This window comes from Phascolarctos cinereus, unplaced genomic scaffold, assembly GCF_003287225.1.
Source record: "Phascolarctos cinereus isolate Bilbo 61053 unplaced genomic scaffold, phaCin_HiC Scaffold_4;HRSCAF=312, whole genome shotgun sequence".
NCBI lineage: Eukaryota > Metazoa > Chordata > Mammalia > Diprotodontia > Phascolarctidae > Phascolarctos > Phascolarctos cinereus.
In genome coordinates, this window is record NW_027555847.1 from 90070853 (window position 1) to 90129161 (window position 58309).

A 58309-nucleotide genomic window follows, 5' to 3' on the forward strand; every position below is an offset into this window, starting at 1 on the left:
AGACCCTGAGATTTAAGGGTTTTCTGGGGCCCATAGACAAATGGGGGCCAAATTCTTTTTGGGGCAAGGGGCAAAGGTCTCAGCTTGGGCCCATACCCCATCAGCATGCGCAAATATAGAAAGACAGGTTGACCTTTTATATATAAGCCTAGAAGAGCAGAAATTGGTATTTGGAGTAGTTTCTCTCCAGGAATTTTGGAGCAGCACCTGTATGTCTAGAGCAGGGACTAGGGCACTTAGGGCTACTTGTCAAACAAAGATGAAATCAAAACCCCTCCTTTGCCCTGACTGTGAAGGCGATTAGGGTAATCCAAATGTATAATACTCAGGATGATCAAATAGTCACCTCTGGTTATTTTCTCGGAAATTTGGAGTGTTATAACTGTGGCTAACCCAGGAAACTCTTACCTCCCTCCTGCCCCTCCCAGGAAGTACTTGAGAGAACCTTACCTTTTGCTAAAAAAAGGTTCCCCTACAGATTCTTCATTTGGTAATATTATTGAATTTGCAAATGATTGATTGCTCCAACATTTCACTTACTAGCTATGTGACAAAGGCAAATAAGTTGCTTTCCTTCTCTGAACCTGCGTTTCCTTAACTGTGAAATGGGAATTTCCTCTGGAACCTGATCGCCTCTGGCTTACCTGATGCAGCTTGCTGGTTATCTAAGGGCATTTAAATTCTCAACCACACAGTCTAGGCCTCTCGGACTTGATGCATTTCTGCAGACCAAGAGAGGCACCATGTCCTTCATCGTCTCTTGCCCTAATAACCAGATACGGCTCCATATGGAGGAGAAGGGGGCTGCATCCAGAGTAGCTAAGTGCCCTGTAACCTTGTGGAATATCCTCTCTGTGTCAGGGCAAAGTGAACCTCCTTTTGTTAACTGTACAGTAACTCCTCAGTACTTCATTGTATCCCCAAATCAAACCTGATCTTAGAGAGTTGATTCTAGAGTCTTCTCTCTTCTAGCTTGTCTGTAAGTAATTGTTTGCATATTGTCTCCCCCATTAGATCGCCAGGTTGTGGAGAACAGGGACTACTTTTTTAAACTTTTCTTTGTATCCTCAGCACTAAACACAGCCTGGCACATAGTAGGGGCTGAATATATGCTTGTTGACTGATTGGCATTACAGTGGTTTCTAACACCTGCAATGCCTACTCCACAGAAGTTGTTGGAAGTAAAGTGCTTTGTAAACCTAAGGCACTGTAGAAAAGGGAATTATAATGTCTCAAAGATATAAAAAGAGACAGAGACAATCACCTACAGTTACCTTGGGCAAGTTGAGAACAGCCATTGGTCAATAAACATTTATTAAGCACTTACTCTGTGGTCTGACACTATGCTAAGGTAAGAGTATACAAAGAAAGGTTGGAAACAGTCCCTGCCATTAGGAAAGTTGCATTTTAATGGGGATGAGTCAGAACACTTGCAATCAAAGCCTGGCTTGGGTTATTTATTATCTGTGAGACTGTGGACCAGGTGCTTCCCTGTTATGGGCCTTGGTTTTTTTTAACTTAAAATGAGGAGTAGTAACTATTATTGTCAACAAGAGTAGATTACTGTAAAAATGCCAGATCTTTTCCTCTTCACATTTTTTTTTTGTTCAGCATCATCTATTATTTAAGAAGTGTGTTTCCCAGGTACACACATACACAGAGGTAACCTAAATGTATGATGAAGAGGTTATAGCAAGTTTATACCTTTTGGTTTGACCCCTCTTCCTGCCAAACACTGGTTACACAAATGACCATCACAAATGGTCAATAGCAAGTAAACTCGAGGAAATTGAAGCAAACAACAAACCCTTCTGTCTTACCTTTCTCGTCTCTGCTTCTTCCTCCTAAGTCTCTCAGACAGTCAAGGAGGCATAGCATCACAGGGCTGTGCTTCAGAGGATCCCTAAGCCTGACGGACAGGGAGTAAAGCTACACCATTACCATTTAAAAATATGTCAAATTAACGTTTTATACTAAACCATTTTACACATAGCAGTAAATTTCAAAAGTATATTTGTGAAGAATTGAAATAAACTCTGATTTTATTTCTTGCCACTCAGAAAACAAACAAAAAAGAAATCATCGGTTACTGATATAAGATAGGTGAAGGCAGCTCACACACTGATACCTTTGGAAAGAAATTTTTGTTCTAATGCTAAAACACGAAAATTCATCTTCTTTGAAAGGCTGCCTCCTAGAGGACAGAAACAGCATGATGTCCTGGAAAGAGTATTGAATTTAGAATCTGGCGGCCTGGCTCAGTCACCTACCGTGTGACCTTGGACAAGTCATTTCCCGCCTCTGATTCTCAGTTGCCCTCTCTCTAAAATGAGACAGGATGATATGAACTTAAATATCCTTTTTAACTCTTGATATTAAATGCTCCTAGGTTCCCCATCTGCAGTTCTGACAGCATAGCATGGTGGATTTGGAATCAGAGGACTTTGGTACAAATTCTACCTTTGCTGTGGTAGTGCTTTTTCCTTCCTGAAACCACTTTGTATTTACTAATCTGTGTATATGCTGTACCCCCTCAATAGAATGTAAATTCCTTGAGGATATGGAACAGGAGAGTCAAACCTTGAGAGCTGTTGTTCTTTTAACTTCCACATAGTAGATACTTGATAAATATGTGTTGAATTGTATTTAATTGAGTCACCATTTCTCTGTGCCTCTGTTTCCTCATTTGTAAAATCAGTGGGTAAGACTGCTTCACCTTTGAGACATCTTCTAGCTCCAAAGCCTATGATCTTGGTAAATTCTATGATCTGGCACATCTTCCAGCCCTAATAGGCTATGTTCTTTCATCGGGCCCTCCTACTTCTTAGATTTTTTGTTTTCTTGGGACTCAGTAGCAAGGACATTTGTGAGATCTCTTTTAGGTGAGTCACTAAGTGAAGATGCGGGAGAATGATGGTAGGAGATTAGCTGTGGTCTCTAAGCTCTGCTATTCTGGGGTTTAGTCCTATTGTCTGCAATGAAATGTCCACCATCTTTCCTGTTACTGAGGAGGTGACCAATACCAGCTGTGCAGCAGCTCCACCTAGTGGCCAAGTTTGGAAAAGACACAAAGACAATTCACTGAGAGGAGATGGATTGGGTTGAGAAGTCCATACTCTGTGTGCCTTATGTCCACACACCCGTTAGGCCAAATGAGGCCCAGTCATCATGATTTCCTCCTGTATCCCTAGATGCTAGGCCCCATATCAAACTATGGCAGATACCTTCTGGAAGGGAGATAGGAGCAGAAGGGAAAAGGAAGCCTGGGAGGGGGGGAGTGCTCAAGAGAAAAAAAGCCCTTTTGCTTGTAAAACAATACACAGAACCATTGCTTAGTGCGAAGAGGTAAAGGTCCTTGGCTTAGGGAACGAGTGATACCTCAGGCTGCCTTGCTTGCTAGTGCTGCGTGGTGGTTGTAGGGAAAATGCAGTCAGGGGTAGTCAAAGCCGAGATGGTCAAAGTGAAGACAATTAGGTACCCGTTAACTCTAGTTCCTTGGAAGAAAGCCTGCACGGCCTGTGTGGGAAAACTTTATTGCATTGCTTCAACCTAACCCCGAGTGGTTGAGAGGTCAGACTTGTTTAGAGACAAGATTTGTTTAATGCATAAATTCAGAACTCCAAGTTATGCTGATCCCAAAGAAACCTTCCAGGAGAGCCAGATCCAAAGATTAATGTAAAAAGTTTCTTCTGTTATAAATCTCAAGGAATTCTTATCTGAAAACTGCCTCTGTGCTGGCCAGTCAGCTATTGTTTCCTTGTTCCTTTGTTGGAACACTATACTAGGTAAAACTTACAAACACTGGAGGGGTCATTCCCTTTTCAGATCTCCCCTTTGCCAGACAGTTATTTGAGTTCTGGGTTTTGTTCTCTCCCAACAATTGATCAATAGCTGAGGGGCAAATCTGGACCTTAACCCAAACCTGTCCTTCACTGATAAGGTAAAAGGTCCGGGTAGGGTAGAGGGAAGAGGTTATGTCTCTTAGTTCATATACCTCTCAGAATTTTCTGGGGCAGGGTAGAGGGAATAGGAAACTGCTCAGGGTAGTAGTTTGTTAGGGTGACTGTATAGGTTCCCTGGGAGAGATACAGAAAAGAGGCTGATACTGCTAACTCTAAGTTCTTTACCCTACTGGGCAGAGGGAGTGAACCTCAACTATGCAGAGCTCCCTGAGAAGGAGAAAAAGTGTTCAACTCTCTCTAGAAGTGCTTTCCTCCCTAGATTCAGTATTATGAAAAGTCTGGAGGACTATATAGGCCTCTGGGGAAAGTTGAGGTACATAAGAGAAAGGTTGACTTGATTGTTTATGAGTTCAGGTACAAATTCTCTCAGAGTGTGTGTGTGTGTGTGTGTGTGTGTGTGTGTGTTTTGGGAGGGGGTGTTAAATAAAGCCTTTACCTATATTTAATGCTTTGTTAATCTGAGTGCTTACAATGGAGGATGAAGCCCTTTTACCTTTTCTGTAGAGTTCTAAACATGAGCTATATTCTGATGTTCCCAGGAGAAACTCTGGATAGGAACAAAATGAGTCAGTTCTTGATGTTTTCAGGGGAAACCTTGGGTAGGACATGAGCTAAAGAGTATGATTATTGAGATAGCCCCCAAGACTGAACACAGTCCCTAGAAACCCAAAACTTCAGTTCTAGGCTGCAAGTTACAACCAAAAATTTGTGTCCTTATGTTTGTCTATGAGCATGTGTCTAGGCACATGCCTGTGCATGGGTCTACATTCATGTGCTTATATATATGCTTGGGAGTATTCCTACACATGTGCCTCTCTCTGTGTATATATGTCTAAATGCATAACTCCCATTAGATATTAAATCAGGAGGAAAATATGAGGCAATACTTTATAGATCCAAAAGGTTTTCTGTCTGTGACTGCTGCACAATGCACATTTTCCACATTGCCTGGAACCTTGGTACAACTGTCTTTTTTTCTTTTTCTTTTTTTGCACTTTATAGTGTTTTATTTTTTTCCAATTACATGTAAAGATAGTTTTCAACATTCACTTTCATATGATTTTGAGTTCCAAATTTTTTTTTCTCTCCCTCCCTCCTCTCCCCTCCCCCCTCACCACAATGGCAAGCAATATGATATAGGCTATACATGTACAATCATATTAAATATATTTCCACATTGGTCATGTTATGAAAGAAAAATCAGAAAAAAAGGGGAAAACTACGAGAAAGAAAAAATGAAAAAAGTGAAAATAGTATGTTTCGATATGCATTCAGATTCCATAATTCTTTCTCTGGGAGTGGATGGCACTTTCTGTCATAAGTCTTTTGGAATTGTTTAGATCACTGTATTGCTGAGAAGAGCTAAGTCTATCATAATTGGTCATTGCATTATGTTGCTGTTACTGTGTATAATGTTCTGGTTCTGCTCACTTCACTCAGCATCAGTTCATATAAGTCTTTCCAGGTTTTTCTGAAATCCCCCTGCTCATCATTTCTTATGGAACAGTAGTATTCCATTACATTTATATACCACAACTTGTTTATCCATTCCCTAATTGATGGGCATCCCCTCAATTTCCAATTATTTGCCACCTGGTACAATTTTCAAAAACAATGTAATTCAAGGCACAGGTTCAACTCAACAAATATTAAGCATTTGCAAAGTACTTCTTGGCCCTCAAGGAGAATTCCTTCTGATGTTGTTATTGTTTTTTTCAGTTGCATCCAGCTCTTCATGACCCCATTTGGAGTTTTCTTGGCAAAGAAGCTGGAGTGGTTTGCCATATCCTTCTCCAGATCATTTTATAGATGAGGAAACTGAGGCAAACAGGGTTAAGTGACTTGCCTGGGGTCACATAACTAGTAAGTATCTAAGACCAAATTTGAACTCAGGTCTTCCAGACTCCAGGCCCAACCATCTATCCATTGTATTACCTAGTTGATAGACATTTTCAAGTTCTGGAAAGATTGTCAAATGAGGGGCAGAGCCAAGATGGCGGAGTGAAAGCAGTGACTTGCTTGAGCTCTCTCCCAAACCCCTCCAAATACCTGTAAAAAAATGGCTCTAAACAAATTCCAAAGCCCAGAACCCACAAAAAGACAGAGTGAAACAAATTTCCAGCCCAAGACAACCTGGATGGTTGATTGGAAAGTTATATCACGCTGGGCGGGTAGAGGAGCGCAGTTCAGCATGGGCACACAGGCCACAGTGAACCTGGAGCAGGCATCAGAGGACTGAATCACAGGCAGCTGTGGCAGTTTCCAGACCTGTCAACCCACAAACGCCAAAGACAACTTAGAAGGTCAGTGGGAAAAGTCTGTTTCTGCAGTGAGAGAGAGAAGCTAGGTCCCAGACCCAGTTCCTGAGCGCGGCCTTGGTGTGGTGGCTACTTCCTGAGCTTCCAGCCCACATACTGAGGGGGAATCAAGTGGCTGATCAGAGGGGGATTGCAGGGATCTCTTTGCCAGTGCTGGGGCAGGAATCTCTTGCTTTGCCTGTGCTTGGATCTGGGTCACAGTTCTGGGTGGCAGTCCTGGGGTGAGGAGGAGAGCTGGTATGGTGGAGCTTGTAGTGGTGGTAAAGAAGAAATCCTCCTCACAGACAGAAAAGAGTGCTTGTGGTCACTCATAGATCACAGCATAGGCCAGGAAAGGAGTAAACACCTCAACCTGTATCATACCACCTTGGAAGAACTGAAAATTTACAGGTCCATAGAAGTATCTCTGAAAAGAGCTATACAAACCCCCGAAGCTTGGGACAGCATTCCCTCTACACTGGAAGCACAGCCCTACCCTAACAAAGACTTTAAAACTCTAGTAATTGGCTGGGAACATGAACGAGCAGCACAAAAAATACTCAGATCATGAAATCTTTCAGTGACAAAGAAGATCAAAGCACACAACCAGAAGAAGACAACAAAGTCAAAGCTCTTACATCTAAAGCCTCCAAGAAAAATATGAATTGGTTCCAGGCCATGGAAGAGCTCAAAAGGTATTTTGAGAAATAGGAGAAGTAGAGGAAAAATTGGGAAGAGAAATGAGAATGATGCAAGAAAATCATGAAAAACAAGTCAACAGCTTGCTATAGGAGACCCAAAAAAATACTGAAGAGAAATAACACCTTAAAAAATAGCCTAACCCAAATGGCAGAAGAGGCCCAAAAAGCCAATGAGGAGAAGAATGCCCTAAAAAGAAAAATTGGCCAAATGGAAAAGGAAGTCCAAAAGATTACTGAAGAAAATACTGCCTTAAAAATTAGAATGGAACAATTAGAAGTTAGTGACTTTATGAGAAATCAAGACAAGTAAAACAAATCCAAAAGAATGAAAAATTAGAAAACAATGTGAAATATCTCACTGGAAAAACAATTGACCTGGAAAATAGATCCAGGAGAGAGAATTTAAAAATTATTGGACTATCTGAAAGCCATGATCAAAAAAAGAGCCTAGACATCATCTTTCAAGAAATTATCAAGCAAAACTGCCCTGATTTTTAGAACCAGAGGGCAAAATAGAAATTGAAAGAATCCAGATCTCCTCCTGAAAGAGATCCCCAAAGGAAAACTCCTAGGAATATTGTAGCCAAATTCCAGAGTTCCCAGGTCAAGGAGAAAATATTACAAGCTGCCAGAAGGAAACAATTCAAGTACTGTGGAAACACAATCAGGATAACACAAGATTTAGCAGCTTCTACATTAAAGGACGAGGGCATGGAATATAATATTCCAGAGGGCAAAGGAGATAGGATTACAACCAAGAATCACCTACCCAGCAAAACTGAGTATAATCCTTCAGGGGAAAAAATGGTCATTCAGTGAAATAGAGGACTTTCAAGCATTCTTGATGAAAAGACCAGAGCTGAATAGAAAATTTGACTTTCAAATACAAGACTCAAGTGGAACATGAAGAGGTAAACAGGAAAGAGAAATCATAAGAGACTTATTAAGTTGAACTGTTTACATTCCTGCATGGAAGAAATGATTTATAACTCATGAGACCTTTGTCAGTATTAGGGTAGTTGGAGGAAAAAAATTATATGTGTATATAGATAGATAGATAGATAGATAGATAGATAGATAGATAGATAGAGGGCACAGGGTGAGTTGAAGATGAAGGGGTCATATCTGGAGAATAAAATTAAGGGGTGAGAGAGGATTATACTGGAGAAGAGAAAGGGAGAAGTAGAATGGGGTAAATTATCTCATCAAAAAACAGAAAAGAAAAGGCTCTTACAGTGGAGGGAAAATGGAGGAAGGTGAGAGGGAATGAGTAAATCTTATTCTCATAGGATTTGGCTTAAGGAGGGAATAACACATTCAATTGGGTATAAATCTGTCTTACCCTACAGGAAAATAGGGAGAAGGGGACAAGAGAGCAGGGGGATGATAGAGGAGGGCAGATTGGGAAGAGGGGTAATCAGAAGTAAATACTTCTGAGGAGGGACAGGATCAAAAGAAAGAATAGAATAAATGGGGGGCGGGATAGCATTAAGGGAAAGAGAGTTATTCACAACATGACTACTATGGAAGTATTTTGCATAACTGCACATGTATAACCTATATTGAGTTGCTTGGCTTTTCAATGAAGGTGGGTGGGGAGGGAGGAAGGGAGAAAATTTGGAACCCAAAGTTTTAAAAACACATGTTTAAAAAAATGTTTTCACATGCTACTGGGAAATAAGAAATACAGGAAATGGGATACAGAAATCTGTCCTGCCCTACAGGAAAATAGAAGGGGAAGGGGATAAGAGAAAGAAGGGAGTGACAGAAGGGAGGGCAGACTAGGGGGAGGGTTATTCAGATTGCATGCCATCTTGGGGTGGGGGAGGGGCGAGATGGGGTGAAAATTTGGAACTCAAAATCTTGTGGAAGTAAATGTTGAAAACAAAAAATAAATAAATTAAAAAAGAAAGAGAAAGGTTATCAAATAGAAGATGGATTAGATTTGTTTTGCTTGGCCCCAGAGGGTGGAGCCAGGAGTAATGGAGCAAAGGGGAGGAATTGTAGTGGAGTAGATATGGGTGTGATATAAGGAAAACCTTTCTAACAATGAGAGCAGCCTAAGATGTAGAATGGAGGCTTCAGAAGCTAGTGAGACAACACCACATTAGTGAAGGAAGTAGGGCTTTAGGCAGAGATTGAGTGACCATCAAAGAAACCATCAGGGATTGGACTAGGTATCTCTGAGATTCCTTCCAGCTCTGATAAGCCATGATTCTTTATTTACAGAAAAATCAAATAAACAACCAAAAGAACATTTCCAGAAACCTGTTAGTGGATTCTCAAGACATTGGCCAAAAGTTACCCACTGAGTCTGACTTTCCCTCCTTTCAGATGTTGTCTCCTGTTAGTCCCACCCAAGGCTTGTAGTAAAATTTTCTCTCTCAGTCTGAGTTCCATCCTTTTAGGCCCTTCCTCTGCCCTCCCTCTATCCCCATGAATACAGAAAGGGAATCACAAAGCTCTCTCCTGGGCTTCCCATACCACAAGTCAGGCCCTCAAGGAGCAGCTTAAGTTCCTTTCCCTTGGGTGTAAATGGAATCCACCCAGTCTGTAGAAATCTAGGCCTAGTGACCCTGGCAAGACCTTTCCTCTTTTCATGTAATTTTATCATTTTTACTATGTCACTCACTGGCTCAAAGCACTTGGGCATAAATATTCTGAAAGCTTCCAACTTAGCAAACCCTATGCTCAACTACACTATAGGGAAAACAGATGAATAAGACTCAGTCCCCACCCTCCTTGAGCTCACAGCCTCACTGAGAATAACTTTAGAAGTCAACAAGAGACTGGAAAAGCCTTAGCCTTCACCTCCCACAGAACCTGCAGCAGGCATACATGAAGGAGGGTGTCAGTTCCCTGGCAATCCTGTGCCTGCTGTCTGGCCAGTGCCTGCTCCAGGTGCTGCTAATCCAAGTCAGAAATTGCCATGAGGCTCTCTGTGCATCTCTTTCTAGTAACATTTGCTTCCTCAACAGGCATTGTGTGTCAAACTGTAGAACTATAGAGGGTCTGAGATCTCAGAGTGCATGGCATAGAATGAATGTCCTGGTGGAGAGGGATCTTTGGACATAGAAAAGCAGAGCTGGCAAGGCCCATAGACCATTAAAAAAAAGTTTGTCAGACTTGAAAGGGATCTTAGAACATAGAACATGTGCTCTGGAAAGGACCTCAGAAGGTAGAATTTGAAAGCTGGGAAGGACCTTAGAACACAAGTTATATAAATGTTAGAACAGAAAGGGACCTTGAAGGTCAATCTAGTCCAACCATCTCATTTTACATATGGGCAAAATGAAGGTGCAGAGAAATGAAATGATCTACCAAAGCTATTAAACAGCAGTCAGGAATTGAACCCAAGTCTTCTGACTTTAGTCCCTCTAGTTCTGTCCATTATACCCCATCTGCCACCATTTCTGCTATTTTCCTTTCATAGATAGTTCTCCCTTCTTTCTCCTATCAAAAATCTTCATAGTTCAAATGCCACCTCCTTCAGGAAGTCCTCCCTGACTCCCTCCCCACAAAATCCACAGGGATCTCTTCTCTCCTTTCAGCTCCTATGGCATGGACCCTCTGTGCCTCTGTGGTGCACAAAGCCCAGAGGTCTTTGGTGCCAGATGTTACTCATCCAGTAGTAAGACTCCTTCACATCTTGTAGAGCTCAAAGGTCGACAAAATACGTTAATCCAGTCACTTGTTTATCTGTGTAAGTCTTCCCTGCCCAGCACAGTGATGACTGATTCAGGGGCGGGGACAAGGCCCTCTTCTGTATCCCCACAGGACATTGCACATGGTGAGTGCTCTGCAAATGTGGGTGGATTTGACCCTGAACAGACTTTTTAAAAAAGTTTCAGGAGAAGAAACGTTAGAACAGTTCCAGCCTTGTGTTTGATACTGAGTCACTGCATTGCTTTGAGCAAATCATTTAACCTCTGGACCTCAGCATCTTCCTTGAGAAATAGGGTAGCTGATGGACCATTGATTGATCTATGTCTCCTCCAGATGTGACATTCTGTGTTGTTTGTTCTAAGGCTCCTCCCAATTCTGTTATTCTGTTTTCAGTGTTCTAAGGTTCCTCCCAGATTGGGCATTCTGTTATTCTGTGTTCTAACCATCCTTCCAGCTCTGATATTCTAGCTACAACATTTTATGTTCTAAGCAGAGCTATGACTATGAATTCTTGTACCTGGGTGCAAATTCATTTGTTGGGGAGCAGGAGGAAGATGATGGTCTAGAGGACAGTCCAAATACAAATGTAGCCAGAGAGGGTATGGCCATATAGTTTGGGCTGAGCCCCATCGGGGTGAGGGTGATAGCAAACCCCAGGAGAGGGATACCATGAAAAGAGTTATAGAGGGTCTGAGACCTTAGAATTCATAGCATAGAATAAATACCCTAGTGAGGAGGGATCTCCAATAGTTGAAAGTCCAATGGTTCAGGCCTGGTAGAGGTGAGGCAGGGCAGTTAGGTAGCATAATGGATAGAGTTCCATGCCTGGAGTCAGGAACACTCATCTTACTAGCTGTGTGATCCTGGGCAAGTCACTGTACTCTGCTTCAGTTTCCTCATCTGTAAAATGAACTGGAGAAGGAAATAGCAAACCACTTCAGTATCTTTGCCCAAGAAAACCCAAAAAATGAGTCACAAAGAGTCAGACACAACTGAAAACAATTGAGGTGTGGCACAAAGATGGTAGTCATTATGAGGAGGAAGTGCCCCACCCCATGTTGATTCTGGTTGATTCTAGTATGGTCTGGTTATGGTTATGGTTATAAGGTCTCTTCCAACTCTAATGATGTAGGGTCTCAAAGAATCTCCAGCACAAGGGCTACATGGAAAGATGCCAGAGGTCCATAGAAAAGTCCACCTCTTCCTGCCCAAACAGCCAAGGTGGGCGAGGGTGGAGGGAACCCAGTTCTCTCATTTTCAGCCTCAGACTCATGTGACAACAGCCAATGCAGGGTGTCTCTAATGTAACTTTTGAAGAAGGATGTTAGGAAAGAAAATAGTTCATTTTTTCCAAGTCCCCACCCTGTAGTTCAGATGAGGACCAAAATAGCATCATTGAGCTGTTTCATCTATCCTTGTAGCCTCTCCTTCTTCAGCTGCAGGCTTCCCAGGCCAAAGTGGACCATGCTCGGTTTTAGTGCCTTCCAGGGAAGATTTCTCAACCCCTCTTTTATCAGTCAAGATGTACTTTCTTCTCTATGACCTAATTATGACAAAACTTGCTCTTTCTTTATCACTTGACAATTCACTTCCACCAGTTCTTCACTCACAGAACACATTGTCATATCACCTTAAGGGTTACAGAGCACTTTCCTCAAGACACCTCTCGGAAAGAGATAGTACAAGAATTACTTCTCCATATTACAGGTGGTAAAACTGAGTTTTAGGGAAGTTAAGTGAATTGCTCACATAGCCGGTAACTGTCACAGCTGGGATTTGAACCTGGATCTCCTAGTTCTAAATCCTTTGCTTCATTTAGGCTTTATCACAATGCTACAAGGTAGGTGGTGTATGTATTAATGTTCCCCATTCCTCAGAGGAAGAAACTGAGGCCCAGAAAGAGGAAGTAACTTAACCAGGGTCATCCAAGTAAAGAGTGAGTGTAGTAGAGTAGAAAGAGAGCTCTCTCTGAACTCCAGTCATGCTATTCACTACCTATGTAATCTAAGGTGATTACACCTTATCACCTTCCTGGGTCTTAGTTTCTCAGCACTGCCTACCTCACAGGGTTTTGATGAAAACGATTTGTAAGCCCTGAGGAGCTACCCCATTGGAAACTTTTGATATTCAGGCTGTGGGAACGTTTCAGAAGTGGGAGGATTTTAAAGGAGAATTCTAAGCTAGGTATGGTGGTGCAGGCCTATAATTGTTGCTACCAAGCAGGCTGAGGCTGGCAGAGCCCTTGAGATGGGAACCAGACTTGATAAGGTGGAGCCGAAGCCACTGGGCTGCCTGAGGAGGGGCTGAACAGTCCAGATCAGAAATGGAGCAGTTCTGAGCTCCTGCTCATAGCAGTAGTGGGATCAAGTCTACGAGTGACTGCTGTGTGAGATGGCTCCCCTTAGAGCTGTCCTTGAAGACACCAATTAATGGACTCCCTTTCTAGTATCTAAGCAGCAAGGCCATTTTTGCTTCCTGCCATCAGAAAACCACTGACTGTTCCACTTCCACTCTCTGTATTGGTTACTTTCTTTCTCTTTTCAGTGTCCTGTTCATGCCCCCTGGCTTTCTGTTCCACTTCATCCTCTGATACCTGTTGTTTGACCTTCATTTTTGAAGAGAACCGGTGACGTCATGGGGTGATGTCTAGACTTGTGTGTGAATTGGATTTAAGTGAGGCAGAGCTTCGCAAAGTCGTCAGCCTCGCTCTTTCTTCCTGAGTCATTGAAGCTCAGTGGCAGGACAAAAGTCAGGATGATTGCTGATGGCCCAGGATGCAGCACATGACCTTGGTGTCTACAGTGCCTGACCAAGCTCTAAGTGCTCCACAGCCCTTGCTTCAGCCATCTTCATGGGCATTGGAACAAATCATTCTCATCTGCCAGAGAAAGTCTTCACATGCTTGGGGTGGATATCCCCCTAACTCAGTTAACCTCAGCCTCCTTCAGCCGGTCTGCCAAGATGGTTTACCAGAGTGTGGCCGCTGCACATACTACAGCTTCCTGGAGCCACAGGTAAGAGTTGGGTGAATCAGGTGGACCCCAAAGGTGGATAAGCAGCCCTGAAGAGGGCTAATGCCTAGATTTACTATAGCAGCAAAGTGGCACAGTGAATAGTATCTTGGACTTGGAATCAGGAAACCCTGAGTTCAAGTCCTTACTAGGTGTGTGACCTTGTTCAAGTCACATCATCTCTCAGCCTCAGTTTTCTGAGCCGTAAAATGAGGGATGATAATTGCACTTATCTCTCAAGTGTGTTATGAGAGATGAATGGGATACCATGTAAAACACTTTGAAAACCTAAGGTACTATGTAAATGCCAGCTATTTGCCATGCTCACCCTTGGTTATACAGTTATTTGAAGAGCCTGGAAGTGGTGAGGTAGATTAAATCTCAAACAGAAAGCAATAACTACAGCTAGCATTTCAAGAGCAGTCCAGCCTTGGTCTGGCACATGGCCTTCTGAATAACAGGCTTACCTGGGGAATTTGCCAAGCAAAGAGAAAATAGATCCCCTGTACCCGGTCTTCCTCTGTTCCCATCTTGCCAAACAGGACTACAAAAACCAAATGAAGCAACTAACTCAGTAATCTCAAAGGTTTTTCTTTACCAGCTCTACCTACACTTCATGGTGATAACAGAGTCAGGATTCAAACCCAGGGCTTCTGATTCCAAATCTGCCTGTAGCTTCTCCCCTCTAACCTAAGCTCTTCATGGTACAGTCCAGGCCTGTGTTTTCTTGGAATGTGTTCAGCAGGGATAGGTTAGTTCCCCTCCCCTGAACTAAGCACAAACATCTGGCATACCCTCTAACTCATTGGGCCTCTGTGTAACTACAGGAAACTTGATGCTGACCCATGTCACATAGCCAGCCATATGCCTGTTGGGATCAGAGAAAAACATGTGGAAGATTGGATCTGAGGTGCGGTTTGTAGCTGGAGCTAGAACTGGCATTGAGGCTGAAGCGAAACTTCTTGTAGGAGCTGAAGTGCCTCCCTCCCCCGCTCGGTAGTTACCACAGTTCAAAGCTGGCTAAGACCAGAAGAAGGCAGGAACACTGTCTCTGGGTCTTGGGCTTGTCTCCTGTCTCAGGGAACTCCTTATTCTGGAAACAAAGAACAAGAAACAGCTGAGCAAATTTCTGTTTTGTTGGTTGTTACTGGGTGACTTTCTCCATGCCAGGGAAAGAAAAAAGTGACAAAAGATCCAGGATCTACAGGTTCACAGAAGAGGGACCTGGATCTGAAGGTGCCTACAGTTCCTGTTCTTTTGGAGAGATGATAGAAAGGCAGATGATCTGGGGAGAAATGTGAAGGGGAGGGTTTCTGTATATTGTGCAGAAGGAGAAATGAGTAAGATGGTAGCTTCTCCTAGAGCTAGTTCTATTAGACAAGTCTGCTAAAAGCAAATGTAATGGTCTCAGCCCCTCTTAATGCAAATGAGATATGGAAAAAGCACTGGACGAGGAGGTAGGAGACCTGGACTCAAGATCCACCTCTGTCACTTACCTTAGTGACCTTAGGCAACTTATTTATTTTTCTGGGATTTTCTCTTTCCAAAATGAGGGGCTAATAAATAGCTCGCACTGCCATAATGCTTTAGGTTTAGCAAAACACTTTGCATATCTTACATTCCTTGTTTGTTCCTCACAACAGTTGTTGGTGAGGTAAGTTCAACAGTCGTTATTTCCATTTTATAGTTGAGGAAACAGAGGCTCAGAGAAGTTAGCAAGTGTCAGAGGTAGGACTCAAACCCTAGGTCTTTTCTAATACCTCCCCAGTCCAGTTCAGAAGTCCACCAAAATAAAATCCCAGAAGGAGGGGCAGGGGACCAAGCTTTTGGACCCAGAGTTTGGACACATCATTCTGCCATATCTGCCCATGTGGTTCCAAAATGGAGAATGAACACCCTATTCCAGCTTCTCTCTCATGGAATTCTCCAAAAACACAGAACCAGAGATCCGACTTCAAACAGTGGTCACCTCAAGGATAGGTCTTTATGAGTCTCATCTCCATAGCAGTGCTCTCAGGGCAGGGAGCCTGCAAAACTAGTTTTTGTATGATGTATGATTTTTCTTCTCATAGAATTGACAAGGACACCCCTAATCAATTGACTTTCTACCAGCTGATATAATTGTAGATGTTAAGGGGTCAGGTTAAGAGAGACAGAGAGGTACGAAGGTCTTAAACAAAGTGTAAAGGGTACCTAGGTAGTGCGGTGGATAGAATACCAGGCCTAGAGTCAGGAAAACCCAAGTTCAAATCCGACTTCAGACACTTACTAGCTGTATGACCCTGGGCAAGTCCCTTAACTCTGTTTGCCTCAATTTTCTTATTTGTAAAATGAGCTGGTGAAGGAAATAGTCAACCGTTCCAGTATCTCTGCAAAGAAAGCTTCAGAAAGGGGTCATGAAGAGTCAGATGTGGCCGAAATGACTAAACAACAACAAAGGCTTGGTCGCCCCTTTATGTGTCCAGACAAAACTGGCAGAACTTGAGGGCAGCTGGCAATAACCAGCTAGACAAGCTAGGGCTCAATCATCCCCTTAGTGGCCCTTTAAAAAAATGGAATACACTTTCCAGGGAGCCAGTGGAGAGGTGAGGCCAGAGCTAACTCTGAAGACTGTAACCTCTGAGTCCCTTCTGGTTACTGGGACAGGGACTTCCCAGGAAGTAATCCACCAGGTAGAGACCCTGCACCCAAGGGAAGCAGCATGAGGACATCATGAGAAATAAAAGAGTACCAGGGCCCTGGATTATTGAAGGTGTTAGTTGCCTAAGCCACATATATTCCTTAAGTGTGTGCCTGCCTTTCTACCAGCATATTTTATATAAGTGCCCTTTCTTTCTACTGATGGTATACACAGCTATGGGAGAACACACCCTAGGTTTATGGGGGAAACTTTTTTATCAATTAATTTATTTATTTATTTTTAGTTTTCACAAGATTTTGAGTTCCAAATTTTCTCTCCATCTTCTCCCACCCCAAGACATCATGCATTCTGACTACCCCTTCTCCCAATCTACCTTCCCTTCTCATATCCCTTTCCCCTTCTATTTTCCTGTAGGGCAGGATAGATTTCTATACCCCATTGTCTATATATCTTATTTCCTAGTTGCATGTAGAAACAATTTTGAACATTCATTTTTAAAACTTTGAGTTCCAAATTCTCTCCCTTCCTTCCTCCCCACCCACCCTCATTGAGAAGGCAAGTAATTCAATATAGGTTATACATGTGTAGTCATGCAAAACACTTCCATAATAGTCATGTTGTGAAAGACTAACCGTATTTCTCTCCCTCTTATCCTAGCCCCCATTTATTATATTCTCTCCTTTGACCCTGTCCCTCCTCAAAGGTATTTGCTTCTGATTACCCCCTCCCCCAGTCTGCCCTCCTTTCTATCATCCCCGCCTCTTTTATCTCTTTCCCCCTTATTTTTCTGTTGGGTAAGATAGATTTCCAAACCCAATTGAATGTGCATATTATTCCATCCATAAACCTAATCCAATGAGAGTAAGATTCACTCATTCCCTCTCACCTCCTCCCTTTTCCCCTCCATTATAAAAGCTTTTTCTTGCCTCTTTTATGTGAGATAATTTACCCCATTCTACCTCTGTTTCCCTCCCAGTACAAGCCTCTCTCACCCCTTAATTTTGTTTTTTAGATGTTATCCTTTCATATTCAATTCACCTTGTGCCCTTTGTCTATATATATTTTCCCTCCCTCCAACTACCCTAATACTGACGAAGATCTCATGAGTTACAGATATCTTTCCATGTAGGAATGTAAACAGTTCAACTTTAAATGATTTCTCTTTCCTGTTTACCTTTTCATGCTTCCCTTGAGTCTTGTATTTGAAAAGTCAGGTTTTCTATTCAGCTCTGGTCTTTTCATCAAGAATGCTTGAAAATCCTCTATTTCATTGAATATCAATTTCTCCCCCTCATTGATTACACTGTTTTGCTGGGTAGTTGATTCTTGGTTTTAATCCTAGCTCCTTTGACCTCCAGAATATCATATTCCAGGCCCTGAAACCTTTTTTTGCTAATGTTCTTAAGATTTCATTTCAGTAAATACATTTGCCTTGAGCTAATTGTGTTTATTAGCTGACATTTCTTTCTCCTGTTTGTGCAAATACATTTTAAATACAAATAATTACAGGCAGATAGTATAATTTTACTTTGAAATAAAAATTTCATCCTAATATCATTTGACACAGCTTAGTCCTTCAAGGTATTCTTAAATTCTTTAAATTCCATTCCTTATAGTGTTAAAGGTAAACATACAAGTAGAAGCTAGTGAGCTATATTTTTTTAGGAGTGTAGATGCACAGAGTACCTTAAATCTGAGACTAGTCACCCCCCCCCCAAGCAACACAACCCTTGAATTTGAGTTGGGGTACAGCCCAGAATTCTACATAATCAACATAGGAAGCCCCCTAAAGAGTGTGATGTAAGAAGCATTTTCTGCTTTAAACATCCTCTCTTTTCTCTTCTACTGGCATCTGATGATCTGTGACTATGGATTCCTTTCCTCTCCCACCTGAAATTCCCATCATTAGAGTCATTTGCCTGGGTCAGATTGAAAAAAGCAGGAGGTTTCTATTTGGCAATACAAAAGCAAACAGGAGTTTGGGAACCAGGATGTTAGTCTTGGCTCCTCAACTAAACAACTATGTGACCTTAGACAAGTCATTTCCTCTTTTGCCTTTCAGCTTCCTTCTCTGTAAAATTAAAAGGTAGGGGGAGAATTGGACAATTTCTGAGAATGCTTCTAACTGTAACATTTTAGGACCCTTTTGTGATCCATTGGGGGGATGGGAGGCAAGAGGTGGCCTTCCTTCAGCCCCTTCCCATTCATTAGTAGAGGTCAGTTTGTCTAATAGCTAGTTGTCACTTTGGGAGCTGCAGGCATTCCCAAGGGGGTTAAGATGCAGGATAAAGGAGTTTCGGTTGAGAGTCAGGAATGGGGAGGAGGACAAAGGTTTAGAGAAGGAAGTAGGAAAGAGAGCTCCAGCCTGCCAGAGCTAGAAGGAATTTTAAAATTCAGTCAGTCCAGCCTCCTTACTTTCAGACTGAGGAAATTGAGACCCGGAGAGATGAAGAGACCACAACAATATGCCTTATTGAGTGGGCAGTCGTCATGGGACACCCAGAGCAGGCATCAAAGCATCACGAACTCAAGGTCTCCTTCACAGCATGATTTGAGCTGGAGATTTCCAGTCATTTGGAAACTCTTCAATTGGTGAAAGTCTTGTCTTTGGGCCACTCACGCAACTAGAGAAAAGGCTTTGGAATGCAGGCAATGTGAGAGGCAATGTACAGATGTCGGAAGGCATGCAAGACTGAAAGTCCTTTTAAGAAAAGGCAGACATGCCAGACTGGCACAGTGCAAAGAGCATTGAGCTCAGAGTTAGAAGAAATGGGTTCCAATCTTAGCTCTGCTACTTTTTATTTATTTATTTTTTAAATATAAATTTATTTATTTTTAGATTTCAACATTCACTTCCACAAGTTTTTGAGTTCCAAATTTTCACCCGATCTCCCCCTCCCCCCACCCCAAGATGTCATGCATTCTAAATATCCCTTCCCCTAGTCTGTCCTCTCTTCTATCTCTCTCCCCTTCTCTTATCCCCTTCCCCTTCTATTTTCCTGTAGGGCAGGATAGACTTCTATACCCCATTTCCTATATTTCTTATTTCCCAGTAGGATGTGAAAACATTTTTTTTAAACATATGTTTTTAAAACTTTAGGTTTCAAATTTTCTCTCTTCCTCCCTCCCCACCCACCCTCATTGGAAAGGCGAGCAACTCAATATAGGTTGTAAATATGCAGTTATGCAAAACACGTCCATAGTAGACATGTTGTGAAAAACTAACTCTATTTCCCTTAATCCTATCCTGCCCTCCCATTTATTCTATTCTTTCTTTTGACCCTGTCCCTCCTCAGAAGTATTTACTTCTGATTACCCCCTTTCCCAATCTGCCCTCCTCTCTCATCCCCCTGCTCTCTTGTCCCCTTCTCCCCCTATTTTCCTGTAGGGTAAGACAGATTTCCATACCCAATTGAATGTGTATGTTATTCCCTCCTTAAGCCAAATCCTATGAGAATAAGATTCACTCATTCCCTCTCACCTTCCCCTGTTTCCCCTCCACTGTAAGAGACTTTTCTGGTTTTTTTTGTGAGATAATTTACCCCATTCTACCTCTCCCTTTCTTCTTCTCGAGTATAATCCTCTCTCATCCCTTAATTTTATTCTCCAGATATGACCCCTTAATCTTCAGCTCACCCTGTGCCCTCTATCTATCTATCTACATATACATACATATAATTTTTTCCTCCAACTACCCTGATACTGACAAAGGTCTCATGAGTTATAAATATCATCTTTCCATGCAGGAATGTAAACAGTTCAATCTTAATAAGTCTTTTATGATTTCTCTTTCCTGTTTACCTCTTCATGTTCCACTAGAGTCCTGTATTTGAAAGTCAAATTTTCTATTCAGCTCTGGTCTTTTCATCAAGAATGCTTGAAAGTCCCTATTTCACTGAATGACCATTTTTTCCCCTGAAGGATTATACTCAGTTTTGCTGGGTAGGTGATTCTTGGTTGTAATCCTGTCTCCTTTGCCCTCCAGAATATTATATTCCATGCCCTGCGGTCCTTTAATGTAGAAGCTGCTAAATCTTGTGTTATCCTGATTGTGTTTCCACAGTACTTGAACTGTGTCCTTCTGGCAGCTTGTAATATTTTTTCCTTGACCTGGGAACTTGGGAATTTGGCTACAATATTCCTAGGAGTTTTCCTTTGAGGATCTCTTTCAGGAGGAGATCTGTGGATTCTTTCCATTTCTATTTTGCCCTCTGGTTCTAATATATCAGGGCAGTTTTCCTTGATAATTTCTTGAAAGATGATGTCTAGGCTCTTTTTTTGATCATGGCTTTCAGATAGTCCATAATTTTTAAATTCTCTCTCCTGGATCTATTTTCCAGGTCAGTTTTTTCCAATGAGATATTTCACATTGTTTTCTAATTTTTCGTTCTTTTGGATTTGTTCTACTGTTTTGTGATTTCTCATAAAGTCACTATCTTCCAATTGCTCTATTCTAATTTTTAAGGAAGTATTTTTTTTTCTGCTTTTAGGCAGTTGGGGTTAAGTGACTTTCCCAGGGTCACACAGCTATTAAGTGTCAAGTGTTTGGTCTGAGGCCGGATTTGAACTCAGCCTCCTGACTTCAGGGCCGGTGCTCTATCCACTGTGCCACCTAGCTGCCCCATGGAAGTATTTTCTTCAGTAAGCTTTTGGACTTCCTTTTCCATTTGGCCAGTTTTGCTTTTTAGGGCATTTTTCTCCTCATTGGCTTTTTGGACCTCTTTTGCCATTTGGGCTAGGCTTTTTTTTAAGATGTTATTTTCTTCAGTATTATTTTGGGTCTCCTTTAGCAAGCTGTTGACTTGTTTTTCATGACTTTCTTGCATCACTCTCAGTTTTTCCTCTACTTCCCTTACTTGCTTCTCAGGATCCCTTTTGAGCTCTTCCAAGGCCTGGGACTGATTCATATTTTTCTTGGAGGCTTTGGATGTAGGAGCTTTGACTTTGTTGTCTTCTTCTGGTTGTATATTTTGATCTTCTTTGTCACCAAAGTAAGATAATATAGTCTGACTCTTTTTGCACTGCTTGCTCATGATCCCAGCCAATTACTTGAGTTTTAAACTCTTTGTTAAGGTACAAATCTGCTTCCAATGTGGAGAGTGTACTGTCCTAAGCTTTTGGGGGTTTGTGTAGCTGTTTTCAGAGATACTTGTAGGGCCCTGTAAATTTTCAGTTCTTCCAAGGTGATATGATAAGGGGCGAGGTGTTTACTCCTTTCCTGGCCTGCGACTACAAGTACTCCTTTCTGTCCTGTAACTGTGAGGAGGGGTTTCTCTCCACAACCACTACAAGCTCCACCAAGCCAGTGTTCCTTCTCACCCCAGCACCACCATCCAGAACTGTGACCCAGATCCACACACGGGCAAAGCAAGAGATTCCTGCCTTAGCATTGGCAAAGAGATCCCTGCAATCCCTCTCTGATCAGCCACTGGATTCCCCCTCAATCTGTGGGCCGGAAGCTCGGGGAGCAGCTGCTCCCCCCAGGGCCATGCTCTTGGGGAATGGAGCTGAAACCCCGCCTTCCTTTCTCAGCACCGACAGAAACAGACTTTTTCCACTGACCTTCTAAGTTGTCTTTGGCATTGGTGGATTGAGGAGTCTGGAAACCTCCACAGTTGCCCGAGATTCAGTCTTCTGAGGCCTGCTCCAGGTTCGCTGCCGCCTGCGCACACACGCTGCGCTGTGCTGCGCTCCCAGCCTGGCACGATACACCTTTCTGATCAATCATCCAGGTTGTCCTGGGCTGGAAATTTGTTTCACTCTGTCTTTTTGTGAGTTCTGCTGCTTCAGAATTTGTTTAGAGCCAGTTTTTGAGTATTTAGAGGGGTTTGGAGGAGAGCTCAAGCAAGTCACTGCTTTCACTCTGCCATCTTGGCTCTACCCCCCTCTGCTACTTTTTACAGGTTGGAATTTGGACAAGTCACTTCCCTCTGAGACTCAGTTTCCTCATTTGTATATTGAGAGAATTAGAATAGATGATCTCTAACACTCCTTTAAATTCTAAAAACCCTGCCATCCTAGGATGAATGGCCAGGACCTAGAGATAGACAGGGATGGAACAAGGATATGAGGATGTCCCATTTGGGACCTAGGAGGAAGTAGGGACCAGCATGTGGTATGTGTAAGAAGTCTGGAAGAACTTAGCATGTCAGAACTGAGAAGGACATTGGATAGAGAATTTCAGAGCTGGGAGGATCATGTAGCCCACCTTTTATGGAGGAGGAAAAAGCATCCAGAGAAGAAAAAGAACTGCTTGACCCTAGAGTCTTGGGTAAGGCCTATGATAGGGCCTAAGTGGCTTCAGCTGAAAGGATGGGGAGTAGGCCGTCTAGGCTGTGATTTCCACCGGGAGCATACATTTTCCAGCCAGATTTGCTTTAAGGAAAATTTGAGGTCATTTGATTTTGCCTTTAAGGTCATTTGAGTTTGACTCAGCCCTTAAATTAAGCCAGTATCCCAGTTGTTTTGAAACACAGTCAAGCAGGAGGGAAAAATATGTTTTACTATTCTGAAACAGGATGTAGGCAGGCTGACCTTTCCTGGGCCATTCTGCACTGGGACAGAGAACGCTGAAGTGGTATCTCACTACCCACGTCGCCTCCCTCCAGACATTTTTCCTTAGGAAGAGGAGCTCCTGAGCAAGGCACAGAAGGTCTGACCCTAGCCAGAGGAGGACTGGCCCAAGAGCTGGCAGGCAGTTCAGGGCCAAGGAAGGTGGTTTTCTCTACGGACCAGAGAACCGGTAGGTGTGGGAAGAACTTGTCATCTCCAGGGTGCTTGCCTCCAAGGCTCAGGCACCAACAACTGTGGAGGAGTGGACAGAGCTCTAGATTTTGAGGTAGAGGGCCTGAATCTGATTCTTACGATCTCTGACTTTAAGCAAGTCATATTACATTTCTAAGCCTCAGTTTCCTACTCTGGAAAATGATCGAGGTGGATTAGGTGGTCTCTTGCATCCCTTTCAATTCAAAATATTATAATCTTATGTAGTTGGCCTCATAGGCTTGGTGTGTACTGATTAATAATAGCTAACATTTATATAACACTTTAAGGTTTGCAGTGTGTTTTTCAGATCTTACCTCATTTGATTCTCACAACAGTGAGAGACAGGTGCTAGTCGTTATTTAATAGTTGAGGAACCTGATGCAGACAGTTAAGTCACTTGCCCAAGGTCACGCAGTGAGTGTCTAGCTAATCAGATGCAATGATGTTGGATATGAACTCAGATCTTCTTGATTCCAGAGCTGCCTCTAAATTAGTACTTGAGGGCTTGCAGGGATGTGCTGGTAAATGCTTAACAACTAGCTCTCTGAAAAAATGGCTAGACAACTGAAAAAAAACCTAATAAATCAAACCCTGGTTCATAGCCTTTGCCAATTTGAGATATAAATGCTCATGCTGCAAATTTGTCAGTTGACTTTTGGAAGTCAGTTTAAGCTGGCTCCCTGCCTGGTACCCTTACCCCAGGGTGTCCTAGAGCCCTCTGGAACTAGTTCGCAAACACATTTTTCAATGTGAAGACATTTATACCTCAGAAATTGGCAAAGACTACAAATTGGAGCTCAATTTATCGTTTTGTTGATTGTCTAGACTCAAGAAAGTGATGGAGAAAATGTTAATGATTAAACTTAAAAATTTTCAGACCCTCACCCTTAACTAGGGCCTCCCCATTATCCCCACTGTGACATCCTCCCCCATCCCCTCAATCAATAAGCACCTACTGTGAGCCAGGTACTGTGCCGATTCCAGGTTTCTCTCTCCTGTGTCCCATTCCACAGAAAGGATCTGAGAAGCCAGCTACAATAATACATGAATATTCGGTTCAGTTCCACAGAGACATGCTTCCCAAAAGAGGTACAAAGTCCTTTCTCTTAGGGAGCTCACATAGGGGGGCACACGATAAGGACATTATTACAACATACATTAGCCATTAAGTGCCCTAGGAAGGATTAGTGCTGAGAGATCTTTATTCCCTGGGTGGTTAGAGATCCCAAAAGGAGTGACATTTGAGTTGGGATTTTTAAAAATAGACAAGAATTTGAGGGAAGGAGGTAGGAGCACATTCCAGCAATAGGAAACAGCAAAAGCGAATGTATAGAAGCAGGAATACTTGGAGTGTGTTCTAGTTGTCCATTTTGCCTGGGGTATGGTATGGACAGGGTAAAAAAGTATGAGATAAGGTTGGAAAGGAAGGGTGGGACCACACTGTTAATGGTTATGGAGCCAGGCTAAGGGTTTTGAGCTAGAATGACACGACAAAATCTGTGTATAAAGAACATTAATCTGGCAGTCATGGGGGGTAGATTGGAACAGAGAGAAGGAAAGTACTAATAACAATATTAACATGTATCCCAGGTATATCTGAGTTGTAATAGCACACAGTTAGGTGGGGCTTCATGGTTTACAAAGTTCCCTGTGAGATAGATGGTACTTCTTTTGTTATCCTCATTTTGAGATAAGAAAACTGAGGCTGAGAGATGGTTAATTTACTTGCCTAATTCACACACCTTGCTAGGGCAGATTCTTGAATTCAAAAGCAGATCTGGCTCATTCTAGGGCCCTTTCCATTAGTGTGTCCTAATGGACAGTGTCAGACTTGGAGGCAGGAAGCTCCTAGTTCAAATACTGCCTCTGATACTTATTAGCTCTGCGACCATTGTTGGCAGGTCACTTAACCACCTTGAGCCTCAGTCTCCTCAACTGTAAAATGGAGGCAATAATACCTATAGTATGGCAGTTCTCAAAGCAGGGTCTGAGGACCTCTTAGTGGTCACTAGGAGCCTCTGGGGAGGTTTGTGAGGTTAAAACTATTTTCATAATAATACTAAAACATCTAAATCTCTAATATGGTAAATATAAAGAGATATAAACACTGGCATGCTAGAATCAGCTTAGACTGGCTCTTGAGCTGATAATAAAATTTCAATGTAAGCATCTACACCTCAGAAATGCTACAAATCAGGACTTGATTCACTGTTTTGTTGATTGTCTATTTTTAAGAAAGTGATAGAGAAAATCTTAAAAATGCAGACTATACTTTCAAGTGTGTTGTGAATGCATTTTTTTTTGGAGAGTGGGTTGTTAAATATCTAACAGCACACTCTCCAGTAGAAACCCATTTAAACAAAAACTCTTTGGGGGATCTGCAATCATTTTTAAGAGTATAAAGGGATCCTGAGGTCAAAAAGTTTGAGAACTGTTGCTCTTATATTTACCTTACAGACTTATTGTGAGATTCAGATGAGATCATTACAGGCAAAGCATTCTGCACATTTTAGAGTGCTGTAACTGTCAGTTAGGATTATATTATAGTAACTCAGTAAGCAGTGGGGGAGGGCTTTTAGAGGTGAAGGAAGAAGGATGGAGAGAGCTCCCCAGCTCCCTGGAATTCCCACCAAGTGGGCCTATTCTGATCAAAGGCCAATCCTGATCAAAAATAAACAAATGCATAAATGGGAGTACTTTAGTGACCAAAGCAGTGTAGCATGACTGGTGGCTCATCTCTAGAATGAGATGGTGAGGGAAACTTTTTTTAAAAATAAATAACTAATTTACAAAATGATAATAAAATGAGGCAGTGGGACTAGTCTTGTCCTTCTCTACACCTGTGACCCTGGGATGCTGTGATTGAGTGCTGAGTTGAAGACCTGAGTTGACATCTCTATTCTGACACATAACTAGCATGGGGACCCCAACCACGTTACTTCTCTCTGTGCCGTAGGGGAAATTCCTAGGACTGAGCCGTTCAGTTCAGTTCATTCATTTTCGGTCATGTCCAACTATTCATGTCCTCATTTGGGGGTTTCTTGGCAAAGATACTGGAATGGTTTGCCATTTCCTTCTCCACTTCATTTTCTCTCATAAACACTGGACTTAGGGTCTAGTCTGGCCCTGCTACATGTTAGTTACATAAGTTTGCTCAAGTCCCTTCCCCTCTCATGGCCTCAGTTTCCATCTCTGCAAAATGAATCTATATCAACAGATGATCTCTGAGGTTCTCTCCACCCATAATAGTCTCTGTTCTAAGGGTCGTCCCAGCATGGATGTTCTCTATTTTGTGTTCTAAAGGAATTTTCTGTTGCTGATAATTGGTGATTCTGTGACTAGTACTTGACAGGGAGGCTCTCAAGGGTATTTCTGCGTGGTAGGGGACGAGGAGAAGGGGTAGATGACCTTTAGGTCAGTGTGGTGTGGTGTAATAGAAAATCACATGGCTTGAACTTTAGACCGAGGTCTAACCCTGATTTACTTTGTGATGTGGAACTTATTATTTAAACTTTCTGAGGTGGAGTAAAGTTGGAGGAGTTGAAGTCTAAAAAAACAATAATTCTTTGCAGGGTAAACTTTTGTAAGAAATTACTTTCATCATTATTGTGCTCTAACGTAAACTGAAAAGGAAAAAATTAGAAACCAAGTATAAGGTTGATGTGAATGCCCACTCCCAATATGATAGGCCTTATTTTTAAAAGTGCTTTAATGTTTGCAAAGCCTTTTCCCCATAACAGTCCAAGGACACAAATGGCATAAATGTTGTAACCCTATTTGTTTTTGCCAAACCCTGTGATTTCATTGGTATACACGACTCTCAGTAAAGAAACAGTCCCTGGGAATACTAGCCCATCATGGGCTAGCCAACTTGGAGTTTCTGTCAAAGGTAGGTCCAGAGCCCATGTCTTCTTGAATCCCATATTGGCTTCTTATTCACTATGCTGAAGTGTAAATGCTCACACTGAAAATTTAACACTCGGCTCTCTGGTCTCCAGCATACCGCTGGGAAAGACCCTGCCTCCTTTGTCCCCCTCAGTATGGCAAAGCACAACCCAGTACATTATAGATTAGAATCACAGACTCTCAGAGCTGAAAGGGACCTCGGGGGTCATCTAGTCCTCTCTCCCCCATATTTTTTTCAGAAATGCCTTTTACACATCCATGGTGAGGGGTCATCCACCCCCCCCCTTAAAAACCTGTAGTGAAAGGGAACTCACTACCTATTAAAAGAAGTCCATTCCTCTTTTGGACTGCTCTCACTCTTAGGAAGTTTTCTTTACATCAGGCTGACATCCGTTCCTCTTCAACTCCCCCAAGCTCCATGCTTTTAGTTCTACCCACTAAGGCCACACAAAAAAGATCAAATTATCTTTTTCATGACTGTCCTTTGAAGGTTTGGTGAATGAATGCATGATGTCTAATTGGCTTTTCTATGATAGCCCTTTACATTTGTAACTGAGTGAATACAGGATCGAATGCTAAAATACCCCTAATTGTCACAATGGACTTGACCTTAACAGAACAAATTTTAGAAATAGTTGTTTGTGGGGGCAAAAAAGGAGGGGGGGGGACCAACTGAAAACACTACAGACATGAGGCAGGAGCCAAGACCAGATCTATAAGTGGATCAAACAGACCAACTTTCAAATAGCTATCAAATATCACCAAAGAATCATAGGATTTAGAGCTAGAGGGGACCAAAGAACTTTGACAGCCTTAAATAAGTGCCCTAAAAATCTTGTTATTATTGTAGTGTGTGGTTTATACAGGGTGTCCCAAAAGTCTTAGTGCACTAAGATTGTGGAGGACATCCTATTTACACAGATGAACTCATTTGATCCTTACAACAACTCTATGAGGTGGTGACTACAGGAATTACTATCCCCATTTTTCAAATTAGAGGAATAGGTTCACAGGGGAGAAGTGACCTGCCCATGGTCTCATAGCAGATAAGAGTTTCCTGACTCCAGGAGTCCTCTTTCCTCTACCTCTGTCATGCTTCCTCTGCTAGAAGGAGGGGACCTTAGGGGATTGTCTAATAGGAGCCCTTCATTTGTCAAATGAGAAAACTGAGTCTTAGAGAGGTGAAGGGATTTGACCAAAAACACAGGGCTATTAAGTACCAAAACTGCAATTTGAACCGATGTCTTCTTCTTCTGAACCTTTCTACTACACTGGTCGGTCCCTGCCTGAAATTTCTTGGCTTCAAAACGCATTGAGGGCAGTGAAAGTCTTCCCTTTGAGCTCCATGACAGAACAACATCTTGTCCATAGGAAGCATGTAATAAATCAGAGAACCACAGACACTTTCTGAGTTAGCAGGGCCCTGAAAAAGTGTCAGGTCCAACACCTTCCTGAATTGGGATCACCACTAGAATCTCTCTAATATGTTATTATCTAGCCAGAAACCCAGGCACTAACTCTAGGGGCCTGTTCATGGGAAACCCATAGAGAGATAAGGTAGGAATACCCTTGGCGAAGATTCCTTAAAATGAGAACTCTAGGACAGAAGTGGCTATGTCAAGAGTCTTCAGTGGCTCCCTGTTATTTCTAGGATAAGTTCCTTAGCTTAGAATTTTTTTGGGGGTGAGTAGGAATTAAGTAACTTGCTCAGAGTCACACAGCTAGTAAGAGTCTGAGGTCAGATTTGAACTCAGGTCCTCCTGACTCCAGGGCCAGTGTTCTATCCATTGTGCCACCTAGCTGCCCCCAAGATATTTAAAGACCTTCACAAACTGACTTCAGCCTGACTTTCCAGGCTTGTTTCATATCAGTCCTCTCCTAGGATTCTACATTCCAACCAAATTTACCTAGGTGCTGGTCCCTGAGCTCGGTTTTCTATCTCCAGCCTCTGCCTCTTGGGACAATCTGTCCTCCACCTCTGGGATGCAGATCCCTAGTTTTAATTTTCTCTCCTTGTTCAAATTATCTTGTATAGATATATCTGTTAACATGTATCTCTCAATAAAATGTAAGCTCCAGGGACTTTTTCATTTCTTTGTCTTTCTATCACCAGCACTGAGCAAGATGCAGTATGCTTATGGGTACATACTGTGTGTGTGTGTGTGTGTGTGTGTGCGTGCGCGTGCGCACTCTATATATCAGTATATACCATACGGGTCTTTAATAAGTGTTTCTTCAATTGAATTGAATTAACTTAGAGTCAAGAGACCTACATTCAAATTACAGCCTGGATATATTAACAGTGTGACCATGGACAAAACACTTCCCCTCTCTGAGACTCAGTTTCTTCCTCCATAAGACAAAGACAGACAAGATATATTTCCTGCCTCACAGGGCTATTTGGAAGAAAGAGCTTTGCAAACCTCAAAGAACTATAGAAATGGGAATTATATTTGTACTGCAGACCCCATTGGGGGTAGGACTGGCAAAAGGAGAAGAACTCATTCTATCTTGAGAGTTTGAGCCTTTCCAAACATTAACACTTTAATGAATAGTCTACTCTTTGATAGGTTCTGTAATATCTGGGTAAATATTTGCCAAGTTCACAGATACATTCAAAGTCCTGATTCTGTTTACCAGTTCTTACTAAATTAGAAAGGTTAAGAGAGGCAAAGGGTAACATTCACATTTAGTTTATGAGATATAAGTATTTTTATTACTCTCTTATAGAGGAGAAAAATTGAGAGGAAAAAGGGTATAAGGACAAAAGTCTCTGTGACTCAGAGAGGAGGATTATTGTGGGTGTGGATTAGGGAATTGAGAGGTCTGGAGGAGGCAGATAAAAACAAGAGTCTTGGTCCAGTCAATTCAACTCAGCCAAAATGTAGGTGTTGGAGGGATATAGGAGTAACATCTGTGTGGTGTGTCCCCAGTGTCACCCCTTGCTTGGGTCATGAACACTTTTTCTCTCTCTGGACTGGCTCGTCACCTCAGCTTGCCTTCCTATGGACTGGTTTGGGTTCCCAGATAAGGACCATCTCCCCAGCTACATCTTAAACTCTCTTGGGATATGAGGAGTAACCTTACTGTGTGAGGGTGGAGAATTACTCACCATTGTGTCTCCTGAGCCCCCACCACTATGTTTCCCAGCTATAAAAAATCATTCAAATTGACGCTATTAACTTTTTTTTAGTTAATATTTTTTCAATTGTGAAGCATTTATTTTTTCTCTTCACTACCTCCCCGTGGCCCTGGAAAAAGGAAAACAACAACAGAACTCTTATTAACAAATAAGCATAGTTAAGCAAAACAGATCCTCATGTTGGCCATGTCCATAAATTTATGTTCATTCAGCATATTAATCTATCACTTCTGTGTCAGGAAGTAGATATCATTCTTCACTACCAGTCCTTCATCCATCATGATCGATCAGAGTTCTTAAGTTTTTAAAAATAGTTCATTTTTCTAATGTTGATATTAAAATATAAATTGTTCTGCTCACTTCACTCTGCATCAGTTCATAAAAGTCTTAGAAGATTTTTTTGTAAATATTGCTTTCTTTTTTTGTTATTAGTATTTTATTTTTTTTCCAATTACGTGTAAAGATAGTTTTCAACATTCATTTTTGTAAGATTTTGAGTTTGAAATTTTTCTCCTTCTCTCCCCCCTCTCCAAGACAGCAAACAATCTGTTATAGGACATATGTGTACAATCATGTTAAACATATTTCCACATTAGTCATATTGTGAAAGAAGAATCAGAACAAAAGGGAAAAACCATGAGAAATAAAAAACAACAAAAAACGTGAAAATAATATGCTTCACTCTGTATTCAGACTCCATAGTTCTTTCTCTGCACGTGGTTAGCATTTTCTATCACAAGTCTTTTGGAATTGTCTTGGATCATTATATTGCTGAGAAGATCATTTTACAGTGCTGCTGTTACTGTGTACAGTATTACAGCTTGTTTAGCCATTCCCCAATTGATGGACATCCCCTCAATTTCCAATTCTTTGCCACCACAAAAAGAGCTGCTATAAATATTTTTGTACATGTGGGTCCTTTTCCCTTTTTTTGTGATCTCTTTAGGATACAGACCTAGTAGTGCTATTGCTGGATCAAAGGGTATGCACAGTTTTACAGTTGTTTGGGCATAGTTCCAAATTGCTCTCCAGAGTGGTTGGATCAGTTCACAACTCCACCAACAAACAATGCATTAGTGTTCCAATTTTCCCACATCTTCTCCAACATTTATCATTTTCCTTTTCTGTCATATTAGCCAGTCTGATAGGTGTGAGATGGTACCTCAGAGTTGTTTTAATTTACATTTCTCTAATCAATAGTAACTTAGACCATTTTTTCATATGGTGATAGATAGCTTTAATTTCTCCATCTGAAAATTGCTTCTTCATATCCTTCGACCAGTAAACATCACTTCCATCCTTTCTTAAGCACATTACATTTATAAACCATAATTTTTCAACCATTCCCTAATTGATGGGCACTCCCTTAGTTTCCAGTTCTTTGCTACTATAAAAAGAACTGTGATAGATGTTTTTGTACAAATGGGTTCTTTTATTCTCTCTCTTAGGTCTTTAGGTTATAAGCTGAGTAATGGTGTCACTGGGTCAAAGAGTATGCACAGTTTAGTAACTTGGGGAGCAAAGTTCTGACTTGCTTTCCAGAATGGCTGGACCAGTTCTGCTCCAGCAATGTATTAATGTTCCTATTTTCCTTCAACCCCTCCAACATTTGCCATTGTCCATTAGCCCTTTATAACTTGGCCCCTTTCTACCTCTCCAGTCTTTTTATCTCTTAATCCCTTCCATGTACTCTGCCATCCAGTGATATCGGTCTCCTTGCTTTTCCTGGCACAGGACTCTTCCATTTCCCAACTCTGGGCATTTTCACTAACTGTCCTCCTCCATGCCTGGAATGCTTTCCCTCTCCTGGATTCTCCTGCTTCCCACAAGTCTCAGCTAAAGTCCCACCTACTACGAGAAGCCTTTCCCAGTCCTTCTTAATCTTAGTGCCTTCGCTCTGCAAGTATACTCAATTTGTCCTGTATATCTGTTGTTTGCACCTAGTTGTTTGCGTGTTGTGTCCTCTGTTAGACGCTGAGCTCCTTTACAAGGACTGTTTTTTTGCTTTTCTTTGTATCCTGAGCACTTAGCACAATACCTGGCATATAGAAAGGACTTAATAGACTGACTTTTTTTTGGGGGGAGGAGGGTCAACTTTTCCAATCTGGTAGGTGTGAGTTAAAACTTCAGAGCTGATTTAATTTACAGTTCTCTTTCAGCAATTTGGAGCACTTTTTTTCATATGGCTGTTGTCAGCTTGGATTTCTTCTCTTGATAACTGCCTGTTCATATCCTTTGACCATTTATAGATTGGGGAATGGTTCTTGAATCAGTTCATGAAGGTGGTGGTTTCAGAGAAGCCTGAGAAGATTTGTATCAACTGGTATCAACTGAAGTGAACAGAACCAGGAGAACAATTTATGTGATAACAATATTGTAAATACTAACACCTTTGAAAGACTTAGGAACTCTGATCCACACAGTGACCAGCCACAATTCCAGAGTCTCATAATGAAGCATGCTGCCCACCTGATAGAGGGGTGATGGACTCAGAGTGCAGACTGAAACATTGTATCAAATGTTTATTGAAAATTTAATCTAATCATTGAACACAGCCAATACAGGAATTTATTTTCCTTGACAATAGGTGCCTGTTATAGGAGTTTTATTTTTCTTTCATTCTCAATGTGGGGAGTAGGAGGAGCTACAAGAAGGTAGGAGGGAAAGGAAGATTTGTATTGATTGAGAAAAAACTGAGTAAGTTTCTTGAATTTCTTGGAAATGAGGCACTTTCATCATAGAAACTGCTACAAAGATTCTTTCTCAGTTAATTGTTCTCCTTCTACCCTTAGCTGCATTGCATTTCTTTGTGCAAAAACTTAAAAAATTTTTATATAATCAAAATTATCCATTTTATCTTTTGTGATCCTCTCTGTTCCCTGTTTGGTCATAAACTCTTCCCGTGTCCGTAGATCTGATTCCTTGTTCCCCTCATTTGTTTATAATGTGACCTTTTATATCTAGGTCATAGCCTTTTAGAGCTTATCTTGGCATATGATGTGAGTCTAAACCTAATTTCTGCTAGACTACTGTTCATTTTTACCAATGGTTTTTGTCAAATAGTATGTCTTTACCCTAGGAGCTGAGGTTTTGGGGTTTATGGAGCACTAGGCTACTAGCTCCATTCACTTCTGTGTGTTGTGTAGCTAATCTGTTCCACTGACCAGCCTCTCAATTTTTAAGCAAACACCAAATTGTTTTGTTGATCCTGTTTTGTAGTAGGGTTAAAGATCTGGTACTGCTAGGCTCCTTCCTTCCCACATTTTTCCACAGCATTTCCCTTAAGATTCTTGACCTCCAGGTGAATTTTGGTATTTTTTTTTCTAGTTATTTCTTGTTACTTTTTTTCCCTAGGGAGGTAGATGGCGTAATGGTTAGAGCACCGGACCTGGAGTCAGGAAGACTCGAGTTCAAATTTGGTCTCAGATACTTGGTAGCTATCTGAGCAAGTCATTTAACCTCTGTCTGCCTCAGTTTCCTCAACTGTAAAATGGGGATATTAATAGCACCTATCTCATAGAGCTGTTTTGAGAATCAAATGAGATGATAATTGTGACACATTTAGCAGTTTTTGGCACATAATAAATTTGGTGCATAATAAATGTTCATACCTTTCTCCCTCTCCCCTAATTCTATGAAATAATCCTTTTGTAGACAGATTGGTATAGCAGTGAAAATGTGAATTAATTTAGCTGGTATTGTTCTATTTATTATTTTGGCTCGGCCTACTTATGAACAATTACTATTTCCTTAATTACTTAGGTCTGTCTTTGCTTATATAAAAAATGTTTTATAGTTGTATTCATAAAGTTCTGTGTGTGTCTTGGCAGACAGGCTTTCAAGTATTTTGTGTGTTTTATAGCTATTTAATTTTTTAAAAATTATTTTTATTTATTTTGTTAAATAGTTCCCAATTATATGTAAAAATTTTTAACAATAATTTAAAAATTTTTTGAGTTCCAAATTCTCTCCCTTCCTATCTCCCCTCACCCTTCATTGGGAAGGCAAGCAATTTGATATTGATTATACATGTGAAGTCATGCAAAACATATTTCCATATACTCATGTTGAAAAAGAAAATGCAAACAAAATAAAATAATGGAAATAAAGAAAGTCTTTAAAAAGTATGCTTCAATTTGCATTCAGAGTTCATCAGTTCTCCCTCTGGAGGTATATAGCATTTTTTATCATGGGTCCTTTGGAACTGTCTTGGTTCATTTCCTTGATCAGAGTAATTAAATCTTCTGCAGTTGATCATCTTTACAATGTTGCTATTGCTCTTACAATGTTGTCCTGGTTCTGCTCACTTCACTTTGCATGAGTTCACATAAGTCTTTCCAGGTTTTTCTGAAACCATCTTGCTCATCACTTTTTCTTTCTTTCTTTCTTTCTTTCGTGGCCGAGGCAATTATGGTTAAGTGACTTGCCAAGAGTCACACAGCTAGTGAGTGTTATGTGTCTGAGGTCAGGTTTGAACTCAGATCATCCTGGCTCCAGGGCTGGTGCTCTGTCCACTACGCCACCACTGAGCCACCTAGCTGCCCCTACTTGTCATTTCTTATAGCACAGTGGTTTTCCATCATAATCATATACCACTACTTATTCAGCCATTCTCCAATTCATGAGCATCTCCTCAATTTCTAATCTCTGCCACCACAAAAAAAGCTGCTACAAAAATTTTTGTACAAATAGGTCCTGTTCCTTTTTCTTTGATTTCCTTGGGATACAAACCTAGTAGTGGTATTGCCGGGTCAAAGTATATGCACAGTTTTATAGTCTTTTGGGTATAGTTCTAAAATGTTCTCCAGAATAGTTGGACTAGTTTTCAACTCCACCAACAATGCATTAGTGTCCCAATTTTCCTCATCCCCTCCAACATTTATCATTTTCCTTTTCTGTCATGTTAGCCAATCTGATAGGTGTGAGGTAGTACCTGAGAGTTGTTTTAATTTGTATTTCTCTAATCAGTGCTGATTTAGAGCATTTTTTCATATGACTATTGATAGTTTTGATACTTGCATCTGAAAACTTCCTGTTTATATCTTTTGACCATTTATAAATTGGGGAATGGCTCTTATTTTTGTAAATTTGGCTCACTTCCCTATATATGTGAGAAATGAGGCCTTTATCAGAGAAAGTTGTGAAAAATTTTCCCCCAGTTTCCTATTTTCCTTCTAATTTTGTCTGCCTTAGTTTTGTTTGTGGAAAAACTTTTTAATTTCAAGTAATCAAAATTATTTATTTTACTTCTCATAATCTTCTCTATCTTTTCTTGGGTCATAAAATCTTCCCTTATTCATAGACTTGATGGGTACATTTTCCCATGCTCCTCTAATTTACCTATGATATCACCCTTTATGTCTAAATCATTGATCAATTTTGACCTTATCTTGGCATATGGTGTGAGATGTTGATCTATACCTAGTTTCTGCCAAACTGCTTTCCAGTTTTTTCAGCAATTTTTGTCAAATGTTAAATTCTTATCCCTAAAACTTGGATCTTTGGGTTTATGAACCACTAGATTACTATGGTCATTTACTACTGTGTATTATATACTTATTCTATTCCACTGGTCTACCACTCTATTTCTTAGCCAGTACCAGATTGTTTTGATGGTTACTGTTTTGTAAAATAGTTTGAAATCTGAAACTACTAGACCATCTTCCTTCACAGTTTTTTTTATTGATTCCTTTAATATTTTTGACCTTTTGTTCTTCCAGATGAATTTTGTTACTATTTTTTTCTAGCTCTATAAAATAATTCTTTGGTAGTTTGATTGGTATAGCACTGAATAAGTAGATTAATTTAGGTAGAATTGTCATTTTTGTTTTATTGGCTCAGCTTGCCGATGAGCAATTACTATTTCTCCAATTGTTTAGATCTGTCTTTATTTGTATAAAACATGTATTGTAATTGTGTTCATATAATCCTTGGTTTTATCTTGGCAGGTAGACTCCCAAGTATTTTATGTTGTCTGTAGGGGCAGCTAGGTGGCACAGTGGTTAGAACATTGGGCTTGGAATCAGGAAGATTTATCTTCATAAGCTCAGATTTGGCCTCAGACACTTAGCGACTGTATGACCCTAGGAAAGTCACTTAACCCTGTTTGTCTCAGTTTCCCCATCTGTAACATGAACTGGAGAAGGAAATTGCAAACCACACCAGTATCTTTGCCCGGAAAACCCCAAATGGGGTCTTAAAGAGTCAGACACAGATGAACAACAATATTGTCTGCAGTTATTTTAAATGGAATTATCTGCTGTGGGGTTTTGTTGGTAGTACATAGAAATGTTGATGATTTATGTGGGTTTATTTTATATCCTGCAACTTAGCTGAAGTTGTTAATTGTTTCAATTATTTTTAAGTTGATTCTCTAGGGTTCTGTAAGTAAACCATCATATCATCTGCAAAGAGTGGTAGTTTTGTTTCCTCATTGCCTGTTTTTATTTCTTCAATTTCTTTTTCTTCTCTTAAAACAGCTAGATGTCAAGACCATATATGCATCATAGAAGGAATTTGGTAGGATCTTTTTTTTTTGCCATTTTTTAAAAACAGTTTGTGCAATGTTGGGATTAATTGTTCTGGGAATATTTTGTAAGAGTCTCTTGTATATCTATCTACCTGGTCTTGGGTTTTCTCCTTTGAGAATCCATTTAATGCTTGTTCAGTTTCTTTTTCTGAGATTGGGTTGTTCAAGTTTTCTATTTCTTGTCCTGTTAATTGGGTATTTTCTATTTGTGTACCTTCATTTTATTCAGTTTTATTGGCATATAGTTGAGCAAAATAATTTCTGATGATACATTTTATTTCTTTTTCGTTTGTTGCAAATTCTCCTTTACTTTTGATACTAGCAATTTGGTTTTGCTCTTCTTTTTAATCAAATTGTCTAATTACTCTATTTTTTTTAAAAATTCCTAGTTTTATTAATTAATTTAATAGGGTTTTTTGTTTTCAATTTTATCCTTTTGCTTGATTTTTCAAGATTTCTTCTCTATTTTGGTGTTTAACTGGATTTTCTAATTTGTTGGTTTTTTAGTTTTTTGCCCAATTTGTTGATCTCTTTTTCTCTCTTTTGCTGATGAAAGTGTCTGGAGATATACTTTTCCCCTTAAAACTGCTTTGCCTTCATCTAAAAAAATTTGGAATATTTTCTCATTGTTGTTATTTCAATAAATTATTTATTATTTCTCTGATTCATCATTTGATCTACTAATTCCTTAGGGTTAAGTTATTTAGTCACCAGTTACTTTGTAAAAGATATTCTTCGATGTCTTTTGTTGAATGCAATTTTAAATGTGGGATGTGTTTATATTAAAGAATGTGTTTAATATTACTGATTTTCTGCATTTGTTCATGAAGTTTTGTGCCCAAATACATGGTCAGTTTTTGCTAAGGCTCCATGTATTAGCTGAGAAACATGCATGTTCCTTTCTATTCTAATTCTGTAATGACAAAAGTTCTATTATTTCTAACTTTTATAAAATTCTGTTCAGATTCTTGACTTCTTTCTTATTTTTGTTGTTGTTATTAAATATGTTTAGCCTTTAAGGGGATACATTGAAAGCACATACATACGCTATTATAATTTTACTGTTTTTCTCTGTAACTCATCTAACTCTTCCTTTAAGTATTTAGATGCTATGCCTTTCAGCATAGATGTGCTAAGTATCAAAATGAATTCAGTATTTTCAGCCAAATTTTATCTTGTCATTTAGCCTGTTTTTACTCTTGCCTTTTCTGAGATTATGATTGTTACACCTGCTTTTTTTTAGTTCAGTTGCATACTGCTCCGACCACTTATTTTAGCTCTCTGTGAGTCTTTATGTCTCAAAAATGTTTTATGTAAACAGTATATTATGGGATTCTGCTTTCTAATCCATTCTGCTATCCTCTTCCATGTTATGGGTGAATTCATCCCACTCATATTCACAATTATGATCATTAATTGTGTTTCTTTCCCAGTCCTGTTCTTTATTTTTACTTTTTTCCTTTTTTTGCTCCCTGTTCCCACTTTATCACTTGTTTTTATCCTTTCTTTCTCTCCTTTTAAACACCTCTTTATAATCCCCCCATCTCTGAGCTTATAGTTTGTTTTGCTTATAACTAATCTCTCCCTGAATCTATCCTCCTTTTTACTCCCTTTTTCTTCTCTCTGTTCTCTCCTATTTCCCTGTTGAGTTGAATGTATTTCTATGTCAGATTTTTTGTGTGTATATCTATATTTGACCAATTCCAAATCTTTGTGTGTGTATTTGACAAATTCCAATGAAATCAAGGTTCCAGTCCAAGCACCTCTTTTTCTTAGAACAAAGCACAATGCTCAGTAAAACTTCTTAGGTTGGTTCTTTGGGCAATGCAGAAAATGCCAGCCAGTTCTTTATTCCGTAGGATGCTGCATTTTAATTAGTTTTAGGACTCTTAAAGCAACTAGAAAGCCTGTCTTTTCCCTTCTGTTTCTTGCTGTCTAACCAGAGATGACAGTAGAAAACAGCCAGTTCTGAAAGATTTCTCTATCAAGCTCTAGGTGGCAGCAGAAGGCAATAAGATGAATTCAGCTCCCTCCAGTGAACAGTAGCCTTTCTCTAGTCGGTACAGCAGCTGAAGCCTTCTGTCACCTGACTTTCCTGTATTCTTAACTCCTTCCTACTGTCTAATAAGCTCAGTGCCTTACAGTTATTTGATTCCTCTACTGGCATCTTCCCCTCTTTCGGTGGCTCAAGTAAAAGCCTGCTGGTGCTCAGTCACCTTTCTTTTAGTTACAAAACCAACTGTCCTTATTTAATCTTGCGTAGTCTACAGTTATGTTACTCACCACTTTGTGAATTTTAACATCTCAAGCTCTACAAAAATTTTCAAAAATTTTTTAAAGGCTTATACAAAGCATAAAAAGATAAACAGGAAATAGAAATCATAAGGGGCCTAATAAGATTGAACTGTGTACATTTCTACATGGGAAGATGATACTTGTAATTCATAAGAACTTTCTCATTATTAGGGCAGGTAGAAGGATTATATATAGACAGAAGGTGTGAGTTGAATATGAAGGGATGATATCTAAAAAAAATAAAATGAAGGGGGGAGAGAGGATTGTACTGGGAGAAAGAGAAAAGGAAAGGTAGTATGGGGCAAATTATCTTACACAAAAGAGGCAAGAAAAAGTTTTTGCAGTGGAGGGGAAGATGGGGGGAGGTGAGCGAGTGAGTGAATCTTACTCTCATCGGAATTGGCTCAAAGAGGGAATGGCATACACACTCAATTGAGTTTAGAAGTCTATTTTACCATATAGGAAAATAGGAGGGGAAGAGGATAACAGAAAGGGCGGGATGTGACAGAAGAGAGGGCAGATTGGGCAGGGAATGTAGTCAGAAGCAAAACACTTTTGAGGAGGGAGTAAATGGGGTAATAGTATACAGTTAGCAATTGTAACTGTGAAAAAAAAATTTAGAAGCAAATTTTTCTGATAAAGGCCTGATTTCTCAAACATATAGAGAACTGAGTCAAATTTATAAAAATAAGAGCTTTTTCCCCATTGATAAATGATCAAAAGATATGAACAGTTTTCAGATGGAGTAATCAAAGCAATGCTCTGAGTCACTATTGATTGGAGAAATGCAAATTAAAACAATTCTGAGGTACTACCTCATACCTATTAGATTGGCTAATAGGACAGAAAAGGAAAATGACAAATGTTAGCGGGAATGTGGGGAAAATGAGACATTAATGCACTGTTGGTGGACTTGTGAACTGATTCAGCCATTCTGTAGAGCAATTTGGAACTATGCCCAAAGGTCTATAAAACCATGCTTACCCTTTGACCTAGAAATATCACTACTAGGTCAGTATCCAAAAAGAGATAAAAAAAAAAAAAAAGGAAAAGGACCTATATGTACAAAAATATTTATTTATTTAGGCTGGGCAAAGGGGTAAGTGACTTGCCCAGGATCACATAGCCAGTAAGTGCTATGTGTTTGAGGCCAAATTTGAACTCAGGTCTTCCTGACTCGAGGGCCAGTGCTCTATGCACTGCACCACCTAGCTTCCCCCCCGTACAAAAATATTTATAGCAGCTCTTTTCTGGTGTCAAAGAATTGGAAATTGAGGGGATACCCATCAATTGGGAAATGAACAAGTTGTGGTATATAATATTAATGGAGTACTATTATGCTATAAGAAATGATGAGCAGGATGCTCTCAGAAAAACCTTGGAAAGACTTACAGAAGCTGATGCAAAGTGACATACGTACTGTGTACAAAGTGACGGCAATATTGTAAGATGATCAGCTGTGAATGACTTAGCTATTCTCAGCAATACTAAAGGTGTCTGAATACAGGTTGAAGCATACTTTTTTACTTTATTTTTCTTGAGTTTTATTTGTGTTTTCTTTCACAACGTGACTAATATGGCAATATGTTTTATATGACTACACATGTATAACTTATATTGAATTGCTTGCTTTCTCAATAAGGGGTTTGGGGAGAGAGGAAGGGAGAGAATTTGGAACTCAGAGCTTTAAAAGTGTTAAAAATGTTTTTTACATGCAACTAGGGAAAAATAAAATACTAAGCAAACAAACAAATGAACTTATGGACCACAGTCAGGTCCCTGCAGCCTTTCTCTGTCCTCAAACAGGGCCTCTTTGTATTTGGTCCTCCTACCAATTGGCCTGTCCCCACATTTTTAATCTGAAAATTATAACTGTTAACACTTGAATTTCATTGGGGGGGGGGTTTCTATCAACAAGTTATTCTCTTCCTCTTTTCACAACCAAACTGTTCACCTACAAAAGGGGCAAGTTGCTTTAACTCTTTTTCATCACCCAACAGTTCATTTTCTGCCCCTTTCAACAGACATCTTATGTATGAAAGGAGCAGTCCCTTACACAAAGATGAAAAAGACTTACCATTTCTGTAAAGCTTTTGGGTTTACAAAGGTCCTTTCTCACAACTGTGAGTTAGGTAGTACAAAGATTTTTGTTCGCATTTCACAAAGAAAAAAGCTGGAAGCTGAGATTGAGCTCCTGCTCTGAGTTTGGGGTCTGAGCCACACCACTGCTGCTGCTGGCTTCTGAATACCCTCCTTTCTCAGCACTGCCCAGGGCCTTCCTATCTGGGGAGAACTAGGAGAACATTGTACACAGTAACAGCCACAGTGTGTGATGACTAACTTCGATAGACTTAGCCCTTCTCAGCAATACAAGGATCTAAGACAACTCCAAAAGACTCATGATGGAAAATGCTATCCACATCCAGAGAAAGAACTATGGAGTCTGAATGCAGATTGAAGCATACTGTTTGCTCTTTTTTCTTTTTTTTGTTTGTTTCTTCTTTCTCGTGGTTTTTCCCATTGTTTCTAATTCTTCTTTACAACATGACTAATGTGAAAATAGGTTCAATAAAAAAAAATCTCAATTAAGACTAAAAATTAAAGGTATAGGACACAAGAATGGGGTGGGAGGGGATGCTACATCTGAAGGTCTCCTTTCTTCTTAGCCATGAAATAATAAATCTGAATCTGTTATAAAACTGAGTAGGAGTCTCATATAATTTTCAGCAAAATTTCTAAGTTCAAAATACACACCAATTCAAAAATTATTCCTAAATTGATTCCTACTTCACTTTAATTTTCAAAACTCCCAAGTAAAATTTCAGACACTTCCTTACAAGTTTATTTTTCTCTTGTCAATCCAATCCTTACACTTCCAAACTTGATCAGAGAAGTAAAGGGAAAAGACAGCTCTCTTTTGAAAGCTCAGAGTTTCCCAGAGTGGTTAACAGGGGTACACACAATTACATTCACATAGGCTCTGAGAACCACACAGGCACAGAGAAACAAGTGAAAAGGGGGCTTCAGGAAAAGGCTAGTTTGATTTTAAACAGAGATGACATTAACAAAAAGAACACAGTTTAGTCCAGGGATGGGGAACCTGTGGCCTTAAGGTCACATGTGGCCTTCAAAGGCTGAGGACCTAGAGGGCAATGTGTGACTTTGAGGCTGAATGTTCCCCATCCCAGGCCATCACCCTGCTGAACTCTCTGCTAAGCAGGTATTTGAAAAGCAAACAGAAGAACATATCAACAAACACAGGGCTGATAACCGACGGGACCCTACTCTTAGTTTGGGTTACTGTCTCCAGTCACATGTACAGAAATACATATACTATATTTAACATGTCACAAAAATGGAACAAGGGCTGCAGCTATCTTAAAAATAACTTAATGTGTGTATTCAAGAAAGTCCTTTTTTAGGTCAAATTCTGGGATACAGACATATGCATATATGCATGGCTAACATAGAAATTATTGAGCTTCTCCCTTGGGTCCTTCACATCATCTGAGAGACTCTGTTTTGGTTTTCATTTTTCTTCTTTTGAGATTCCAATTGGCTTAATCCTTCATGGAGGAGAAATATTTTAGATTTAGCCTCCTTTTAAATTTTGAATTTTTTTGTAATGTTTTCTTGAAGGGATGAAAGCCTAGATTCGGCTTCCCTCTTAATGATTTCTAACAACCATTGGTTAAATGAGTCCCACTCAGGGTGTTTGGTTTTTGACCTTGCTTTATTGAGGGACATTTTTAAGTAACTAGTTTTATCTCTATCAAATAAACCCCACTGGGGACAGCAGTTTTGGGGATCAGATTTGTCAATGACTGCCAGTGTTCCTAAAACTTACAAATATCCAAGCCATACCGTGAAGCCATCTGACCAGCTGCAGTTCCTTTTAGGGGGCCAGGTGAAGTAGACCTCAAATTGATTGCCTATGGGTCTTTACCAGTTCTCAATTAAAGAGGTAACTCAACTGAAAATGATGGGAGTCTGGATTCAAGTGTGATTAGGTGCTTACTGGTCCAACGAGGCATAGGGATTGGGCATGTCAAACCCAGAAAATAAATGACCAAAGAGCCACAGAGGTTATGCAACAACTGTTAAACTCTGAAAAATAAAATAAAATAAAATAAAAACAAAGAGCTAACAATGGTTATAAGCAAAAAGCATTATTCCATTGGAGGAGAGAAACTAGACACATATGCCAGGGTCTGCTTTTAGGACCAGGCAGAACCAAAGCAGCAAGGCTAAGCTTTGATACACATAGTCATGGCTAGACAAAGAGCCAGACAGTGAGGTGTAGCCATAGCAATGAGAGGGTTAAAGCAAAAAAGAGACAAGTTTGCCTAGTGGAAAAAGTCTATTCATAGCAGGACTTAATGACCAGAACATGGTTCCTGCAGGTGCTCGTCTGAGCTCAGAGACTACTGGGGGCTGGCTTGAGCCAATTCTGTGATTTAGCTGCAGCAGAGTTCTGCCAGAGGGTGAGTGCAAAGGATTGTTGTTATGCCAACCTCAGGGCACAGCTTGCTTGCTGGGCCTTAACTCTGGAAAATAGGGTATCTCCTAATATTAAGAAAAGAGAGGAGTGAAAAGAGAGGGGTGGTCTTGGCATGAGGATCCTGACAGGCACAAGGGGTTAGTGCTGGTACCAGAGCATCCAGAAGCTCACTTCTGGGACCATGGAAGACATAATCGTCAATGAATCCAACCAGTGCTGCCACCATTTAATGTCAAGTCCTGAAATAAATCAAACTCATGAGTGGAGGAATAAAGCATCTTTAATCAAAATAACAGGGTGGCAAATCTGTTATTCGGAGGGAAGAGGGAGGAGGTCACATTAAGTAGCACCAGATGCCAGCTGCCCTTGGCAATCCGAGCAAGGCAAACACACTCATTCTGGTTAATTTACCCTTCATGATCTAGCTTGCCATGAATCTCAATGAAGAGGACAAAGACATTAAGAGCTGAGATCCAGCTCAAGCTAGGTTCCTTTACAAGGTAAGATCCTAGGGTGGGAACTCAGGGTGTAGTTTAGTTCAACCTAATGAAAAGTAAATCTCTTAAGAGTAAGAATACAAGGACATCACTGAAATGCCGACATTACTAGCATCATTAAGAGGGGATTGCAGGTAATGCTACCTTTGGTATTGGCAATTTTTCTGTCATTATAGTAACACTCTTTCTGTCAGCACCTACTATGTCCCCACGGTGGTACTTGCCAAGTATTAAAAGATGAGGCAACTTCTGCTGTCCTTGGCGGAAGATACAGCATGTAAACAGAAGGTGCTCATTCATGATCATTAAAGGAAGGAGAGAGCCCTAATAATTAAGGGAATCAAGAAAGATCTCTTACAAGACACGGCATGCAAGCTGAGACCTAAAAGAAGTCGGAGAAGAGGTGGAGGCAAAGAAGTGCATTGCATCCGTGAAGATGATGTCACACTTGAAGAAAGGAGGGAAATGGAAAGCCACATTTGCATAATAGCAGGTAGAGCCGTTTGGCTAGCAGGAGAAGGAATGTGAAATATGCCTGGCAGCGTAGGCCAGTGCTAAATCCTGAAGGGTCTTACAGAGCACTCTGAGGACAGAGTTTTTTTGGTTTTTTGTTTTGTTTTGTTTTACAATGAGAGGCCAGAAGGAAGCATGGAATGTTCTTGAGCAGTGGAATGACATGGTCAGACTTGGGCTTTGGGAAGATTCTTTTGGCGGCAGTGTGGAGGAAAGACGGGAGAAGGTCAAGACTGAAAACGAGGAGATAAATTGGGAGGATGTGGCAATAATCCAAGTGAGAGGTGAAGAGGACCTGTACTAGGGGCGTGGCTAGGTGTGTGCAGAAAGAAAAAGATGAATGAGAGAGAGGCGGTAGACTAAAACTGACCAGGAAAAATTACAGATTGGACATAGGGACGACGGGAGAGGGAAGAGTCACGGATGACTGCAAGGTGGCAAGCCTGCATGCTTGGGAGGCGCCTTCAACACAGACAGAAGACTTTGAAGGAGGGACAGTTTTAGGTTAAGATACTCCACTCTGTGTTGGGTGTGTGAGTTTGGTATGTCTGTGGGTTATCTGGTTGGAGAGGTGATGTGCGTCTGGAGTTCAGAAGAGATGCTAAGGCTAGATATGTAGCTGCTACGGCCTTTGGCCTCCTTCTCCCACAGTGAAGCTGGTTATACCTTCCCCTCAGAAATCTAGGAGGTGTCTTCAAGAGATGTTCTTCTCTTCATCTCCACTGTTAGGTGCTAACCTCAGTTCACTACCTACGTGAAATTAGCTTTTATCAAGGGATATTTCCTTTGAAGATAGAGTAATAACAAAAGTGTCAACATTTTCCTCCCACCCAACACCCCTAACGCCTTAGGGGTTCACTTTCTCCTGTAACACTTCAGATGCTTGGAGAACAGGTTCAGACTTAATAAAGCTTTTATATAGCATTGGCCCCATCAAGTTCATATTTAAATGTAGCATTGTTGCTGGGAGAATCTCAACCAGTTCCCTTGTCTGAGTCTCAGCTTTCTTCTCTGTAAAACTATCCTCTGAACGTATGTGAATAATTGAATTTCCCGTATATGTTATATCTGTTTCTTTCATAAAAGTATATGTTTGTTGAATGGAATATTGAGTATACTTTGCCTAAACTAAATTTTTTCCTTTTGGTTTTGCAGCTCACAGAGAAAATCAGGTTTTTCTCCAACATGACAGCCACCTTGCCTCCTGCCTCATCTACATCGACTAGCCTTGAAAACACCAGCATCTATGACTATTACTACCTTGATAATTTCCTGAGTACGGTCTGTAGGAAGGAGGCCATCTTGTCCTTTGGCCAAATGTTCCTGCCTATCTTCTATTCCCTAGTGTTTGTCCTGGGCCTGAGTGGAAACCTTTTCTTCCTCACTGTCCTCCTTTACTCTGCTCGTAGAAGACAGGTAACTGAGGTATACCTGCTGAACCTGGTTGTTTCTAACCTCCTCTTCGTGGTGACCTTGCCTTTCTGGGGGGCCTCTGTAGCCTGGCATTGGGTCTTTGGGGAAGTCCTCTGCAAAATCATATGTACCCTTTACACTGCTGGCTTCTACAGCAGCATCTTCTTTCTCAGTTGCATGAGTCTGGACAAGTATCTGGATGTCGTCCATGCTCAGACCCACCATCACCCGTGGACGCCAGCAAAGAGCTGGCTCCTTTCAGGTGGGGTGTGGACGGTGGCCCTGGTGCTTTCGATCCCTGACCTGGTCTTTGCTCGAGTGCAAGAAGGCACTGGTGGTATGCAGAGTTGTCATCTGGACTTTGGAGACAATGGGCCTCTATGGAAGGTGCTTCTTCGCTTTAAGCAGAGTATTCTAGGATTTATCCTCCCGCTTTTTGCCATGGTCTTCTTCTACACCCGAATAGGCTACATCCTCACAGTCCTAAGACCTCGGGGGAGGGGCCGAGCCCTGTGGGCAGCCGCAGCACTGGTGGTGGCCTTCTTTGTACTGTGGTGTCCCTACAATATCACCCTGTTCCTGCACTCATTGCAGGACTTACAGGTCCTTGAGGGCTGTGAGGTCAGCAAGCGTCTGGACTATGCTCTCCAGGTGACAGAGAGCATCGCTTTCACTCACTGCTGTCTCTCCCCTTTCCTCTATCTCTTTGTCCACCATCGGCTCAGGAAGCATCTCAAAAAGGTTCTAGAAGCCATCTTCAAGAGATCTAGGGAGTCCTCTGCTGCCCATCCCTCCCAGACCAGTTATTCCAACAGTTATTCCACAACCCAAGAAGAAATGACTAGCACTGACAGTCGGGGAGAAAGCTTACAGGATCATGGAATTTAGAGCTCATTGAGTCCAACTTCCTCATTTCACAAGTGAGAGTACTAGGAGAAAGTATAAGTGACTTGCCCAAGGTCACCAGGCATAGGTAGTAGTTGTGGGTTTTGAACCCAATTCTCTCTAGATAGAGCTCCTTCACAACCAGAACCTTCCACCAAACATCATGTTGACCTGTTGTAGTCAAAATTATCAACCTCAGAAACAGGAGATCTGGATTTGAATCCTGGTCCTGCCATTTCTTAACTGCTGTATAGGTTTTGGTGCAGTGGCTCCCAAATTCTTTAGATATAAGAACCCTTTTTTAACAACCACAAAAACACTGACAAACCTTCATGTAATAATAGATATATTGTTAACATCCATTGACTAAGGAAACAGGTCATAACAAAATGACAATACATGGTATGGACTCTCAGACCCTTTGTGGTAAGTCTGGGCTCCAAGGAGGGCCACAGTCCACATCCTTGAATCCACCTGTATGGTGGAAACAACCCTGGATTTGGAGTCAGAAAACTTGGCTTCAAGTTCTAGCTGTGCTATGTACTCCCTAAATGATTTCGAGCTACCCACTTTCCTCTCTGAGCTTCATCTTCTTCAATTATAAAATAAAAGGGTTGACATTCTAGAAAACTATTTGAAAATTACGTGAGAAAGGTTATTAAATTGTGTGTACCTTTTGATTCAAATAGTTCATTGCTATATATATGCCCTTAGGAATCTGCAAAAGAGGGATGATAATAGCTTCTACCTCCCATCTTGTTGTGAAGATCAAAAGAGATGATCTTTATGAAAGCACTTAACAGAGTGCTTGGCGTACTGTAGGTGCTATATAAATGTTAGTTTATGTTAGTTAGATTATGATTATTACTAATGAGGTTAATGTCAGAAAGATATGTTTCTTGTATACCAAAATATTCATAGCAGCACAACTCTGGAAATAAAGTGGGGCCCTTTAGGCTGTGGAATGGCTGAACAAATTGTGGCATGTGAATGTCTAAAGTGCATGTGTGTGGCCTATGTAGGTTATGTGTCCATCCACATGAGTCTGTGTAAATGTGGCTAGAATAGTTCTCAGCACTTATGGAACACTTAGTAGTCATTCTGTTCTCCAATATAGAGGAAGAGCATTATTCAAATCCCAGACTTGAGCTCTGGATAACAAATGTCATGGAATGTTATTGCATTGTAAGAAATGACAAAGGTGGAGAATTCAGACTTTATGACCTTGCAAGGTGAAGCAAGCAGAACTGGGAAAACCACTCCTATAATAATGTAAATTTTAAAAAAAACCCTCCAAAACACTGTAACCAAGTCAAAACATGGCCTCATAGAAGAGGTAAGAAAATGTGCCTTCCTCCTTTTGTTGCAGAGACGGTCCCTGCTTTCAACGGGCTTACATTCTAATGAAAGAAGATAACACCTAAAAAGAAGCTTGTGGTGAGGAAAATTCATTATAAATTTAGACTTAGAGCACCATGGGAATTTGTTGTTCAGTCCTTTCAGTCATGTCTGACTCTCTCTCTGTGACCCCCTTTGGGTTTTCTTGGCCAAGATACTGGAGTGGTTGGCCATTTCCTTCTCCACTACTATAGGAATAGGGATGATGATTATTCTGTATAAAAGCTTCAATAGGTGAAACATTTTGTGAGGAGTTCATTCCATGGGACCCACACTACAAATAGGCAATTGGCCAAACAAGGCAACCTAGGAGATCTGCTGACCTTAAGATGGACTTAGGTTATGTAGAGGGAGCATGTTCTCTCAGGTAACCACCACCCCCATGCCCAAACCTGTGCATCACTGCATAGCCCATGCTAATACTGTTCAGAGTGGACTCTGTTTAGAGAGGAAAACTTTCAGCATCTTGGGAGGGTGGGGGTGGGAAGTTAAGTGCAAACTCTCAAGAGAAAGACAAGATGTAGGAAGTTGCAAATGGGCACCAGGAGAGAGAGAAAACAGTTGTGGATCCAGGAAGGTGCAGCCTCTCCCCACTCCCAACTCTAAATAACTCCTGCCACTGACAGGAGGATTCCTCTCTGCTTCCAGCAGCAGTTACAGACATCCTCCTAGTTATAGTTTCCATGCCTTCAAAACCTTGGTTGCAAGATTTCAAAGCTTTGAAGTTGTGGTGCAGAGACATGACTTTTAGACCTAAAGATGCAGAATTGGATGTCTGAGGTGATGGGTGATCAGAGTTCTTCAGGGAGTGCTGAGAGAGGGGACTCATAAATCTTTTTCCTATTCTGTTCTGTTATGGTGCTACGCTGATAGGCGAAGGTATGTACAGCTTTCATTCTCATGACATCTGAAAGGTCATGGTTTGAAAAATGCATGGGAAGTCTGTTTACTGCTTGATTCTTATCTCTTGTTTTATATCCTTCATTAAACTGTAAGTATACTTTCCCTTTGTGATCATACTATGTGATTAATTCTGACTGGAAAGGGAAGTTTCAGAAGAAAAAAAAGGAAATTCATGGAGAAGTTTTATAGATCAGTAGTCTCCAAAGTCTGATGCATACAACCTAGTAGGAACACACACAAAAAAATTCTTTGCTGGTGCTGGAAAAAGAAAAGTTAGTCCCATTTATATTCATTTTTAGCTTACTAAAAAGAAATTAAGATTTACTAATATTTAATATGTGGATTGGCCCTGGAACCCTCAATCAATCCACCTGTGATATAGTGACATCCGTGTTATATAAAGCACTGGGAGGGAACAGTGGGAGTTCCACAATGCAAAAGAAGGGCTGACAATGGCAGCCTGTGATATACTGCAGCTCAAGTGTGTCTGGTTAAGTGGATATGCAGATTATATTATGTAGCTTTAAATGAACGAACCCTCACAAAATGAACAAGTGACTTAAAAAGTCTCTTTTTTAAAAAAAATTAATTAATTTTTTTTAGTCTTCAACTTCACTTCCATAAGCTTTTGAGTTCTAAATTTTCTGCCCCTGCCTCCCTCCCCAAGACGACATGCAATCTGATATAGGCTATACATATACATTCCTATTAAACACATTTTCACATTAGTCATGTTGTAAGGAAGAATTAGAACCAATAGGAGGAGCCATAAGAAAGAAGAAATAAAACAAAACAGAACAAAAAAAAAAGAGCAAATAGTATACACCGATTTGCATTCAAACTCGATAGTTCTTTCTTTGGATGTGGATAGCATTTTCCATCATGAGACCTTTGGAGAAGTCTTAGATCCTTGTATTGCTGGGAAGAGCTAAGTCTATCAAGGCTAGTCATAGCACAACATGGCTGTTATTGTATACAACATTCTCCTGGTTTTGCTCACCTCACTCAGCATCAGTCCATATAAGTCTTTCCAGGTTTTTTCTGAAGTCTGCTTGCTCATCTCTTTTTTATTTTTGCAAGGCAATTGGAGTTAAGTGACTTGCCCATGGTAACACAGCTAGTAAGTGTCAAGGCTGGATTTGAACACAAGTCTTCCTGACTCAAGGGCCAGTGCTCTATCCACTGCTCTACCTAGCTGCCCCTTGCTCATCGAGTCTTATAGCACAGTAGTATTCCATTATATTCATCTACCACAACTTGTTCAGCCATTCCCCAATTGATGGGCATCCTCTCAATTTCCAATTCTTTGCCACCACAAAAAGAGCTACTACAAATATTTTTGTGCATGTGGGTCCTTTTCCTATTTGTATGATCTCTTTGGGATACAGCCCTAGAACTGCTATTGCTGGGTCAAAGGGTATGCATGTTTTGATAGCCCTTTGGGCATAGTTCCAAGTTGCTCTCCAAAATGGTTGGATCGTTTCACAACTCCACCAACAATGCATTAGTGTTCCAGTTTTCCCATATCTTCTCCAACATTTATCATTTTCCTGTTTTGTCATGTTAGTCAATTTGATAGGTGTGATGTGGTACCTCAGGGTCATTTTGATTTGCACTTCTCTAATCAATAGTGATTTAGAGCATTTTTTCATATGACTATAGACAGCTTTAATTTCTTCATCTGAGAACTGCCTGTTCATATCCTTTGACCATTTCTCAATTGGGGAATGACTTGTATTCTTTGTTTGTTTGTTTCATTTTTTTTATTAATTTATTTTGATTTATCAACAATCACTTCCATAAAATTTTGAGTTTTAAATTTTTCTCCCCCTGGCTCACCACCTCCCTCCCCAAGATGATATAGGCTATATGTATACATTCCTATTAAACACATTTTCATGTTAGTTATGTTATAAGGAAGAATTAGAACAAATAGAAGGAACCACAAGAAAGAAGAAACGAAACAACACAGAAGAAAAAAATAGTAAATACTATGTTTTGATCTGCATTCAAACTCCATAGTTCTTTCTTTGGATGTGGGTAGCATTTTCCATCATGTGATGTCTTAGATCCTTGCATTGCTGAGAAGAGCTAAGTCTATCAAGGTTAGTCATTGCACAAGGTGGCTGTTACTGTGTACAACGTTCTCCTGGTTGCAAAGGAAATAATTTTTAAAAAGTAAAGGAAGGAGGTTTAGCAGTACCAGATCTTAAACTATATTGTAAGACAGTAATTATCAAAACTATCTGGCACTGGCTGAGAAACAGAAAAGTAGATCAATGGAATAGAGTAGATATACAATTTACAGCAGCAAATAAACATAATAACCTTGTATTTCAGAAGTATAAAGACTTAAGATTTCAGGATGAAAAGTCATCATTTAGTAAAAATTGTTGGGAAAACTGGAAAGCAGTATGGGGAAAAATGGGCATAGACCCAATATCCTATACCATTTACCAAGATACGGTCCAAATGCATACATGACCTAGATATAAAGAGAGATTTTACAAGGAAATTAAAAGAACATGGAATGTATTACTTAACAGACTTATGGATAGGCAAACAATTTACAAATAAACAAGAGATAAAGAGCAAAGTTAGGTGTAAAATGGATAATTTTGATTACATTAAATTAAAAAGGTTTTGTGCTATTAAAACAGATGTTGCCAAGATCAGAAAGAAAGCAGAAAATTTGGGGAAAAATTTTTATAGACGGTTTATCAGGTAAAGGTCTCTTATCTAAAATATATAGAGAGCTTTATTCAATCTATAAGAATACAATTCATTCCCCAATTGATAAATGGTCAAAGGATATGAACAGGCAGTTTTCCAAAGAAGAAATCAGAACAACTTGTAGTCGTATGTAAAAAATGCTCTAAATCATTGATTAGAGAAATGCAAATTAAAACAACCTAGAAAAAAAAACAACAACCTTGAAATATCATTTTACACCTACCAGACTGGCTAAAATGATAGAGGGGGAAAGTGGCAAATGTTGGAGAGGATGTGGAAAAATTGGGACAATGTTTCATTGTTGGTGGAATTGTGAACTGATCCAACCATTTTGGACAGCAATCTGGAATTATACCCAAAGAGTTATTAAGCTACCTATACCCTTTGACCTGGCAATACCGCTACTTGGTCTATTTCCAAAGATGCTTAGGGAAGAAGGAAAAGAACCTGTATGTCCTAAAATGTTTATAGCAGCTCTATTTGTAGTGTCAAAGAACTGGAAATTGCAGAGATGCCTATCAATTGGAGAATAGCTAAACAAGTTGTGCTATATGATTGTGATGGAAATACTACTGTGCTTTAAGAAATGATTAGCTCAATGATTTTAGAAAAACATGGAAAGCTTTGAATGAAATAATGAAGAGCAAAATAAGCAGAACCAGGAGAATGTTGTATATAGTAATAGCAATATTCTTTTAAGAACAACTTTGAATGAATAAGTTATTTTGGCTATTACAAATACCCAAATTAACTATAAAGGATATATAAAGAAAGACACTATCTGCATCCAGAGAAAGAACTGACAAATGGATGTATAGAATAATTTTACATATATAGATAGATAGATATTGATATTTGTGTCTAATGGTAGCCATCTCTTAGGGGGAGGAGAGGAAAGAAAAAAAAGAAATTTACATGATAATTTTGTTGTATATTTGAAAGAAATAGCAAGTTGTGCATAGCAGATTTGTAGTTTCATGTGTAATCATCCTTTTTTATTGTACTATGTTATGGAAATGTTTATTTTATTCCATAAATTAAAAAAATTTTTTAAAGGAAGCCTATTCGATCATTATTAAAATTAGGTTCTTTCAGTGAGAGCAAAAAAGATTTTTGCACCTTTAATAAATAAAGCAGCAAAACCATTTTAAAAATTGTTTATTGAATCTTTAACTCATCCAATAGAAATTATAAAATACATGATGGCTAGGTGGTATAGTGTATAGAGCACTGGCCCTGGAGTCAGGAACACCTGAGTTCAAATCTGACCTCAAACAGCTTGCTACTTCCTAGCTGTGAGACCCTGGGAAAGTCACTTAACCCTGATTGCCTCACCAAAAATATGTATATATATATATATATATATTATATATATATATATATATATATATATATATATATATATATATTTCTATTTTTGTTGTTGTTTTATAATGTATATAATACATTAATTACAGAAGCACCTATATATAATATATATGTATATATATAATTTTGTGTATTCATGAGGACTGCATACACAAAAATTTTTTATTGACAGAGATGTGTGATCACAAAAGTTTGGAGACCACTAGCATCGCTGATGAACCTTAACAAGCTCTACAAACTTGAACTTGGCACTGAGGCACCACAGGTATAACATATTAACAAGATTAATCAAAATAAGCTCTTCAGGCACGACTGTTTTCAAAATAAATTCCCAAACAATGTCAACAGACTTTAAGCTGACTCATGTTTATAAGGCTCTTCCCATGAAGCAAAGTTTTCTTGAACTGAATTAAGTGGAAAGCATTTACTCCATGTGTTACTTGAACCCCTCATGGCATCCCTCCATTTTACAGATGAGGAAACTAGGACCAAGAGAAAGAAAATGACCTGCCCCTCTCTTCACATAGTTTCATCTTTCTATGCCCAGTTTACAGTCCAGTTTGAGGTTGGGGAAGGGCAGGAAACAGTACTCTTATAAGAATTTTTAGGGAGCAAATGAACTCCAGTTCATTGGTACAATAATGAATGTTTCTCAAAATCCTACATTTTAGATCAGGAAGAAAATCTTGAGATCATCCAATCTAGCCACCTTTGGTGAGCGGACTAAGGTCTAGAGAGGGAGTAATTTGCACAAGGTCACAGACACTGTAAGAAGCAGAACAATTTCAACCACTGTCCTCTGACTCATATCCTCCTTTCTACTGGAGCCCTCTACTGGAGTCCCATACATAGCTGGAAGAGACCTCTGAGGGCAACCAGTGCATAAGAAGCCTTCCACCACACAGCCTAAACAATCAACCATCTTACTGCCACTTAAACAAGTATCCTATGAAAAGATGAACATTAATATAACCTCTGATTTCTACTGTATTGATTTTACAATGTAATGAATTTTGTGATGTATTGATTTTTATAATTGAGTTAGCGTCCCAGAAAGACTCAGAAATGTAGTTTTCCCTTGGAGTTAGTTCAAAGGCATGTTTGAAAAGGAATGTTTTCATTCAGACCCTGAGTCAGCTCCTGGGACATCTTGTCATCTGTAAGCTCCAAGTGACTTGACTTGGTGCCACACCCCAAAAGAGATGTCATCTATACTTGTTTGTCCTTGTGCAATCCGGGTAGGCATGTTCTCCCCAAGGGGACAAAAACTTGGTGGTTGTGGTTCCCTAACAAAGATTACAAGAGGCAGGTGAGTTCCATAAAACAATGAACACTCCTTAATTGTCAGAGAAAGGTGGGATTAGCCACACACGAATGCCAACCCACTCTTCCTAGTACGGCCAATTGCTAGGTTCCAAAACTAACCCAGTTTCCCTCTCCTTTCCTATGTGTCAATTAAAAGGGTCTTAAATGATCTCTCCTCAATCTATTTTCCAGGTCAGTTGCTTTTCCACCAAGATATTTCACATTTTCTTATATTTTTTTTCATTCTTTTGACTTTGTTTTATTGTTTCTTTCTTTCTTTCTTTCTTTCTTTTTTTTTTTTTGGTATTACAAATTTATTTTATGCTCAGCATGGAGTGCCCACATCAGAGAAGGTGCTGTGCTTTACGAGCAAAGCGGAACTGAAGTAGCTCAAAAGAAACACAAGCTATGTAAATTTAGAGAATCTACCCCAAATGTTCTCCTCTACTACTTGTGCCCCATCTGCGGTAGAATATTCTGAGCTCATACTGGTCTGATCAGCCACAGTGTGACACTGTTAACTTGACGCTAGCATAGTGATGTCGAAGCAAAGGACAATAACCAACCAATAAATTTTCAATTCACAGAACAAAACAAACATTTCCGTAATACAGTACAACAAAAAAGCTGATTGCACATGAAAGTGCAAATCCACTCTGAACCACCTGCTATTCCCTCCAAATATACAACAGAATTATCATGCATATTTCTTGGGGTTTTTTTCCATTTTGTTCTTCCCTCTCTCCCCCTCCCCTGCCCTAAAGTTGGCTACCATTAGACCCAAATAAGTGCATATATAAGTAAAATTATTCTACGTATACTTCTATTTATCAGTTCTTTTTCTGGATGCAGATAGCATCTTTCTTCACATGTCCTTTATTTTTAATTTATCTATTTATAATAGTCAAAATGACTTAGCCACTCAAAGTCTTTCTTAAAACAATATTGCTGTTACTGGATACAATATTCCCTTGGTTCTGCTCACTTCACTCTTCCTAATTTCTGGCAAGTCTTTCCATGCCTTTCTAAGATCACTGAGCTAATCATTTCTTACGGCACAGTAGTATTGTGTGGGACAGTGACCACCAAAATCAAGAGTTTGGAGTCTGAATCAGAGATCAGTGGGGGCAGCTAGGTGGCGCTGTGGATAGAGTACCGGCCCTGGATTCAGGAAGACCTGAGTTCGAAGCTGGCCTCAGACTGACACATAACACTTACTAACTGTGTGACCCTGGGCAAGTCACTTTACCCCATTACAAGAAAGAAAGAAAGAAAGAAAGAAAGAAAGAAAGAAAGAAAGAAAGAAAGAAAGAAAGAAAGAAAGAAAGAAAGAAAGAAAGAAAGAAAGAAAGAAAGAAAGAAAAGAAATAATAGGAATCAGAGATCAGAAAAGGTCTTTATTCTTTCTCATGAGAAAGGGTACCACCCCTAGTCACCATTGCAAGCCAGGAGAGTACAAATTAGAGCCACACCCTTGGCTTATTTGATGCCCCCTCCCACTCTCTTACCCCTTTCTCATTTGGCTGGGTACTCAGGACGTACATTCTAAACGTAACAGCAAATACCCAAAAGAAGTAAACATGCCCATGTTTGGACTAGATGCATATGTGTACTAGGAAGTAGGAGCAACCAGGCACCAAGCTCCCCCACCCATGCTGACGTGGTGCTGGAGGAATAGAAGTTTATGGGGGGAAATGGAAACTTAACTCAAGGCTTTCTGGAGGAATGAAACTTAGGCCTGTGGGAACTGCACTGCAGGCCATCTCTGACACTCAGGCAGAGTGCAGAAGAGAGATAGGAGTTTGCAGGGAGATACTAATGAGGGAACTTCGCTGGGAGCTGTCACAGACCTGTCCTTCCCACCTCCTAAGTTTTCTTATGCTGAAAAAATGCTCACCCTGACCTTTTATTGACTGTACTGCTGCAAAATTTGATTTGAGGTTATATATATATTTATTTGGCAATTGGGGTTAAGTGACTTGCCCAGGATCACACAGCTAGTAAGTGTCAAGTGTTTGGTCTGAGGCCACATTTGAACTCAGGTCCTCCTGACTTCAGGGCCAGTACTGTATCCGCTGTGCCACCTAGATGCCCCGATTTGAGCTAATATTTTAAAGTTTGTAGGGAAATGTTAGAAGAATTCAGCTGGGCTGCTGCCTCTACTCTACTATCTTGGTTACTTCTACTTAATCATTGTCTCTTTAATTCATTTGCCTACCAGGCTGCCTAACATCTTAGTTATCACTGTAAAAAAATCCATAGTTAATAGCTTATCAAGTGTTGGCTGACATCTAGATGAGAAGAATCAGGTTCACAGATCTAGAGCAGGAAGGAGCTTTGAAGGTCACCTAGTCCATCCCAAATCCCCTGAAAAAGTGTCCAGCTCACATTTTACAGACAAACTGGGGCCCATAGAGTTTAAATAACTTAGCTGAGGTCATACAGAGAGCTGTATTAGAATCCAGGTCATGTTATTCCAAAGTCCAGAATTCTTTCCAGGGTACTGTGATAGGAATGGGAGAGAGGATGTAAAAAAAGAGATGGGAGGTAGAGAGATGCAGATTCACTCCAGTACCTACCCACACATGAGCTGGACCCTCCTGTGACAGAAAGGAGGGTTACAGCAAAGTGTTTTGAGCATCTCCTTTTCTCATCTTGTCACTCTCCCAAAAAGATCCTCAGGATTTCCCCTTGGGTTCCACTGTGGGCCTGTCTTCCAGTAACACCTCCTTATCCTTTCACAGACTCCTGAGATTTGGTGTTAGAAGGGACCTAAACGATCATCAAGTCAAACCTCAGTCTACAGAGAAATAAACTGAGGCCCAGAGAAGTTATTGTGCACCAGAATATTGGTGGAACTGGGAAGATGCCAGTTAACCTCAACACTCCCCCAGTACCATCTAGGACTCTTGTGAGCAAGGAATCTATAATGCAGACCTGGGACAGTTAGAAGTATGTAGTTTTGAGGACTTTGGAGGGAGGGAGTCACCTTTGTTAATTGTTTTTAACCTCTCTGGGTGGTGGGTGGAAGCTTTTCTCTTTACAAACTGCTTTTTAATCTCATGGGGACAAGCTATTCTCTAGGAATATTTGACAATAAGTTGATTAAATGGATTGTTTGGCTGAACCCCAGAGCAAGGAATGATTCATTGAACTCTCAAGGTCTGAATGATCCCTGGCACCACATTAGGAGAGGTCATAGAGCCAGAAAATGGAAAAGCAGTTATGCAAATCCAGTTTCTCTAGCTCCAAATCCATTGCTCAATACACTACACTCTCTACCTCTTCCATCAAACTCCTACCGAAAGCTGAGTCTGCTGAGAAAGAGGCTGAAAATTTAGTACCTGATGAAGTGCTAATGAAAATTCATTCTTCTCTCTTCCTTTGGAGATTTGTACTGTGATTGGGACAACGCTTTAAACCTCCAACTCCCAAGAGAGATGGATTGGTCTCACAGGAAAAGTGTTGGTGGTAAAATTTCAGGGCCCCAACCTGTGCAGCCTACAAGGATGGTAGTCACCAGAACTGTGAACACAGAAGCCTAGAATGCCATCACCACACCACAAGGGATCCATGTTTTCTGGCCACTCAAGAAAGGGTAAAAGTGCTCTTTGATGATGAGAGCCTTTTATAAGCAGAGGAAAGGCCTTTGCTTCCTGTACTTTGTCCTATGCCTAACTGTGTAGAGGGGGCCATCTCTAGTTGCTCTGATCTATATCTTGCCATTGAACCCAGATAGCTCCAGAGGAGAAAGTGAGGCTGGTGACTTTGTACAACTCTCCTCACTTAAATACAGTTTACTTACAAGTCATGGCATCATCTCCCTGATGTCATAGTTCTCTTCCAGAATGAAGGACAAACAACAAACAAACAACAAC

The 58309-nt window shown here is 40.3% G+C and overlaps 1 protein-coding gene and 1 long non-coding RNA gene across 3 annotated transcripts; one reads left to right on the forward strand and one right to left on the reverse strand.

The window, feature by feature from the left end:
* The first annotated feature begins 13181 nt into the window (after nt 1–13181).
* ACKR2 (atypical chemokine receptor 2) lies at nt 13182–52822 on the forward strand. Of its 2 annotated transcripts, none has more exons than XM_078152415.1 (2): nt 13182–13640; nt 45582–52822. In XM_078152415.1, exons 1-2 carry the CDS (start codon nt 13401–13403, stop codon nt 46725–46727), a joined length of 1386 nt encoding a protein of 461 aa, XP_078008541.1. In that variant the 5' UTR covers nt 13182–13400; the 3' UTR covers nt 46728–52822. The 2 variants fall into 2 exon arrangements, with proteins under 2 accessions (XP_078008541.1, XP_020854966.1); XM_020999307.2 differs by lacking the exon at nt 13182–13640 and adding an exon at nt 22839–23020.
* On the reverse strand, nt 14213–24099 carry LOC110217131 (uncharacterized). Its single transcript, XR_002326968.1, has 2 exons — nt 24000–24099; nt 14213–14730 (listed from the first exon to the last, which is right to left on the reverse strand). It is a non-coding gene; the product is annotated as an uncharacterized LOC110217131 (long non-coding RNA).
* Nucleotides 52823–58309: the final 5487 nt, after the last annotated feature.

What these genes read in the sequence shown, in the direction of transcription:
- ACKR2 (XM_078152415.1), top strand. Translation starts at nt 13,401, where the DNA reads ATGCAGCACATGACCTTGGTGTCTACAGTGCCTGACCAAGCTCTAAGT. An exon ending in ACAGCTTCCTGGAGCCACAG is followed by an intron (nt 13,641 to 45,581) that starts GTAAGAGTTGGG and finishes TTGGTTTTGCAG; the next exon opens with CTCACAGAGAAAATCAGGTT.